This window comes from Acinonyx jubatus, chromosome C2 (assembly GCF_027475565.1).
Source record: "Acinonyx jubatus isolate Ajub_Pintada_27869175 chromosome C2, VMU_Ajub_asm_v1.0, whole genome shotgun sequence".
Classification (NCBI taxonomy): domain Eukaryota; kingdom Metazoa; phylum Chordata; class Mammalia; order Carnivora; family Felidae; genus Acinonyx; species Acinonyx jubatus.
In genome coordinates this window covers 140,830,013-140,902,101 of record NC_069384.1, presented here as the reverse complement: position 1 = coordinate 140,902,101, position 72,089 = coordinate 140,830,013, and the positions used below count along the sequence as shown (strand labels likewise).

Here is a 72,089-nt window from a genome sequence, read left to right as displayed (position 1 = left end):
GCTGGTTGCACATTAACTGAGACCGATGTCTGCAGCACATATCATAGAGAACAGCCCTATGGCAAGATTGATTCCCGGTCTGTATGTGTGAATCAGACCTGGCCAGTGAGTGGAATAGAAAGTGAGGCCCAAATTCCATATGCAAATCTCATAGGTTGGCTGTGTTGGTCAAGTGGGTTCCATATACTTCCAAAAACACTGATACAGATCTACTGAGTGTGATCCCCATGGGGTCAGCGGCCACATCTTTCACGTTTATGCTGCCACCCCAGTGCTTGGGACTATGCCTGACACCATAGTAGGCACTCAACAAACATTTGTTCTATCAATTCCCTCCTCAATATAACAACAGCTGGAGAGGTGTTACAGCAAACCTCCCCGTGACTGGAGAAGCTCCTTTCCAAGTCTGGGTTCAGATGTCAAACTGATGCCATCAATCTTTTGGGAGGATCAGATAAATATTTGATGGAGAGTCTGAGACAGGGTGCAGGAAGACCGTCTTCTGGGAAGGAGAGTTCTGGAAATCTGCAGAGCAGCAAATACACAGGTATTTATAAAGGGACACCTTTAAAAGAAGGAATCGCCTGCCCCAAGTGAAATTTAAGAGGCAACAAGCAGGAGCGTGCATGCATGTATGGGTAGGGGCAGGTGGAGGGATGTCCTATAATTCTTGTAGAAAGAAGGCTCATTTCTGGATTGGCATCCAGAATTGGCAAATTCTCCCTGTTTGATGATTCTCCAGCATTCCTGGTTAACACTTTTAAACTTCTCTACCCCCCTTCCAGTAGCTCATATGCTATTAAACACCACAGTTCTCAGTCTTTTTTCATTCATTCAATATTAGTTGACATTTAAAGTTAAATTACCGATTCCTTTTTTGCCTACATCTCATGGCATGTAAAACGTAAAGCACATTCCTATAGATAAAAGTGAGTCAATAAGGCAGTGATTCTCATCCTACCAGGGGGCCACATAGGAATTTGGGGATGGATAATCCTGTGTAGCTACTAAGAGGCCACCAAGTGATTCTGCCCCCATAGCCTCTATCAGAGGGGCACCGAGGCTTGCAGCCTTTCCTCTCACTGTTAAGTTTGAGTTTCATGGTCTGGAGGCTGCCTGTTTAAAAATGCATGAGGGTAACTTTCCCAAGTTTTCTGCACGACATTTGGAACCAGTAAGTTATCCGTCTCTGTGATATATGCTTTATGAATAGAACTGCTAAGATCATCATTTATTTATTCAGCAGCTGCTAAGTTTTGACCCATACTAAATCCTGGAAGGAGATTCAAGGATCGCTGGGACCCAGTCTAGGACTATTCTCCGGACACCAGGACTGAGTCCTTGCCCTGTCACTCCCTGTTGGAGCTGATACTGTGGTAACTTTTAGGTGGCCTCCTCTGACTGAGAAAGATCACATGGAAGGGAGTTTTACGCCAGGGCAGGAGATTAAGCTTTTAGAGATTCACGAAGGCCTTTGGACATTTTATTCCCTTCTCTGACAGATGCAAGGAAGAAATAAAAGTATTTCCTACATAGAAAACAACCTTCCAAACTCCATCCAAGTTCCTTGTGCAAAGCTCCATGTTTTAAGTTCCTTAGAGATATGATGTTAAAGTTAGATTCTGGGTAGAAGTTTGGTTTGCAAAGAAAGTCCATTCACTCAGAAAAACTCCAGACATCTAGTGATAGAACTAAATTTTCTAACGTGATTTGAATTACTCCCCACCCTGTGTACTGTGGCAATGTCTACCTCAAAACTTCTCCTTTCTATCTCAATTCATTTTGTTGGATATAAAGTGACAAAATCTGTTACTTGAGGTAAACTCCGTATATGTGATGAATATATAATAAAAGAAGTACAGATTTCTGATTAGGCGATATTATTTCTCTTATTGCCCAAATATCAGTCATGGTACAGAATATGTAAAGAATTCCAGAATATGTAAACAGAGGTATTTGCCCTTACAGTAGAGTTGTATTTTACACATTTTAGTGTTTGTTTCGTAACACAGAAAGTCTTCTTTATCCTACTTAATATTTGACAATGTACAGTTCAAAAGTTTCTGCAGATTAAAAAAAAAAAGCAAACTCGGGGCACCTGGACGGCTCATTCGGTTGACAGTCTGACTTTGGCTCAGGTCATGATCTCAGGGTTCGTGGGTTCGAGCCCCATGTTAGGCTATGCGCTGTCAGTGCAGAGCCTGCTTCGGATTCTCTGTTTCACTCTGTCTCTGCCCCTCCCCTGCTCACTCCCTCTCTCTCTCTTTAAATAAACATAAAGAAATAAAAAATAAATTAAAAAAAAACTTAAAACATGTGTCTCCTAAAATGTGCCTGAAACTATAAGCACATTTTGACAAATAGATAAACAAAATGTGGCACATTTGTATAGTGGAATACTACTCAGTAATAAAAAGCTAGAAATGACTGACACTTGAAACAACATGATGAATCTCAAAAACATTATGCTAAGTGAAAGAAGCCAGGCATAAAAGATCACATACTGTATGATGCCATTTACATGAAATATTTAAAAAGACAAATTTGGTGTGATTGCATTAAACTGCCCACAAATGTATTGATACTCCTTTCCCCCACCAAGAAACAGAGCCTAATTCCTCTTACCTTGAGTGTGGGTTAGACTTAGGGACTCTCTTTTAACACATAGAATAAAGAAGAGTGACAGTGTGCAGATACGTAATTAGAGAAGAGAGAGAGGAGGAGGAGGAGGAGGAGGAGGACGGGGAGGAGGAAAGGCAGGACAATCAGAAGAATCAGAAAGAACATAGTACGGGAGACCCTGACTTTGGTTCAGGACTGGATATATAATTCCCTGCTCTTCTGGCCATTTCCCAGACCTCTTTCTGACCACCCCCACCTCCCAGCTCTGCCACAAATTTTGGCCTGTTTTGAGGCTCTGTAAATAATCTGATCCAGATTCCAGGCAGAGTTATGAAAGTTTCTTGACATTCTATGCCCCCTCTTTCTTTCACACAGACAGTGCAGTTGGCTGGGTAGCACCAGGAAAAGGAGTGCATGGGGCAGTCATTATCCCACCTGTGAGAATTTCTAAATGGCCAATAATTATAAAGCCTTATGATTGCATTTAACTAGCCTCAGTGTTTTCTGTCAAGATGTTAAATGTACAATCAGGAGAGGTAAAAACCAATAAAGATTTGCTTTGGAAAAGTACCAGAACCCATTTCTAAAAATTAAACACCTTGAGGCTGAATTCCAGAATACTTTATTTATTGGACATTATATATATATATATATATATATATATATATATATACACACATACACACACATATTTATCTATCTATCTATCTATCTATCATCTATCATCTATATATCTTGTTCCTTTGACTTTAAATTGCAGGAATAGAAATTTATCCACTGATATACATTAATATCTTATTAGTAGAGGAACCTATCACCAATCCCAATCAGAGTGGGAACAAATGTAGGGCTGGTTTTTCAGGCTGTAAGGGGATAAATACATACAGTGACACTGATTTTGGCTCTCAATGCACGTGCTCTCTGTTTTCCAGAATGACACTGACTGTTGTATTTTGTCCTTCATTCTTTTGCATAAGCCATTCCTTCTCCTTGGAGTGAGTGCCCTTTCCATCATCATCTCTCTATATGGAGCTCTTATTCATCCTTCACGACCCAAATCAAAGTCATTTTTGTCCTTGAAGTCATAGCTTTAGGTCATTATCTTTACAACCAGATGTCTGCTCTCTTCTATCTGGCCCACAGAACTTTACTTTCATTTTTCTGGAAGTCTTTATAAAGTCTCCTATGGGGTACAGTTATTTACTAACATGCCTTCTCTTTTCCATCAGGATTAAGTTCCTTGAGAGTAGATTTTATGTCTTATATATCCATGTAACTCTTACTGAACCTATAGAAAGTTTATTAGTATTTGTAACCTGGTATTCATTATGGTTTTGTTTCTTCACAGGATATGTTATTGTACAGGTACAATCTTTGAAAGATGTGGCTGATATCTGAAACATGGAGCATAAATAAAGAAAAGAGGATGTTTATAGTTTGCAACATTATAAACTAATCAAAAAGAGTAGCGGGCTGATTTCAGGAAAGTAGTAATACCCAATGCTTATATAACCATTGCCATGTGGTAGGCTCTGTTCTAAGTGCTTTACTGGTATTTTCAACCTTCACAGTTTAAAAAGAAATTGAGGCACAGGAAAGATACATAACTGGTTGGAAATCACAAAGCTGGTAGGTTGCAGAGATGTGCTCTGGGTCCATGTGGCTCTGGAATCCTTGCCTTTTTTTTTTTTTAAATTTACTTTTTTAAATTTGAGATTGAGAGAAAGAGAGAGAGAGAGAGAGAGAGAGAGAGAGAGAGAGAGAGAGAGAGAGGGAGGGAGAGAATATTAAGCAGGCTCCAAGCTCAGAGCAGAGCCTGATGTGGGGCTCGAACCCATGACCTTGGGATCATGACCTGAACTGAAATCAAGAGTTGGACGCTCTTGCTAAGCCACTAAGCAACCCTGCTAAGCCACTAAGCCACCCAGGCAACCCTGGAATCCTTGCTCTTAAACTTCACATTGTATGCCAAAATGAGGATAGCCCTGTCTCCCATGTCTCCTGTCATCATCATGCTTTCCTTTTTGGAAACTTGCCAAGCAAAGAAGGTTTAATGTAACAATCAATAGTCCATTTCAAGTTCTTGTACTCATCCCTTTTTTGGAAGAAAACTCATTACAAAGAGGAGTCTGTGGGGCACCTGTGTGTCTCAGTCAGTTGAGCTTCAGACTTCTGATTTTGGCTCAAGTCATGGTGGGAACCAGTGCCACATGGGGCTCTGTGCTGACAGCCTGCGGAGCCTGCTTGGGATTCTCTCTCTCCCTCTCTATCACTGCCCCTAAATGACTTGGGCACATGTCCTTGCTCTCTCTCTAATAAATAAATAAACTTAAAAAAAAGAGAGAGAGAGAGAGAGAAATCTGTTACTGAAGTAGAGAGGTATCATTAAGGTGTAGGTAATGTGTAGGTTTACTAGGAGGTGTCTTTTACTGGTGAGATAAATAACTGCAGGTAAGATTTCATATGCTAGAGCACAGACTCTCAAAGTCTGTTCCCTGAACCAGCAGTGTCAGTGTCACCCGTGAGCTTGTTAGAAGTGCCGATTCTTGAGACTCGCCCAAGACATACTGAGTTAGTCTTCTGTGATTTTTTTTTATTTTAACTTGTTATAGTTTTTATTTTTTTAAGTTTACATCCAAATTAGTTAGCATATAGTGCAGCAATGATTTCAGGAGTAGATTCCTTAGTGCCCCTTACCCATTTAGCCCATCCCCCCCCCACAAACCCTCCCATAAGCCTCAGTTTGTTCTCCATATTTATGAGTCTCTTCTGTTCTTAAATTATTTTTGTTTCCCTTCCCTTATGTTCATCTGTTTTGTCTCTTAAAGTCCTCATATGAGTGAAGTCATATGATTCTTGTCTTTCTCTGACTAATTTCACTTAGCATAATACCCTCCAGTTCCATCCACATAGTTGCAAATAGCAAGATTTCATTCTTTTTGATTGCCCAGTAATACTCCATTTTGTGTGTGTGTGTGTGTGTGTGTGTGTGTGTGTGTGTGTATTCACATCTTCTTTATCCATTCATCCATCGATGGATATTTGGGCTCTTTCCATACTTTGGCTATTGTTGATAGTGCTGCTATAAACATGGGGGTACATGTGTCCCTTCGAAACAGCACACCTGTATCCCTTGGATAAATGCCTAGTAGTGCAATTGCTGGGTCGTAGGGTAGTTCTATTTTTAGTTTTTTGAGGAACCTCCATACTATTTTCCAGAGTGGCTGCACCAGCTTGCATTCCCACCAACAATGCAAAAGAGATCCTCTTTCCCTGCATCCTCGCCAACATCGTTTGTTGCCTGAGTTGTTAATGTTAGCCATTCTGACAGGTGTCAGGTTATATCTCATTGTGGTTTTGATTTGTATTTCCCTGATGATGAGTGATGTTGAGCATTTTTTCATGTGTCGGTTGGCCATCTGGATGTCTTCTTTGGAGAAGTGTCTATTCATGTCTTTTGCCCATTTCTTCACTGGATTATTTGTTTTTTGGGAGTTTGATAAGTTCTACATACATTTTGGATACTAACCCTTTATCTGATATGTCATTTGCAAATGTCTTCTCCCATTCTGTCAGTTGCCTTTTAGTTTTGCTGATTGTTTCCTTCGCTGTGCAGAAGCTTTTTATTTTGATGAGGTCCCAGTAGTTCATTTTTGCTTTTGTTTCCCTTGCCTCCGGATATGTGTTGAGTAAGAAGTTGCTGCGGCCAAGATCAAAGAGGTTTTTGCCTGCTTTCTCTTAGAGGATTTTGATGGCTTCCTGTCTTACATTGAGGTCTTTCATCCATTTTGAGTTTGTTTTTGTGTATGGTGTAAGAAAGTGGTCCAGGTTCATTCTTCTGCATGTCGCTGTCCAGTTTTCCCAGCACCACTTGCTGAAGAGACTGTCTTTATTCCATGGATATTCTTTCCTGCCTTGTCAAAGATTAGTTGGCCATACGTTTGTAGGTCCATTTCTGGGTTCTCTATTCTATTCCATTGATCTGAGTGTCTGTTCTTGTGCCAGTACCATACTGTCTTGATGATTACAGCTTTGTAGTATAGCTTGAAGTCTGGAATTGTGATGCCTCTGCTTTGGTTTTCTTTTTCAAGATCGTTTTGGCGATTCAGGGTCTTTTCTGGTCCCATTTAAATTGTAGGATTATTTCTTCTAGCTCTGTGAAGAATGCTGGTGTTATTTTGATAGGGATTGCACTGAATATGCAGATTGCTTTGGGTAGCACTGACATTTTAACTTTGTTCTTCCTATCCAGGTGCATGGAATACTGTTTCCATTTATTTGTGTGTCTTCTTCAATTTTCTTCATAAGCTTTCTATAGGTTTCAGTGTATAGATTTTTCACCTCTTTGGATAGATTTATTCCTAGGTTTTGGTGCAATTGTAAAGGGATCGATTCCTTGATTTCTCTTTCTGTTGCTACATTGTTGGTGTATAGGAATGCAACCAAGTTCTGTGCATTGATTTTATATCTGCAACTTTGCTGAATTCATGAATCAATTCTAGCAGTTTTTTGGTGGAATCTTTTGGGTTTTTCTTATAGAGTATCATGTCATCTGCGAAGAGTGAAAGTTTGACCTCCTCCTGGCCAATTTGGAGGCCTTTTATTTCTTTGTGATGTCTGATTGCAGAGGCTAAGACTTCCAATACTGTGTTGAATAACAGTGGTGAGAGTGGACATCCCTGTCTTGTTCCTGACCTTAGGGGGAAAGCTCTCAGTTTGTTCCCATTGAGGATGATATTAGCATTGGGTCGTTCATATATGGCTTTTATGATCTTGAGGTATGCTCCTTCTATCCCTTCTTTTTTGAGTTTTTTTTTTAATCAAGAAAGGATGCTCTATTTTGTCAAATGCTTTCTCTGCATCTATTGAGAGGATCATATGGTTCTTGTCCTTTCTTTTACTGATGTGATGAATCACGTTAATTGTTTTGTGGATATTGAACCAGCCCTGCATCCCAGGTATAAATCCCACTTGGTCGTGGTGAGTAATTTTTTTAATGTATTGTTGGAGCCAGTTGGCTAATATCTTGTGGAGGATTTTGCCATCCATGTTCATCAGGGAAATTGGTCTATAGTTCTCCTTTTTAGTGGGGTCTCTGTCTGGTTTTGGAATCAAGGTAATGCTGGCTTCATAGAAAGAGTTTGGAAGTTTTCCTTCCATTTCTATTTTTTGGAACACCTTCAAGAGAATAGGTGTTAACTCTTCCTTAAATGTTTGGTAGAATTGCCCTGGAAAGCCATCTGGCCCTGGACTATTGTTTTTGGCAGATTTTTGATTACTAATTCGATTTCTTTACTGCTTATGGGTCTGTTCAAATTTTCTATTTCTTCCTGTTTCAGTTTTGGTAGTGTATATGTTTCTAGGAATTTGTCCATTTCTTCCAGATTGCTCATAATATTCTCTTATTATTGTTTTTATTTCTGCTCTGGTGGTTGTGATCTCCCCTCTTTCATTCTTGATTTTATTTACTCAGGTCCTTTCCTTTCTCTTTTTGATCAAACTGGCTAGTGGTTTATCAATTTTGTTAATTCTTTCAAAGAACTAGCTTCGGGTTTCATTGATCTGCTCTACTGTTTTTTTGGTTTTGATAGCATTAATTTCTGCTCTAAGCTTTATTATTTCTTGTCTTCTGCTTGTTTTGGGTTTTATTTGCTGTTCTTTTTCCAGCTCTTTAAGGCATAAGGGTAGGTTGTGTATCTGAGATCTTTCTTCTTTCTTTAGGAAGGCCTGGATTGCTATATACTTTACCCTTATGACTACCTGTGCTGTGCCCCAGAGTTTTGGGTTGTGGTGTTATCATTTTCATTGACTTCCATCTACTTTTTAATTTCCTCTTTAACTTCTTGGTTAGCCCATTCATTCTTTAGTAGGATATTCTTCAGTCTCCAAGTATTTGTTACCTTTCCAAATTTTTTCTTGTGGTTGATTTCGAGTTTCATAGCATTGTGGTCTGAAAATATGCATGGTATGATCTCGATCTCTTTGTACTTACTTAGGGCTGAATTGTGTCCCAGTATATGGTCTATTCTGGAGAATGTTCCATGTGCACTGGAGAAGAATGTACATTCTGCTGCTTTAGGATGAAATGTTCTGAATATATCTGTTAAGTCCATCTGGTCCAGTGTGTCATTCGAAACCATTGTTTCCTTGTGGATTTTTTGATTAGATGATCTGTCCATTGCTGAGTGGAGTGTTGAAGTCTCCTACTATTATGGTATTACTATCGACAAGTTCTTTATGTTTGTGATCGATTTATATATTTGGGTAGCTCCACATTTGGTGCATAAATGTTTATAATTGTTAGGTCTTCTTGGTGGATAGACCCCTTAATTATGATATAATGCCCTTCTGCATCTCTTGATAAGTCTTTATTTTAAAGTCTAATTGTCTGAATAAGTATGGCCATTCCAGCTTTCTTTTGTTGACCATTAGCATGATAGATGGTTCTCCATCCCCTTATTTTCAGTCTGAAGGTATCTTTAGGTCTAAAGTAGGTCTCTTGTAAACAACATATAGATGGATCTGGTTTTCTTATCCATTCTGTTACCCTCTGTCTTTTGATTGGAGCATTGAGTCCATTGACGTTTAGAGTGAGTACTGAACGATATGAATTTATTGCCATTATGATGCTTGTCGAGTTGGAGTTTCTGGTGGTGTTCTCTCGTCCTTTCTAATCTTTGTTGCTTTTGGTATTTATTTAATTAATTCATTTCTCTCTCTCTCTCTCTCTCTCTCTGTCTCTGTGGATAGGTCTGCTGCAAACCTGATCTGTTTTCCCATGTAGGTTAGGGACTTTTTCCCCCTTGCTGCTTTTATGATTCTCTCCTTGCCTGAGTATTTTGTGAATTTGACTATGATGTGCCTTCTTGATTGTTGGTTTTTGTTGAATCTAATGGGGGTCCTCTGTGCTTCCTGGATTTTGATGTCTGTGTCTTTCCCCAGGTTAGGAAGGTTTTCTGCTATGATTTGCTCACATAACCCTTCTGCCCCTATTTCTCTCTGTTCCTCTTCTGGGACGCTTATGATTCTGATGTTCCTTTTTAATGAGTCACTGATTTCTCTAATTCTTAAATAGTTCTCTTTTGCCTTAATCTCCCTCTTTTTTTTCTGCTTCATTATTCTCCATAAGTTTGTCCTCTGTATCTCTGATTCTGTGTTCTGCCTCATCCATGCTTGCCGCAGCTGCATCCATCCATGATTGCAGCTTAGTTTTGACATTTTTAATTTCATTCTGGCTTTTTTTTACTTCTTTTATCTCTGCAGACAGGGATTCTAACCTTTTTCAACTCTAGCTAGTATTCTTATTATTGTGATTCTAAATTCTGGTTCAGACATCTTGCTTGTATCTGTGTTGGTTAAATCCCTGGCTGTCGTTTCTTCATGGGGCAAATTCCTTTGTTTTGGGGTAAATTCCTTCGTTTTGTCATTTTGAAGGGAGAAAAGGAATTAATGAGGTAGAAAAATTAAAATTAAAAAAAATATTAAAATTAAAAAAATTAAAAGCACACACACACACATCTATTAAATGATGCTAGATCCTAGGTGTGTTTTGGTCTGGGTGTTGAAAGTGGTTTGACAGATTAGAGAAAAAAAAGGGGGAAATGAAAAAAAGGAAATCGTTTGGGAATTTGAAAAAATGAATACGCTAAAGTAGACTAAAATGAGATGATGGGAGTACAATAGAATTTGAAAAAATTTACACAAAAGTAAAGAATATAGTAGAAAAAAAGAAAAATATTTTTAATAAAATTAAAATAAAAATGATTTTTTTCTCTCTCTGTATTCAAGAAAAAGAAAAGAAACATTAAAGAGAAAAAAGAGAAAAAAAGAAATTGTGTGAAAATTTGAAAAAGTGAATATACTGTAGTAGACTCTAATAAAATGATGGAAGTAAGATAGAATTTGAAAAAATTTACTTAAAACCAAAAATATAGTAAAAAATTAAATAAAAATATTTTTAATAGAAATTGAAAGTAAAAATGAAGTTTTTCTCTTTAAGCATTCAAGAAAAAGAAAATAAATGAAAAAGGGAAAAAAGTAAAAGAAATAAGATAAAAAGGAAATCATTTGAAAATTTGAAAAGGTGAATGCACTAAAGTAGACTAAAATAAAATGATGGAAGTAAGATAGAATTTGAAAACAATTTCACAAAAGTAAAAAATATAGTAAAAAATTAAATAAAAATATTTTTAATAAAAATTAAAAATAAAAATGAATTTTTTCTCTTTTTGTATTCAAGAAAAAGAAAAGAATTGTAAAAGTGGAAAACAAAAAAGAAAAAAAAAGAAGGAAAATTGAATAGATGAACCTGCTAACAGACTGAAGTAGGACTGAAATTGCTTCATTTTCTCCTAGAAGTCAGACTATGGAGCGCTTTATAGTCCGTAAACTAAGCAGGCAGTGAGACGTGTCTTGAAGAGCGAGGTTGGCCCAGTTGGGCGGGGCTCAGTGTAATGGCTCCGCCCTCCACTAGATGGCGCTGTTAGCCTACTGGGGCGGAGTGTTGCGGCACTAGTAGGTGCGTATGCGCATGCGCAGGAGCGGTTAAAATGGCGTCACCCAGCCACCCAGGCTGTTCTCCTGGGTCAGCAATCGTGCACCCGTCCTCTGTCTTCAGCTTTCGTCCACTCCCCGCTCTTTCACTCTCCGTGACCAGGTCCCAGGCAGCACCTCTCTCCCGAGTTTTGTCTCAGATGTGGCTGTTTTCCCCGGCCCCTTACTTCCGAAGGACCTTGGCTTTGACCCGTTCCGCCCCTCTGCGGGAGGGTCTCACCGAGCAGTGGCCGAATGAGCAAGGGCTGAATGTCGGCCGCACCCAGGAACGCTTGCTGGACCCTGCTGCTGCCGGTGCCCCGAGACTGCGGCCAGGTGCCACCCACCCCAGAAAAAGTTCGCGAGACAGTGTAGCAGCAGGGATTATAGAAAATGACAGCATACATCTGGCACCAGTCTTCACCCTTAAGGACCTTGTTCCAGCACCAGCGAATGTGGCCGCCTTCTGGGTTCTGTTGGGACCAGGTGGCTTCAACAGTCTCTACCAAATGTCCTTCCAGCAGTGGAGCCGCTTTTCCCTGTGTGGCCTGAGAACCTCCCGGACCCCAGTCTGCTCCTTGGGATTTGCCCTTCCACCAGAGCACCGCCAGGTATGGAGCTGCGGAGTTGCAGCCTTTTCGCTCCCCTGGTTTACAGTCTTAATAGAATTAAACCCTCTCCTTTCTCCCTTTTTAGTTTAGTCCCTGTGGCTGTTTCCAATTTTCCACTTTCTCTCCAGCTGCTTTTGGAGAGAGGTGCTTTTCCCATATTCACCCCCCCATCTCTCTCCACCCGCAAAAGCACCTCCCTTCCCGCAGCTTCTTGCTCCCCAAGTTCACCTCTCCGTGCCGCCTACCTGCTGAATTCCGTGGTTCAGGTTGTGCAGATTGTTGTGTTAATCCTCCAACCAGTTTTCTAGGTGTGCAGGATGGTTTAGTGTTGGTCTGGCTGTATTCCATGGACGCGTGACACACAAAAAACTTCCATGCTCTTCCACCATCTTGGCTCCTCCCCCCTAGTCTTCTGTATTTAATGCACACTTAACTCTGACAACTACTGCTGTAGTCTACTGGTTCTTTTACTTGGCCACACTGGGATTGCCTGGGGTTTTCAAGACACTGGTGCCTGTGTTTCTCCTCCAGAAATTTGTATTTAATTCGTAGGGTGTGGTCTTGGCATTGACAATTTTAAAAGCTCCCCAGGTGACACAAATGTTCCATCCCAATGAGAACCAAGACTCTGTCCTAATATTTAGGGTTTCTGGTTGATAGGAGGCACTCAGTACAAATTTTATTACTAAGGTGGGAGGCTCTTATTGGTGACCATAACCTTACAGGGTCTAGGAGAGTGCCTGGTATTTAGAAGGACCTCAATAAATATCTATGAATGAGTGAATGTTACCTAGGTATGTCATGCTTCATAAAGTATATAAAATAAAACATTATAGTATTAAAGCATTTTACCTTCTCCAAAGAGTATTAAAAAACTGTGTTCCAGATGAACCCAGACTGCCCCAGATACGCTCTTCCTTTTTGAGCCTTTGCAAATCAATTGCTTCTGCCTATAATGACTTCTACTTCTCCCCTTCCAAACATTTCCTGGCTACCTTTTACTCTTTATTCAAGTCTCAACTTCTCAGCCTCCTCCTCTGGGAAATGGGTCTTGACTGAGAAAAGCCACTTAGGACATGTCCTCTCTGATCTCTCATTGTTCACCTCCAGTGGGTTTTTTCATTACATGAATTGAAATTGCCCACTTAGTAGGCTGTTTATCCTCGTTTCTTCATGGAAAGCACTGCCTTGTCATCACCTGGTACCTCCAGCCACAGAGTCAGTGCTTGGTGCCTGAGAGTTGCTCAATAAACGTTGTTCAAAGGAATGAATCATTTCTTCCTGTAGGATTATCCCACATTAGACAGGCTCCTGGTTACCAAGTCAGGCCTCCTTTGATTGCATAAATAAAATAATCTCTGTCACATCGATGGTGCATTGGAGAGAAGTGTTGTACGATTTTTAGCTGTTGGTCATTCTCATGACCAATATCTAAGCCCCAGAAAATGGGTTGGCTGGTGTTTTGGTTCTCTTTGATTCTGCTCTTGTACAGATGAGCTATTTGGAAGCTTCAATCTCAATACCAACTTGTTAAACCTGACCATCTGTTGGGGAGGATTTTATTTTAGATGAGAGCATCTGGGTCCCAATTTACATTTGCTGAGGTTAATAGACCTGACAACCTTCCTCTGTTCTCAGCAGGGAGCACCGCCTGGAACTGCTGGGGAGGAGGCAACTGAGCTCTTCACTGGCTGTTCTCAAATACGCTCTCCCCACCCGCAGGCATTTCTATATTCCAACTTAAGACTCTGATCTCTTAAAGTCATAGCTTTCTAGTCCATAGATGGCACACAGCTGAGAAGCTATCTTCACTGGTATCAGGTCGTCATGGGTGGCTAGGTGGCAGGATGATGGGAAGTCACAGAGACCTCAGGCTCAATCCCATCACCACCACTTAGCTGAGACACAGTTGTGACCTCTCTGGGTTTCAGTCTTCTCACCTGAAAATCAAGGAGAAACTATCTATCTTGTAACTTTTGTGAAAATTAGATAATATTTATTAAAGTGCACAACACGGTGCTCAGTGGCCATCATCATGTTTACCTTTCAGTAGGCCGCCACGTCAAAGATTCTACAGGAATTTCACATCCACTTCATGTGGATTCTCATCACAATCCTACTGCAGGTTGTATTTCTTGGGAAGCAGACTTGGAGATGGTTTAGTGGGTAGGATATTATGAAGTATTCTTGGGATCAACACTGAGGGGAGAGTGGGGAGGATGCAGGATGGGGCAGAGGAAGAAGGTGAGCTATGATGCTGGCCCAGGGATAGCCTTGGTTGATTCCATGGGAGCTCTGGAGCTGGAAAATATACTGAAGAATTTTCCTGAGTTGGGCCAAGAGGCCCAGATCTTTATACTCCCACATCTGCCAGTCACTGAGTAAGGGTACCCGGTATCTGCTGGACAAGGGCTCTCTGCAGTGAGGCATCACTGAAGGAGACGCAGCTGAGGCCTTCCAACAACAGCACCTAAATAGTCTCCCTCAACTTCCCAGGGAGATGAGTAAGTCAACTGAGAGTCTTCTTTCGCCTTGTTAAAAAACCATTAGGGAATCGGATGAACCCAAGGAAGAGCAGGGAGGTGTCCAAGTAAGGATTTGTTGGAAAAAGTTAAACAGGAGACTTTATGCAAGACTATTGCACTAGGGGAGAGACCATAACTTCTACAGGAGAGGGGAGCATTGCAGGTGTCAAAAATGAGTTCATAGACATTTCTCACTGGAAGGTTTTTTGAGAACTGGGATGGGGGAAATTGTTGCCACCTCTGTTTGCTAATTGGTTTTACCCAAAGGGAAAGTAAATTTCCTCCTGTCTTCATGACAACGGTTTTACAACTGGAAGCAAGGTATCCTGTGAGGGTAGGCTCCTTCCCGCCCACTAAGACTGGAAGATAGTGAGCTATCTCCTGCTATCCATTATCTCCATTTTGAGGAGAGATGATTTCTATGTCCTTGAGAAAGATACTGTTTGGGTCCTAACACCGGTGAGAGACTTCTTAGGAAACTTATACATATGTTTCAAAGGGAGCAGAGAAAGAATTTGCAAATACTAATTCTCTAAGTTGTCTAAGAAAAGGGAAGTAAGGGGCAAATAATCAGCAACAATCTTCCCTAAAGTTTAGTCACGCTGAGAAGAATGTTAGAGCCATCTTGGTCGGAGAGTTTCAAAAGAGCTCAAGAATCAGGGCATGACTAACTGGTTTTGACGAGGCAGACCAATTCAATCGGCTCACAGAAAGAGGTACTCTGGAACATGGGTCCTTGCTGCACTGCTTGGAGATGGATAATCAGATGCTGGCTATTCAGAAAAGGTCTTTGTGAGTCAGAGTCCAACCAGGAAAACAGAAAACAGCAAGTAAGCTGAATAGAATGGATTATAGTACCTTATTTTTAAAAACCTTCTTAAATAATACAAGTAACATATACTCATTGCAGAAATTTCAGAAAGTATGATATGATAATCACTGCTGACACGCTAATGCATATGTTTTTAGTTGTCTTATATACGTGAGTAATCTGAATTTTCTGAAGTATCATCAGTCTAGAAGAAATGCAAGGTCCTATTTATGGTAATAACTGAAGTTTCACTGACTTCACCTCCTTGCGTACTGGGGCACTTTTGGCACCCCCTTTTCCCGACTCCTGCCTAATCTCATCCAGAGATTTCTGGAATCTCCCCTGGGAGGGAGGTGTTGCAGGTGTCGAGGAGGAGTTCACAAACAATTCTCACATATATTGCCACTTTGGGCCTCTAACTGCTTCTCATCCTGGAGTGGGATTCCCCCGGGCTTGTGAGGTAGTGTGACACTGAAATTTGCATTTGTGAAGCTCAAGTCTGGTAGGTGAGGTGTGAGGTACATTATGATGAAACAGTTCTCTTTTGAGGCCTTTTGCTGATTTGGACTTGTTTGCCCTTGACTCCATCACTTGCCCTTCTTATGTTCAAGCCCTACCATGTTTCCTAGAGACTGAAGGATGGGAAGGGGGGGGAAAGTCAGCGTAATTCTCTAACTTTCTTTCTGCTTCAGGTTTAGCTCCTCCATGGCTCCAACTCAGGCTGGAGTGGCTTGTCTTGGCCCCAGTTTTCCTTGGATGACCTAGTCCTTGTGTTGGTGGTGTTCCTACCATCTCCAGGAAGCATATGGCTTCCTGATTTTCTTAATCTATGGTTTCCTCATCATTTCCTATTTTCACCCAGCTGTTCCATCACCAATTCCATGAATTAAGTTCTCTCTATGTAAAACATCTAGCCATTTCTATTTTTCCTTATTGGACCCTACTGTGCCTTTCTGGATAGACAAAATGAAATGTAATATAACCTTTATCCTTCAGGCTAGCTCTTATTTTCTCTGGAGAATCCCACAGGGGAAAAATTCTTTAGTTTCAGGATCCCTTAGCTGGGAATAATAAAGGAAATAACGCTGTGTTAGCTAAATTCATATTCTCCCCTGGTTATGTTTGCAGTGGAGACTAGAAGAAAAATCATGAAGTTGTCTGTAAGACCTCAGACCTTTCCTTTTCTTTGCCGAGTGGAAAAAGGAAGACAGAAATTTGGTGGGTTATAGTAAGGTCTTTAAGAATCACAGCCAGCACCATACTGCTTAAAGGAATATAGGAAGAAACACTTCTCATTACTTATAATATCAAAACATTCATTGTTTCATCTGTCACAAATACTTAAGGCACCTGGAAGATATGTTAAGTGAATAAATAGCTTAAATTTTGTGTTTGTGAGCATACTCTTTTTAGTTGCTTCTTTTTGATTAATTCTTCAAGGCAATCCCATGCTCACTTTACCTCCATAACATAATGAATACCTTAAATAGAGTTTAGTTATTAGAAACTGTAAGTAATTATTAATGCAAAAGGGTTCTCATTATTTATGGTGAACTGAGAGAAAATTGTATCACAAAGTTTATAGAAAGTGTTTAGCGTAATAGGCTCTTGGTAAACACCAATTTCCTCACCACTTCAACTAAAAATACATTTTCCTTATTTTTGTCTTGCTGAAACCAATTTTAACATCATGCATGTGTGTTCCCAACACCCATCTCTTTTTTGCATATCCCCTTAGCCTTTCTCAAGCCATCATCTTGGTGAAGAGCATAGATGACATGATCAGTGATTACCTCTCTGACTCTCGTTTTCCTAAGCTTTCCTAGAGCATTCTGACCTGCTCTCCAGGGTTCTGTTTTTCATATTCATCACTTTGCAATATGCTTTTCTCCATTTGGTTATCAGAAAAACCTACAGCCCTTAAGTATAAAACAGGCTAATGCAAATTAGTTACAATGCAATAACTAAGGTTTAGACAAATGATATTTGAAATATAAGGGTGTGACTCTTCTAGGAAGGCATTTTAGAATTAATGCATGCTCTGTACCTGGATACTTGAGTCCTATAATACCTGACCATTCACCATAAGAGAGAGGAGTAGTAAGTTGAATGTCTAATGACCATCTCTCTGGGGATTTCTGATGTTACTGGGACCAGGAAGAGACTTTCAGGCAGAATGACTCCTCTTTTTTGATACGTTTCTTAAGAACACATGACACATTTTACAGTTACTTTGTGTCAGATCCCTTAGAGATGGGTCTTGTGCTGTTTGTACAGTGGAAATTTAATGAATGGGTATTGCCTTTGTGAGCTTGTTGACATGGGCACTGGAGTTTGTTCCAGGTAAAGACAAGAGACATCATCTCTGGCACAAACCACGTTTGCTAGTGCTCTCCTGGACATATCATCAAACTAGGCAAAACCTCAAATTGTTTCCTAGATTCAGAGCTTTTACCGACTGTAATCTTGGACAGATCATTTCACCTTTTTGAGTTTTAGTGCCATTATTAATAAAATGGGAATAATAATATAATTAATATTTTACTAAATGTTTTAAGGATCAAATTCAGTATTTGAAAGTCATGTAAATTCTAGAGTACAAAATAAGTATAGCTGGTATAATTAATTTGCAGAGAAGTATTTCTAAGAGTTGGAGAAAGAATATCTTGGCCAATATGTACTTAAATATTTACAAATTCTTCAGATTCACTGACTTGTATTTTAAAGTAGTCTGTATCTTGTTTTTACCCTGAGTTGAATTCATTGCCATTAAGCACCTCAATATGTATCTATTTCCACTCTGTTTTATGGCCCCAAACTACAATTTACATATAAACAAGAGGGAGCTCAAAGAAAAGAGAAAGTAAAACACAAAGTTCCATCTCTATTCATGGAAAATGTTAATGTCAATGACCACCTATTCAAAGTCTATAGACCTAATTATTTCTCTCTTGAGCTCCAAAGATAAGTACACTTTAAACTAAGATGAAAATTGATCATGAAGAAAATGTTTTAAAAACTACAAAGAAAGGAAAAAATTAATACAAATAAAATAATAACACATCGTGAAGAAAAAGTAAATGAAAAAAATCTCATTATTTTGTTACATAAAAGCATCTAACATATTCATATTTTCTTTCTATAATTGACAAGCTTTGAACTACCTTGGGGTTCATATATTGGAGAAAATGGCCTAAATTTTTATGGTAAAAAAATGTGCACACAACCTAGGAATCATGACTATTGTATATGTGGGAGAACTTCTAATGATTTATCACACAAATCCAGACATGTAGATGTGTTTGTAGATGTATTATCTATTTGTTATTCATAATAATTATATATTCTCTGATGTATATCAGGCATTACTCGTGTATATAATACCACAATAACAGATTGCATAAAGAAACAATCTGTCAGTTATTGCATGCCTCTACACCTTGCCAATTCACTGGACAAATTGTTTGGGAAACAATACATGAATAGAATGAATTTTGACTGAATTTTTCTTAGAGCACAGGCATAACTAGACAAGTTCGTGAAAATATTGAAGTATAACCTCATACGAATCACTCACCCTTTTAGAATTTTCATTTTATCTGATAAATGAGAGTTAATAATAGTCAATTTGCATATTGATACATTTAGTTCATTGGATACTCAGGCATTCATGGTACAGGATCATGATGAGAGTTGTCAAGAATTAAGTGAGATTCTATTTCAAATGTATTAGCACCATGGCACCATATAATGGCTGTATGTTATATGTTAATTCTATTTTCTGCCATGAAACTCACCCAGCTGACTATTCCTTTCCCTTCAAAATAACCATTAACAGTCACTGGGCTTCAATTAGGTGGAACCATGTTGCTTTGATGAGAAATGGGTCAGGCCTCTAACAATATAGATAAACTATATTCTGGGTAAATACACAGCTAGCACTCTGACTTCAAATGCTGGACCAGGACCTATGGAGGTAACCACTACCTCCAATTAGGGAGCACATGCAAAAAAGAATACTCTAGGAATGCCTGGGTGACTCACTTGGTTGAGCGTCTGACTTCAGCTCAGGTCATGATCTTACGGTTCGTAGGTTCAAGCCCCACATCAAGCTCTGTGCTGACAGCTCAGAGACTGGAGTCTGCTTCAGATTCTGTTTCCCTCTGTATCTGCCTCTCCCCACGGCTCCTGCGCTCTCTCTCTCTCTCTCTCTCTCTCTCTCAAAAATAAATAAACATTTTAAAAATTAAAAAAAAATACTCTAGGAAAATTTTATTTATAGCTTCAGCCCTAAATCTTCATCTAATCATATCTGAGCTTGACTATGGTAAAACTCAAAAGTGTCTGTTTGGTACTAGAAGTTCTGTGTTCCTTTTGTGAAACGTTCTTGTTCTTAAGTTAAGTTAAGGTTTGGCCTGTGGGGATCAGGAGGTGTGCAGGCACATCTACCACTGGTGGCTTCCCTCCAACCAGCTTCATAGGAGAGGTGGAAAGAGGTAGAAATCAAAAAGTTCCACGAAAGGGGATTGTGGTTCCATCCTGTTCTATTTAGAGTCTTTTTCTTGCATACATACGAAACAAATGACACCAACATTTTCCAACAGCATATTCTTCTTTATGATGATCCCATTTGTGACCTTGAGCCTACATTTTGCCCTTATCTCAGAATTCCCTCTCCTTGGGGTAAAGTATGTCCATGCTAGGGAAGAGATAAAGAGTAGAGGGCTTTAATGCCTAATGGAGGACACAGACTTTTTATTCGGAAAATGGAGCCCCAAATATGTGGCAATATGATTGAAATGAACAAAATAGAACTGAAATTTCGTTTTGGTTTTGACATCGTTTATGCAGATTTTGTGGTTACCAATGTTCTAGGGAATGAGTGGGAAAGTATACAAATAATTATGCTTACAAAAATGAGAGTCCAAGCTGTGGGCAGGTGGGTAAATGAAATTCTCTGTGCCTGGAAGCATATGACACATTGTGTATGGCAGGAGGGAAGGGGGCTGGTGAGAGGGGGCTCGTTCGCAGGCCAAGCTGCGTGGGCAGACACATTTTGAGGAAACTCCCATAACATTTACCAGCTGCAGAACATTCTGTGTATTCATGAAGGGCCAAATGTACACTCTGTTAAAATAAACTTAACAGAATCAACATGAGATGGTTTTCCCATGAAGCCCCCTCCCATATCTACAATTCATAAATCAAAACCAATCTAAGCGCAGAGAAAGGGGGAAAATGTGGTAGTTGGTAATGACCAGATAAATCAGGCCTGGAAATCATAGTAGCCAGTGCATTAAACAAGAAAGATTTATAAGTGACCAGAAAACACACTTAGTTTTGGTTCCCACTCTTCTTTTAAATTTTTTTCAGTGGGAAAGATCCTTCTCTTGCTCGTGTATGGAAGTGTAAGCTAAACCTAGGAAAAACAAACTCTAGGATTTTTTCAGTCACTCATAGATAATAAAAGTCTCATGGTTTCTGTAAATTGCAATTGTCATCTCATGTTAGCAATTGAATATGGTCTTGTTCGAATAATAATGACAGCACAGAACTTGTTGTTAGGTGATCTCCCTTCCTCCTAGTGATTTCTCCCTTATCAGTTATCTTGGTTCCTTGTTTCCTCTTGTTCACCACCTGAGTTTGGGATGGTGGCCATTGGGGTTTATACAGCTCTTGTTGGAAGGCTTTGGATGAGACCTAGCCTTTTAAAAAATTATCTTGAGAATTAAGAGTTAAATGCTAAGTAGGAAGATAGGAAAGTAGACACCAGAAGGAAACACAGAGTTCCCAAGATCAGGATCCTTTTTACTACAGCTACAACTGTATGCTCTTTTTCTTTTTTTTTTTTTTAAAACCACTTTGTTTTAATGTTAATTCACTTTCTGAGAGAGAGAGAGACAGAGCATGAACAGGGGAGGGGCAGAGAGAGACAGGAGACACAGAATATGAAGCAGGCTCCAGGCTCTGAGCTGTCAACACAGACCCCAACACGGGGCTTGAACCCACGAGCTGTGAGATCATGACCTGAGCCAAAGTCAGACGTTCAACTGACTGAGCCACCCAGGTGCCCCATAACAACTGTATATTCTTTCATGGAGTACCATATCTGATCTCCGGGTATCAGGAACACTTCATCTGTGGACAGATGGATCTACGGTTAGTTGTCAGATAAAGTCCTCAAATCAGCTGATATCCTCACCTCCTCAGGTTTAGTTCCCTCTGTTCCCCAACTGCAAGGACACGTACTAAACTCTCCCAGTATCACACTAATGCCCTTTCACTAGGCATAGGGTTTAGAGACTCCATACCTTCTTTCATTAGGATGTGGGTATACGATTCAGACCAACTTTGTCTTTAAATAACAATAAATACTCCTTATAAATCTCTCTCCTTGTATATCTTCCTTGAGGGTCAGTTACCTAGCTGGTCTTCACTCAAGGCAAGTATCACCCATTAATTGCCCTCATGCCTTCCCTGATCTGAGTTACATTATCTAAGTGCTAATATAATATTTCCCAGTCCCTATATGTGCCTTGGCTGTGATAAACCTCCTTAGTGTGAGTGGAGGGCAAGTTGGATTTAATTCAGTCTGCCTCACCCCCCTAAAATACACAGCAAAGCAAAACTTTCTCAGATCCAATAATTCCTTATAGTCTATGTCTGGTTGAAATGACTTATGTTTCCTTTTCTTAATGGCAGAGTGAATCAATGACCCTCCTTTTCCAAGACAAATGCTGCCACTGACTAGGTGATTTGGGCTTCAGATCTGTTTCTAGACACCAAAGAGCCTAATTTTGTTGTTTTTTCTAGTTTTCCTCACAGAGAAATATATTTAGTACTCATTATAACAGAGGCAGCAATGGAGGCCCCAGAAATTGCTCAGAACCTTTACCTCCCTGCCAGCACTGAATTTACCTTTGGAAGGACTTTTTAGCAATTGTATGACTGTTGAGGGAGTTCTTTGTTGACAAATTTTCTGAAAGATCTCATCTGAGGCCCTCTAGACATTTTCCAGTACTTATTAATGCTTTGCCAGGTAAGAGTGTCTGAATTTTCTCTAACTAGATTAGTATCATACTTTTGAAGCTACTATCTGTGATGTTGCTAAAGGAAGGGAAGGGACCAGAAGGAAATGGGGTATTGATGTCATGTGATTGGACATCTGCCACTCTGCTGAAATATTCTCAGATGTGTTCATTGCACACCTGTGTGTTATGATAGAATATGAAAACGCAACTCATAGCCTCTATGTGGGTCCATTTGGTCTATGCTTAATATCTGTTTCTTATTATTTCAGCACTCTCTTGAGCAATTACTCTTTAAGTTTTTAGTTTTCTTTTTTGAGAGGTGTCTCATGGAACAGAGGAAACCTTCGCTTAAAATAAACCATCGTTGGCTTCCTCTTCCTCTGGCAATGTCAATGTGACTTTAATACCTCTGAGCCCCAATTTCCTCATCTGTGAAATGTGAATAATTGTAACTGCCCCACATGATTGGAAGTGTTAAATCACAAAAATATCTGAAGTCCCTGGCTGGAAGGGTACTCAGTACATATTTATTCCGTGTATGGTAGGTAAACTTACGGGCCATTCTGGAAAGCATCTGCCAGGTTAGGCAATCTGGGACCCGGGGACTCTTCATCACTACTGTCTCCAGGCTTGTGGAAATGCTCACGGAACTGGCTGGGCTTCCAGGTCACACAGCGAAATCGGGAGAGATGAAAACTCTAACCCATTCCTTGTTCTTGCTCAGGCACTCACTATTCCTTCCATCGCATCTTGATATCATTTGCTAAACATCATAGTTTTAAACCTAAGTACTTTTCACTTCATCCTACTAATTAATAGGGGATCCTATGGGAGATGTTCCAAATAATTTAATACCCTTAAAACCCATTGTGAAATAAATGTCATGCATAAATTGCTAAAGGGAAAAAAAAATCCTATCCTTTCAAAGTTCCATAATTGCCACTAATGCAAATAATACTCGCATATACCTATATTCATTTTGGGGGCTAATCAATTAGATGAGTTTTTAGAAAGCTAACCTATTTTTCTCCTTAATAAGGCACCCAAGCTTCCAATTAGAAATGGTGTCATTCTTTTTACCATGAACGCCTGATCGTCCCAAGTGATTATTAGACAATATGTTTCTCAGAGAAGTCATGCTGGAGATCTGAGCATTCTCCTGACATAAAATAATTACCTCCCACCCTTTGGGAGCCCTCACAGGCAGAGTCTGAAAGAGGAATGAAATGCTTGTAAGATGATTAGTAAAATGATAATGTTGTTTTTAATACTTCTCAGGCCAAGAGACTTGTACACATCATGGAAAAGGGGGGAAATGATATAAACTTAAAACAATAATGTCAAAATGGAATATTTCTTTTGAAATATTCTACCTGGATTTTTTTCCTGGGTTATGGTAAACATATTCTGTCTTAATGTAGTAAGAGTAACATTTGTGTATCACTTGACTAACGTGGCCAGAAATGTTTTCTATACATGACTTCATTTTTTTTCTTTTTTTTTTAATGCTTAACTAGGTTAAGCTAAGCTGAGTAAGTTTACTTATACTCTTTTTAAAGATAATGCAGGTGAAGCTTAAGGCAATAAAGTAACTTTTACATGGGTGGGGTGCCTGGGTGGCTCAGTTGGTTAAGCGTCTGACTTCAGCTCAGGTCATGATCTCATGGTTGGTGAGTTCGAGCCCCATATTGGGCTCCTCACTGACAGTGCAGAGCCTGCTTGGGATTCATTCTTTCTCTCTCTCTCTCTCTGTCTGTCTCTCTCAAAATGAATAAATAAACTTTAAAAAATTAAAAAATAAAGTAAGTTTGGGATTCATTGAAGAGTTGAATAGAAAGGGCTTGGGAAGGAAAGAGGTCACATGTTCCCTAGAGATTGGGGAGAAAGGGTTTCTTGATGGTCACTATGTGAGTTGGATCAGGAAGCCAATGACGTTTGCATCTGACGTAATCTGTGACATGAGACGCAAAGCCATCTTTGGAGAAAGAAGGGAACAAAATAGGTTGTGACCTGAGGAGAATAGTGAATGGTGTGGCACAGGGCAGAGTCACCACAAGCTAATTCAGAGCATTCGAGATAAGGACAGGGCTGCAGTCTCAGACAGGAATAAAATAATCTCTGTCCATGGTACTTCTAAAGTCAATTATTGCTTCAAAATAGCATTCTCAGTTTCTCCTTCTCTTCCCTGAAATCTTAGACCTAGAATTTCAGTGTGGTTAATGTTATACTTTTCAATACAACATTTTGGACCATAGGAATTATGACTGAACACAGACAATGCAGGAGGATTGAAAGAAGTAGCTACCTCCTCACCAAATGGAGTATAAACTCTTGAGAACCTCACCAGTAACTTCTGTGCTGTTACCCTTGGGCCAGCAGCCATGGTGGTGTGGCATGTCTTGTTATTCCCCACCTTGCAAAGAATCCACTGAACATCTCAGTCTTGATACTCAGAATGGCCTGTCCTTGCCTTCAAAGTCTGGACGCCCATTTCTCTGTATCTTAATTCAACTGGTTCAAAGGTCATAGAGGGAGGAAATTCAAAATTTCTAGAGTTGTGGGTGAAACAAGGTGAAGAGATAAGGTAAAGTAGAATGAGAAGAATTGTTCAAGGTGCTGTAGAGTCAGAACATTGCACCCGAAAGTCTGTAAAGGGTAACATGTACTCCACATACACATGTTTTGTGGAGTCCAATGGAATGAATAGTAGTATAAGATGGACACTTCCTTCTACTTACAATAGTCCTCAAGGCAGGATTTTATTGTAAGAGTTACATGGGCATTGGAACAAGACAGCTGTGGCTGTGTCTTACAAGATCCAAAAGGGATTGTTGTACCAGTTAGTACTGACAGAAGAGTCAACTTTAGACTGTTAAATACAGTAAAGGAGATTGAGTATTTTAGATGGAAGTCCAGGACCTGGTTGTGTTTTATGGTTGTTGGGGCTTGGTTCAGTAGCTCAACAATGATATGAGGACCCAATTTCCATCCCACCTCTCAACCAAAGACACCGATGACTGGCTATCATCCCCACATTACATGCTTCATTAGCCCTGTCCAGGTGGTGGACTTGAGCCACTCAGCACATTCCATTGGTCTGGACACCATCATTGTTTCAGAAAAATATAAATTCTGTGCTGGTTAACTAGGGTAAGTTTTATTTTTATTTTTATTTTTAATTATTCTATTTTATTTTATTTTATTTTATTTTATTTTATTTTATTTTATTTTATTTTATTTTATTTTAATTTTATTTTAGAGACTGAGAGTGTGAGCAGGGGAGAGTGGCAAAGGGAGAGAGAGAATCACAAGCAGACCCCATGCTCAGTGCAGGGGCTTGATCCCATAACCCTGCGATCATGACCTGAGATGAAATTAATAGTCAAATGTTCAGCCACTGGAGCCACCCAGGTGCCCCAACTAGGGTAAGTCTTAGATTTAGATTCTGGGACTGGATCCTTCTACTGAATGAACCACTTAATTGGACTGCCTCTGTGAAGTCACCTTAGAAGAATTCATTGAGGATGGCAAGCATTGCAAGGCTTGGTAGATAGGTTACATGGAAGTCTGCAAGCTTTGAGTTCTTCATCTGCATTATGGAAAATGCCAGGGCTGATACAAATGTTGGATTTCATAAACATCAGAAAATTTACCAGTGTAGTGCCTGGCATGCAATATGTTAGTTTCTTTTTCTCCCTCTTATAATGCAACAACGTCCTGAATAATGAAGCACAGATACAGAGTTGGGTGAAACAGTTTGCAAAGTACTTTCCAGCTCTCATATTTTATACTTCCATGAAAATTTGTGTCACTTTATTTGCATTTTATTAGCTTAAAAACTCCGAGGACTTTAGAGCAATTTTCAACCACTGATAGAGCTTCTTTTTTCTCCCGCCCCTTTTTCTTTTACTTTATACATTTTTATTATAAGATATAGCATGCATTATGCAATCTTTGCCCCATTTTTAAATGTTAAGCCTTAACATTTATCTGTGGGGGTAGTAGAAACAATTTCTCTTAAAGTCAAATTTTCTACTTGTGAGTAAAGTGAATTCGATGCAATGTTTGTACCCGTTTACTTTGTTGGTTATGAGAGCCATTTGTCATTTGTCACAAAGCTGGATACAACTGTGTGAAACAGAAAAAAAGAGGCAATGAAGCTAAACGGCATCCCATGAGAACCTTGGAGGAATTCGTAATCTCCTAGTTCCTTTACTTTCTGGTCTGCAAATTGAAGGAAGGAAGGAAGGAAGGAAGGAAGGAAGGAAGGAAGGAAGACAAACATGAATTATGAAGATTAAATAAGGAACATGAATGGCTAAATCAATTTCTGCCAAGATGGTATGAAAATAAATGATCCTTATAATCATTACCTCTAAAATTAACAAATTTGCTGGTTTTTTCCTAACTTTAAAAAAATATTTATTTATTTTTTAGAGAGAGAGTCCAAGCGGGGAAGGGGCAGAGAAAGAGGGAGACAGAGGATCCTAAGTGGACTTTGTGCTGACAGCCTGATGAGGGGCTAGAACTCACTAACTGCAAGATCATGGCCTGAGCCAAAGTCAGATGCTTAACTGACTGAGCAACCCAGGTGCCCCAACAAATTTGCTTTTAAAGTTGCTTTTAAGTGTGTGTTGATGAATAAAATAAAATGAATTGATGCTGTTAGAAGTAAGAAAAGAGATTACTCTTAGAAAAGCAGTGACTGTATATCAGTTAAGCTCTCCAGAGATACAGAACTAGTAGGATATCTATATGTATGTGTATGTCTGTCTATATATATGTGTATGTGTATATATGTATGTGTATATGTGTATGTATATGCAGATGAATGTGTATGTGTCTATGAACGTGTATATGTATATATATGTATGTGTATATGTATGTGTATGTGTATATGTAGGTGTATATATGTACGTGTATGTGTATATGTAGGTGTATGTGTATATGTATGTGTATGTGTGTATATATATATATATGTATGTATGTAGTATATGTATGTTTACACACACACACACACACACACACGCACAAACACACACAAAGAGATTTAGTTTCAAGGAATTGGCTTACACATTTGTGGGAGCTGGTATATCTAACATCTGTTGGATAGGCTAGCAGGCTAGAAATTCCTGGGCAGGACTCAATGCTATAGTCTTGAGGCAGATGAAATCTTAATTTTGTTTTCAAGGACTTTTACCTGCTTGCATGGGGCCTACCTATATTATTGAGAATGACTTCCTTTGTGTAAACTGAAGTGAGCGTAGGTGTTGACCATGTCTGTGAACCACCTTTACAACATCTAAATCATCGTTTGATTGAAGAGCTTAGCCAAGCGGACACATAAAACTAACCATCACAGACTGGGAAGAAACATGAAGGGAACTTCTTCCAGCAATAAATTTATGATATGTATGTTTTTCTACAAAAATATTATACTTTAATAAAAGCTTTTAAATTTTATTTCTATTTTCTCTACAACCCAAATAAGGGATAGCAAGGGATTTCTTCTTATGCAGATTTGTCTGGTGGCTGCTTCTGGGTTGAACAAAGAAGAATTCTGTGATTGCTTCTAATCTTGGTGGGTGCAATTGTTGAGATCAGTCAGTGATAGCTTCAATAAACGGGGACAACATGTCACTAGTGTGTTGACCATCTCACTGGTTAGTACAGTTTAAAAGTACACATGGACTCTATGAAGTCCTAAGATACTTAGGAACTCTATGAATTTGTTATGTATTTTGAAAACGATGTTATTGCGGGGGTGCCTGGGTGGCCCAGTCAGCCGAGCATCAGACTTGATTTTGGCTCAGGTCATGATCTCATGGTTCATAGAGACACTATGCATTGTGTGTGCTGACAGTGTGGAGCCTGGTTGGGATTCTCTCTCTTCCTTTCTCTGGCCCTCCCTCCCCCACTCACGCTTGCTCTCTTTCTATCTCAAAATAAGTAAATAAACATTTAAAATAATGTTATTGTTGGGGCGCCTGGGTGGCGCAGTCGGTTAAGCGTCCGACTTCAGCCAGGTCACGATCTCGCGGTCCGTGAGTTCGAGCCCCGCATCAGGCTATGGACTGATGGCTCAGAGCCTGGAGCCTGTTTCCGATTCTGTGTCTCCCTCTCTCTCTGCCCCTCCCCTGTTCATGCTCTGTCTCTCTCTGTCCCAAAAATAAATAAACGTTGAAAAAAAAAATAATAATGTTATTGTTAATCATCTTTGTATAAGTGTTTAATTTAACAACACTTAGTCATAAGAATCATTAACATGATGTTCATGTCTAAGTACATTTATCATCACATCTGCTTTTTCTCTTGTTCTCTTCATTAGTTGCAAATGATGAATAAAGTCTGGGGTGCCTGGGTGGCTCAGTGGGTTGGGTGTCTGACTTCAGCTCAGGTCATGATCTCACGGTTTGTGAGTTTGAGCCCCGTGTTGGGCTCTGTGCTGACAGCTCAGAGCCTAGAGCCTGCTTTGGATTCTGTGTCTCCCTCTTTCTTTGCCCTTCTCTTGCTTGCGTGCTCTCTCTCTCTCTCTCTCTCACCCTCTCTCTCTCCCTCTCTCCCTCTCAAAAATAAATAAACTGACTGAGCCACCCAGGTGCCGCTGGAGTTTACACTTTTTCTTGAATATGTAGTTTCTCTTACTTAGGTATTTCCATTTTAAATGTATCCATGCTTAGAATTGTCCTGGGGGAACAGCAGGCAAGGTTTTAAAGTGAACAGTGGTAATTTGAGAGATAAAATGAACCAAATGGGCTAAAGAAAATACAGAGGGAATATGGAGGGAGAAACTATGTAGAGATGTTTTCTGATTAAGTGATGTGTGTTCAATTTTTATTATGAAATTTAAGATTTATAAATTTCATAAAATTTCAATGAAAGACTATTACTTTCCAAACCATCTTTACAGCCAATGAATATGTTGATGAATATCTTTACATTTTCTTCATCTCTGTTTCTCATTTCCCTCTCCCCTTCGCTGTACATCTATCTATCTACCTATATATCACCTACCATCTGTCTATCATCTATCTATGTGTGTGATATATACAGTCAAAAATTATACCTATTTCTATTTATATACCATTTTATATATTACTTTCCACTTAAAATTTTATAAGCATTATTCTATGTCAACTCAAATTCACATTTATAAATATTTGTGTTTCAAGGCACCCTATTGATATACTAAATTTCAGTTAAATATTTACCTCTTGCTATATATTTAATTCTATTCTAAAATTTTTGGCTATTGTGAATATTTATAAACAAAAGCCTTTCATCATTGCCTAAAGAGACATTCCTAGAAGTTAAATCATAAAGTCAAATGCTATATGCCTTTAGGGAATTAATGATGCAGATTGCCAAATTGTTTCCCAAAATGTCTTCTTGTTACAGAGTTATTAACAACATTGTGTCTTTGTCCATCATTTTTAAGTCTTGGAAAGTCCTTTCCAAATCTAAGATGTATTATTCAGATATGTTTCCTTTAAAACATTTCCTTCTCTCTCTTTCAAATAAAAAAAAGTTTAAAAAATATTAATCATAAAATGTCTAGATATGGACTTCATTTCAATTAATTTTAGTATTAATTGATTTTAAGGGTTCTTATGACCGCCTTTGGGGCATCCACAATAGCAATGTCCACTCTCACCACTGTTATTCCACATAGCACTGGAAGATCTAGCCTCAGCAATAAGACAAGAAGTAGAAATAAAAGGCATCCAAATGAGCAAGGAAGAAGTCAAACTTTAACTCTGCAGATGACATGATATTCTATGTGGAAAACCCAAAAGACTCCACCAAAATATTGCTAGAACTGATACTTGAATTCAGCAAAGTCGCAGGATATAAAATCATGTACAGAAATTGGTTGCATTTCTAAACACCAAAAATGAAGCAGCAGAAAGAGAAATCAAGGAGTCGATCCCATTTACAATTGCACCAAAAATTGTAAGATACCCAGGAATAAACATAATCAAAGAGATAAAAGATTGGTATTCTGAAAACAATAGAACACATATGAAAGAAATTGAAGAAGACACAAAGAAATGGAAAAACATTCCAGCTCATGGATTGGAAGAACATTGTTAAAATGTCCATACTACCCAAAGGAATCTATACATTCAATGCAATCCTGATCAAAATAACACCAGCATTTTTAACAGAGTTAGAACAAACAATTCTAAAATTTGTATGAAACTATAAAAAAAACCCTGAAGAGCCAAAGTCATGTTGAAAAAGAAAAGTAAAACAGGAAGCATCACAATTCCGGACTTCAAGCTGTATTACAAAGCTGTAATCATCAAGACAGTATGGTGCTGACACAAAAACAGACATATAGATCAATGTAATGGAATAGAGAACCCAGAAATGGACCCACAGATATATATCCATCTAATCTTTGACAAAGCAGGAAAGAATATCTGATTGGGAAAAAAAAAAACAAAAAAAAAACAACCCAGTCTCTTCAACAAATGGTGCTGGGAAAACTGGACAGTGACATGCAGAAGAATAAACCTGGACCACTTCCTTACACCATACACAAAAATAAATTCAAAATGGATCAAAGACCTAAATGTAAGCCAGGAAACCATAAAAATTCTAGAGGGGAAAACAAGCAACAACTTCTTTGACCTTGGCTGCAGCAATTTCTTAGTAGACATGTCTCTGGAGAAATGAACTATTGGGACCTCATCAGGAAAAAAAAAGGCAACCGATGGAATGGGAGAAGATATTTGCAAACGGCCTATCAGTTAAAGGGTTAGTATCCAAAATCTATAAAAAACTTATCAAACTTAACACCCAAAACCCATAATCTACTGAAGAAATATGCAAAAGACATAAACAGACACTTTTCAAAAGACATACAGGTGGCTAACAGACACATGAAAAGATAACATCACTCATCATCAGGGAAATACAGATCAAAACTACAGTGAGATATCACCTCACACCTGTCAGAATGGCTAAACTTAAAAACTCAGGAAACAGCAGACGTTGGTGAGGATGTGGAGAAAGAGGAACCCTTTTGCACTGCTGGTGGGAATGCAAACTGGTGCAGCCACTCTGGAAAACAGTATGGACGTTGTTTAAAAAATTAAAAATAGAATTAGCTTACAACCCTGAAGTTGCACTACTAGGTATTTATCCAAAAGATACAATAATGTTGATTTGAAGGGGCACATGCACCCCAATTTTTATAGCAGCACTATATCAATAATAGCCAAATAACGGAAAGAGCCTAAATGTCCATTGACTGACAAATGGATAAAGAAGATGAGGTGTATATATATATACACAATGGAATATTAGTTATCAAAAAGAATGAAATCTTGCCATTTGCAACAATGTGGATGGAACTAGAGTGTAAGTGAAATAAGTAGGTCAGAGAAAGATAAATATCATATGCTTTCACTCATATGTGGAATTTAAGAAACAAAACAGATGAACATAGGGGAAGGGAAGGAAAAGTAAGATAAAAACTGAGAGGCAGGCAAACCATGAGACTCTTAAATGCAGAGAACAAACTGAGGGTTGCTGGAGGGTGTTGAGTGGGAGGATGAGATAAATAGATGATTGGCATTAAGAAGGGCACTTGTTGGGATGAGTACTGGGTATTATATGTAAGTGATGAATCACTAAATTCTAAATAAAGATTCTGAAATCTTTATTACATTATATGTTAACTAACTTGGATTTAAATAAACATAAATTTAAAAAGTCAAGTAAAAGAATAAGCCTAAAAATAAATAAAATAATAGGCCTAATTCATGTTAATATAAATGAAACATACTTTATGAAAAATCACCATAGTTTCTAAAACTAAAATATTAGAAGAAGGGCATTATTTTACATTTTTGTACATCTCTTAAATGTCTTAATATATAGCGGCAAAATGAGAGGTATTTTAATAACCTTTTCAGATAGTTGTGAATGTTATTCTCTGATAGTATACCCAAACTTGACAAGTGGTATAGTTTTTTAAAGGTTAGTTATGATGTGGAATTTGGAACCATCAGTGATTTTTTTGAACTTTGTTAAATTAAAAACCACTTGCCTATCTTGTATTTTGAATGTACCTTCTATCCATGCACGATTCTTTAACATTATGTGTTGGTCATTTAGGAAATATTGGTTCTTTGAGTTATAGAGAACTTCTAAATGTTAACATATTTCATTAACCAATACAAAAAAAGTGATTGTGGTATTATTACTGCCTAACTTAATAAAAAAAAACTTTATACTTAAAAAAAATAAAGCTGATAGTTTAAATGTTTACTTTAGTTTCCTATAGTACTTTAAAAAAATTTTTTTAACATTTATTTATTTTTGAGAGACAGAGAGAGACAGAGCAGGAGTGGGGGAGGGGCAGACAGAGAGAGACACAGAATCTGAAGCAGGCTCCAGGCTCTGAGCTGTCAGCACAGACCCCAATGTGGGGCTTGAACTCCCTAACCGTCAGATGATGACCTGAGCTGAAGTCGGATGCTTAATGGACTGAGGTACCCAGGTGCCCTTAGTTTCCCATGGTATATTTAAAGTATGATTTTCTCATCTTGAATATGGATTTTTTCATTCATTGTTCAGGATATTTACATTCACAATTCTTGTTGTTGATGCTTTTTAAATTTCATATCAATATTGGCTATAAATTCTTTGAAATTAAAAAAATAAGAAAAAGCAATGGCACTGTCCTAAGGTCTGGACACGCATGGTTTGAATTCTTACACGATGTCTGGGAGGTAATTAATTGGCTCTTGAATGAATAAAATTCCCTCATGTCTAGTGTTTGCCAAAAAACCAGATTGGTCAGTTTGTTTCTGGCCTCCCATATTGTCTAGCTTGTTTTTATCAGATTTCTTTCCTAAGATCTTGAGTTGGAGAGGTGACTGTTATCAGTATCCTGGATGAATTTCCTGTGTTTGGCAGTCTATAGTGGCTGTACTAGGCTGGGAAAATTCCATCTTTATTTACTAATCTGTGAACCCTGGAACCTGAATTAATTTATAGATATTTTGAAGTTATTTGAACTGTATGAAATTACTATAGTCCCCATCTACATTTGCTTAGTAAGAATTGATCTTGACATCTGTCCAATTATGGACCTATATTCAGGTCCTTCTTTTTTTCATGTGTATTTCAATAGGCAGGTACAAGAGGATGATTCATTTTCTGCTTTCGAGGTCCCCACAGCCTGAAACAACTTTTAAAGTATTTATCCTTTTTTCCTTTCTTTTCCTGTTCCTTAAATGTCATGTTATTCATAGAATGACTGAAAACAACTCTAATTCTTTTTCAAGTGCTGCCACAGAGATGTTACTGTGGTCGCTGTTAAAAAAAAAATGTATTTTTTTTTATATCTGTATGATTGGTTGGCATCCTCACTGTGCCAGCCCAGAGCTGGTAGATGGATATGTATTTTCTCTGAAATTCAAGTTGTAATAAAGACACAGGCTTCCAATTTTGTTGTCAAGTTTCATTATTATGACTTGTGACAAGTCAGGATAGACATTACAGTCTTGTAAAGAGCTAACTACAAGTGTCTGGCTGGCTTCCAACTGTTATGTCACATACATGCTAAAAACAAGCCATCATCATCCTTAACACATCCTCCTAATTCTCCTTTCCAAGGAGATCAGGAAATATGTTCATGTTGAATGATCATTTCATCTAAAAGGTTTTAAACCTCATAGTTTTCAATAACACTTCATAACCATTCACAAGACTTCCAGTTACTCTAACTCATTCATTCAGTACATATTTAGTGACTACCTATTATGTTCCAGGTAAAAATCTCATAAGGAGAAGATTCAGTGATGAAAAAGGCTAACAAGGCCACTGTTCTCACGGAACTCACATTTGATTGAGGAACATAGGCAATAAAATGTAAACAGATAAAGTCATTTCACAAACTTTAAGTGTTACAAAGAGAGGGTGATGGAATGCCTAGGGAGGGGAGGCACCATTAGATGAGGTGGACATCAAGTTCTCCTCAAGGAGATAGATTTTGGCTGAGGCCGAGATTATAGGAAAAAGCAATTCACACACAAATGGGAGAAGATTTCCAGGCAGAGAGATAGTAGTGAAAGAAGTCCTAAAGCAGGTACAATTTTTGTATGTTCAAGGAACAGAAAAAGCCCATAAGCTAGAAGCATTGTGGCAGAAAGAGACCCAAGTAGTGGATAAAATTGGAGGGGTCAGTAGAGGCCAGAGCATGTAGGATATTTAGCCTGATAAGGATCTAGGATTTTAGGTGTGATCATAAACTATTGGTGGGGCCTGGGGGGGGGGGGGTTGGTGCTTAAAGAGAAGGGTGTCATAATCTGACTTAAAAAATCACATTAGCTGATCTGTGAGAGAGGGACTAAAAGGGGGAGGGGAAAGTGAAATTGGGAAGTAGGAGATTAGGGACAGTTGCAGAGCTCTGTGATGTTGGCTTGTACAGCCCCGGAAAAGGGAGAAAACAACAGATGGAGAACGTGTTTTCAAGGTAGGACTGACAGCATCTGGCATCCAGAGAACTGCTGTTAGCTGAGAATAATATTCACCTTTTATTTTTCAAATAATATTAAAAGAAACTTTCGAGGAAAATACTTGCCTATTTTCCCCAATTTTTTTTTCTGTATTACATATCTGTTTCAATCTATAGAATGTCTTTCTTTTTTTATTATCATTATTTTCTTTTATAATTTTTTTTTCAACGTTTATTTATTTTGGGGACAGAGAGAGACAGAGCATGAACGGGGGAGGGGCAGAGAGAGAGGGAGACACAGAATCGGAAACAGGCTCCAGGCTCCGAGCCATCAGCCCAGAGCCCGACGCGGGGCTCGAACTCACGGACCCCGAGATGGTGGCCTGGCTGAAGTCGGACGCTTAACCGACTGCGCCACCCAGGCGCCCCTATCATTATTTTCTTAATACTTTCATATATATTATTATTTCATTTGGTCTTTATCCCAATCCTGGGAGACAAACAATGGAGGTTCTCTTATTCCAGTTCTTATAAAGAAACTGAGCTTAAGATAGAACAAAATGAGTCACCCAAGCCTGCCTGCCTCGTAAAGCAATAAATTGGGATTCAAAGCCCGATTCATCAGGTTGGTTTTCCTGCAGTATAGCCCAGTTGAGTATGAGAAAGAGATTAGATGAAATGGGTCTCCGTGTTACCCTGCCATTGGCAATTGCTTAGAAGTACATCATCATGCCAATTGGAATGGTTCTGTGGAGGCAGGGTCAAGAAATGTTTTCTCTTTTCTACTTGTCAGAGCTGCTAAGACACTGAAATGGAGCATTTTCCTCATTATCAATTCCATCGTGCTGTGGCTATGAATATTCTTTTTAACTCATTGCTTTGGGCAGAGGTCTTCAGAAAAAAAGAATCCACGAGAGAATGAACCTTCGGGAAAAGCCTTCGGAGTATTGAGGGTACTCAACAAGGAGAAACAAGAGTAATCAGCATTCACTCCAAAGCTGTAATCAGTTATTACGCTCAAGAGATCAGTTATAGGGAGAAAATTAAAAACAATAAAAGTGATACTCACCTTAAAGTCACGGTTATCTCAAAAGAAGTTAAATTTCATGAGTAAAACTTGGTTGTCTCTGAATAACCCACCTACTCTTAGATAATCTGGTTCATAAAACCCCAAATTTCCTAGAAATATGAATAAATTTGTGATTATCTCTTTATTTGGCAAGAGAGAGCAAATAAGTGTTTCTCACCAGAAAGTTTATTATTATTTTATTATTTATTATTTTACTATTTGTTTTTAATATTAATTATTATTGCCAAATATATTATTAATTTTATTGTTTTTAAACACTCAATAAAGAGTTACTTGATACCTTCTATATGTGAGAGCCAGCACCAAAGTGAACATATTCTATTCTTGCTCTCTCTTTCCACTCTACAGTTGCTGGCCATCTTGCTGTTCCAGGAGGCATGCATACTCTTCAGAGCTTAGACTTAGCATATGCTGTTCCCTCTGCTTCAACCCTCTTTCCTCAGAATCCTATTTGACTCATTTTTTCACCTTCTTCAGATGTGCCTCAAATATCACCTTCCCAGTGAGGGCTTCTCTGGCTATCCCACCTAAAATTCCTAAAATTCCCTCCCCATCCCCAACTACCACAACACAAGAATTTCATATGCCCCTCTGTCTTCCCCAAAATATAAGCTTCATAGGGACAGGAAGTTTTGTTTTGACTGTATCTCCAAGACCTAGGACAGTATCAGACATGTGAAAGTATCTGAGCAAATGAATGAATGAAATTAATCCCTGCATCAAAGAGCTTGTAGCTTTAACTGGAAATCTCTACTCAATGCGATTGGTGACATGGAAAGGCCAACACAGGGTGTAATGGAGCATGGCGGAAAAGTTTCTAACTCACAATGGGAGTGTGGGTCAGGGAAGCCTGCTGGGAAGAGACACTGCTAAACTGATATCCAAATATTGACTAGGAATTAGGCAAAAGAAGGATACTGGATAAATTGCAAAAATTTGACTTAGATATGACCATAGCCATTAAGGAAGGCATGGCTGCTCATCTAGCTAGATGCATTAGCTTTGACAAGTACACATCCAAAAAATAAAAATAAATATCTAAAAACACCCTTGCATTATCATAAGACATCATCATATTTAAAATCGCTTGAATTGTGATATTTACAGATGAGATACTGACATGAACTCATTTCTGGGATATCAGTTTATAAAATCACCTTTGCTTGGTTTAGGGTCACCAGTCTATCACTTGAGAAGGTCTTAGTTCTCTTACAGACTAAAACTTGTGTTGTCTGGAACCTTAGGTATGAGATCTGAAGCATGTGTTACAAGTTGAGATTCAGATCAAAACCATAGAGTTCCTAACTCTTTTTGTCTTAAATCATTTATTACTTACTATTTTTATTACATAATGAATGCAACCCTGAAAGAACCAATACATTGTAAAGGTTGATGCACAAATAGAATAACATTGTGAAGCAACCAAAAGTTAGGTAGCAAAAAATACTGTTATTGATTCCTTTAGTTTGCACATAAGAGGGAAAACATTGGTTCTGCTTTTGTTTATTTCAGCATCTAACTGGGAATGGCATCTTCTATCAGCATTGAGAGCTGATCTGTTAGCTGAATCTCAGTTCCCTAGGGAACTGCCCAGTTGACATACAGTTCTTTTCTTAAGTAAAAAAGAACTAGAATGCTTTGGGAAGTAAGAGACACCAAGGAGAAGTAAAAGACAACAACCTCTGCTTTCTGGCTCCTACCCATGTAGAGGGACTACACTTTTCTTTGTGGCAGAGGCAGAAAACAGAGGTCTTGTTTACATAAGTGGATCTTCCAGCAAAGAACGAATTGCTCTTTTTGCAGTGGTAAAGGAATAATGTTCCAGTTTCTGCTTAAAGAAACAGAGAGCATGCCCTTCTGCAGATAGCATTGTGGCTGTGGGCCACCCCACTCCATGTTGTTCCATGGCTCAGCTGGTTTCCTTGGTAAATTGGATTGCCCCCAGCAACCCCAACTTCTCAAACTGTTGTCTTTTGCAAAGTTTGCAGGTATAAATCTTTCATATTGAAAGAGGCCAGCATTTTAAATGGAAAACCTAAAAAAAAAAATCATGAGAATACCTTTACCGTTTCAAGTTTCAGGAATTATTTTTCTAGTGTTAGTTATTTATTTTTAGAGAGAGTGTGTGTGCACAAGTCGGGGAGGGGCAGAGAGAGAGAGAGAAAGAAGGGGAGAGAGAATTCAAAGCAAGTTCCACGATATCAGTGCAAAGCCTGACTCAGAGCTCAAACTCAGAAACAGAGATCGTGACCTGAGCCAAAATCAAGAGTAGGACATGGAACCAAGGCACCCATGTGTCCCAAGAATTATTTTTTTGCCTCTGACACTCAAATGATGTTTTCTTAGAATAGTGGTTCTGAACAGTTTACATTTTTCTTGAGTTGTGCTTTTTTAAAAAAGTTTATTTATTTGTTTGTTAATTAATTTTATTTATTTATTTATTTATTTACTTACTTACTTACTTACTTACATACAAGTTGGTTAGCATATAGTGCAATAATGATTTCCGGAATAGATTCCCGTGATTCATCCCCTATGTATAACACCCAGTGCTCATCCCAACAAGTGTCTTCCTTAATTCCCCTTACCCATTTAGTCCATCCCACCACCCACAACCCCTCCAGAAACCCTCAGTTTGTTCTCTGTATTTAAGAGTCTCTTATGTTTTGTCCCCTTGCCTGTTATTATATTATTTTTGCTTCCCTTTCCTTATGTTCATCTGTTTTGTATCTTAAATTCCACATATGAGTGAAGTCATATGATATCTGTCTTTCTCTGACTAATTTTGCTTACCATAACATTCTCTAGCTCCATCCACATAGTTGCAAATGGCAAGATTTCATTCTTTTTGATTGCCGAGTAATACTCCATTGTATATATGTACCACATCTTCTTTATCCATTCATTTGGGCTTTTTCCATACTTTGGCTCTTGTCGATAGTGCTGCTATAAACATTGGGGCATCTGTGCCCTTTCAAAACAGCACACCTGTTTCCCTTGGATAAATACCTAGTAGTGCAATTGCTGGATGGTAAGATAGTTCTATTTTTAATATTTTGAGGAACCTCCATACTGTTTTCCAGAGTGGCTGCACCAGTTTGTATTCCCACCAATAGTGCAAAAGCATTCCCCTTTCTCCACATCCTCGCCAGCATCTGTTGTTGCCCAAGTTGTTAATTTTAGCCATTCTCAACAGTTTACATTTTTAAGTTACCTGGGGCACTTAAAAAAAAATAACCGCGCCTGGGTCCTTTCCCCAGAGATTGTTATTAGCTGATCTTGGAGTGATCTGCTTCCATCTTTATATCTCGGACATGATCAACCACCGACAATATCATATAATGGAGTTGAGGGAGTGGTATGTCTAAAACAGAACTCAGAGTACTTGGCTTTAGTTGCACACTACCACCTTCTACCCACGTGGCCATCTTAGCATCCTCGAGCCTCACTTTTCCCATCTTAAAAATGAGAATACCAATATCTCCTTGTTCTTGGAGTCCACATTTGTGTGTCAAAGTAAAAAATATATATAGTTTTTAAAATACTTTGAAAGTGTGCTTTAAACTGTAATGGATGTGATACTTAAGAATATGGGTGAAAATTCAGGTATTTTAAAAAGTGTACTATTTGTTATTTTTAACTGCCATCTATTCATCTGTTTGATCTTGGGACCATGGGCAGGAGGCCCAGACTCATTTCCACATGATCTGATCCAGGCCAATCAGAGGATCCTTCACTAAAAGGGTGGAGAATTTCTGTGGTCAGGTTTCCGTTCAGGTGCAGAGGCAGAACCCAGACCTGTCTGCCCTGAGATCTTGTCTTGGCCTTGACCCCAGTCTGTAGAGGTGCCCAAATTTCCAAGCTTCATTCTCACTTCATCATCATCATCATCATCTTCTTCTTCTTTTTTTTTCTGTTACACAGTTGCAACTACTCTCCTTTACAGGAAACTGAAATGATTCAGCCTTGACCTTTAGCAAAGGGCTCATTTCCTTGACACATCCTCAAAGACCCGTGTTCCCTGTAGGCTCAGGCTGTCTGAGAAGGACAGGGAGGGCTGCTATTCCCCCACCCATCACACTGCTGGCTGACCTGACTTGGCTTCATTTCTTTCTTCTTCATGGGCTCCTCTGAATGTAATCCTTCATAGTGTGCCTTCATTTAAACAGTCCAGGAAGAGAGATAATGATGTCTTGGAGGCAGAGAGCAGGAGAAATCAGGAGTTTTCCTGGTGTGTTAAGCATTCCATCAGGGAAAAAAGGCTATGGATATGATAGAGCAACCAGTGTGCTCCTGGTTCCAGCCTTGGATCCATCATTGTGTGACCTTGGATGAGTAATTTAACCTCTTTGGGTCACAACATCAACATCCGTGGATGGGGCTCCTAAGTGTATTGTGTCAAACAATTAAGAGTGTTATAAGTTAAGTACTTTGTAGATACTAGAAATTTTTTTTATACCAGAAACTTTAAAATGTTGAATAATGATGATGATGAAGAGGAGGATAAGGAAGAAACTGGGCTGTGCACTTAGACTGAAGAATTTTTGTGTGTTTGTTTTAATTCCAGTAGCTACTTCAGATGGCCTAGAAGCAAATGCTTTTTTGAATCAATATTCAGTGCCCATATTCACTCAGGAGATAATAGAGCACAGAGCTGTAGGTTGCTAGGAACTTTCCTATTAGTGAATCTTTTGTTCTTCTAAGAAAAGGAATTTATTTTGCATCAAAGAGAATTTATAATTAGTAGGCTGTGGTCCTCTTGCTTGAGGAAAGTGTTTCTCTTTCTCATCATTCTATTGCATGTGTGTGCACATGAGTATACACACATATACACGGGTTAATTAATGCTAAATCTATCATCAGTAAAAAAAAAAAAAAAGGCAAACAGCTTCAGCAGCTTCTATGCAAAAACTGCTTATTGTTACCCAGCACAACACATTATTGTGAACTTTTTCTCACACAAAAGCTTTGTTTTATCTGTTATGAAGCTCTGTTTGGAGAATTAACAAAAGGACATGTCCTCAATTTTCAGCTTCTATAAGTTAAAGCATAGTTTTTGTCGATTCTGATGCCAACCTGGAAAGAATATATCATATATTTTCCACCGGGCAAGATACGCACTGCAAAAATCTATCAGAATTTGATAACAAGAATGTGTGGTGAGGTTATTAGTGATGAACTACTCCACCACCCCTCATATTCGCCTGGGTCAAACCTGTATGGATTCTGGTTGTTGTTCGAGAAGACGGTGTTATAGTTACAGAGCAGACATTGTTCAAAGCGTGGGTACTTCGAGAAAGTGCCCGCAGGGTTCTTTTGTCTGAACTTAAACAGAGGGTGAGGTAGGGTATTAGGAATTAGGATGTGTGGAGTTTTCTTAGGACAAGGTTAGTATCTGGATGATCCTGGGGAGGGAAAAGAGGCTTAGAGATAGAATATGAGAGATCATGGGGGCTAAGCTGGCCCAACATTATGCAAGAAACTGAGAGTTCATGAAGGCACAAAACAGAAGTACTTGAAGTCTTAGATTGCTTTCCCAGGTGTGTCTGTGTCCTTATCTAGGCATAATAGCTCATGTTCCTGACAGATGAATTTGACTTCTATTGTCTTGGAGGCCTTGGGCAAGTCACTTAAAGCTGCAGTTTCAAAGGTGAGAATATAGTACCTACAGGGCCGGCATATATGATGTGACAGGAGAGTTCCTGAAGGTTATATCTAATTCAAAATGCACAGAATTCAAGACTAATCCTGCAAAGGGAGGCAAGACATTGATTAAGCCTGGAGCCAGGCTACCTGAATTAAAATTCTGCTTCTGCTACTAACCTTTACTTTATCTGCAAAATGGGGATAATAATAGTTCTACCACATAGGATTTTGTTGGAAAAATAAAGGGGATGTTGCCTATGAAGTGCTTAGTTAGTATTAGCTTTCATAAATATTCATAGATATTCATAAGTATTTCATACTTGCTTTCAATAAGTATTAGCTTTCATTCTAACAATTATGATTTTCTAGCAAAATTGGTACATGTGACCAAAGTATAAATACTATTTAAAACTATCTAGGCTTGTCATTTAAATTAGGCAATTCTTCATACTTTTAAAACTTGAGAGCCATTTACTATATTTGAAATTTTGTAAATAAAGTGAGGCTGTGTTGATATTTTTATATTAAGTGATTTCAAATTTGCATAATTGAAATTTGCATGACTCTAATTTTCATAAAATGTGACTAGCCCTGGATCTCACTGGGCTGTCATGCGCATTAAATATGCTAATGTACACCAGTCTGACTTAGCTCAAGGCCTGGAATTATTAATAATGATGATCTCCAGGCAGTGAGAACCAAGATTGGGCACTTGGGATAGAAAAAAGTGACTGTTTCTCCATTATAACTTGCAATAATTCACCTAATAATTGACTCTCCTTCTGTTCCAGCACAGAACTGATTTGTTAGGAGCATGAGGGAGGGACTTGATAACTATTGTCTACAGACCTCCATGCCAGGGGGTGTTTCAGAAAACTAGGGCAAATTTATGAACTCCATCAGACTCTCTTCAAATTCCACATCAAGGGATTGAGGACATATAGGATGTTTTCTCTTCTCTAATACTTAAACAAAAAAGCATGCAAAATTGTAGATCTTAAGAGGAAAGTGTCTTAGTATGTAGTGAAAAATCCTCAGGACTCCTGCCTTGTATCCCATACTGCCCCTGATCAATTACGATATCAGTTTTTAGCGTAGACTCCAAAATCAATTTACTGTGGACAAAAGTCTGCTTTAGGTTTATAACAGACTCCAAAGGGAATCTGTCTGTCTCCCCAGAATTAAATTTTATCTATCTATCTATCTATCTATCTATCTATCTATCTATCATCTATTCTTTGTTTATCCATTTATCTACCAAACATATATTAAGATTTTACTATAGGTTAAGCACTGTGTTAAGTTTTGGAGAAAAAGAAAAACAAGTGACTGGATTGCAGACTTTAAGCACACACACAGTCCAGAGTGGGAAGAATTGATTGTCACTTACGATAGAAGGTAATAGTAAGCTCAGTGATAAGGGATGCTAACTCAGCCTTGGGGATGAAGGAAAGTTCATTGCAAGGAGTTATGTCACAGCTACTGGGAAAACAATGACTTCTGAAAGATCCCAGAAAAATAAGACTTGTAGTGAACTCTCATAGTCAAGTTGGTCTCTAACACTTGCCATTGGTAAAGATTAAAGCTAAAAATGTATCAGGTCTGCAAAGAACCAAACATTAGCCCATGTTCAAGTTCAGATTGTATTTTAAAAACAAGCAGGCAACAATTTGTGAGGAAAACTGCAACCACAAGATAGCAAAACCAAAAGGGACAAGGACAGTGAAAATCATATTAATTCAAAGCCCAGCAGTACCTAGAAAATGTCATGGAAATTAATTCTGGTTCTTTCCCTAATTTTGAGTCTAGAAACTGAACTTGGTTTGCACAATTTTGGGAGAAAAACAACTACCCTACAGTTATTTGTTCATCTATTTGCTCAGTAAATATCTTTTTTATCACTACTATGTGCTAGATTTTTGCTGGGGATACAGCCATAGTCAAGATAGTCAAGAAGGGTGTGGTTAATGCCAACCAAAGTGGTCTAGGATACCAAACCACTTGTCATATTGTATTAATATAATGATACAAGGGTGCAAGTTGTTTACCTTGAGTGTGGAAGTAAGACACTGGGAGAGAACTCAGGGACCTGTGTAGGTGATCCTTGAGTGCAGATAGAATAGAAAACTGGCTGACCCAGGTTAGGTTAGTGTGATTAGTAAATCAAGGCTTATTGGCAAGGATAGGAACACAGGATGTTGGAAGAGTCTTGGGTGAGTTGTGTTCAAATCAGGACATCAGAACAGACTGCTTCTTAAATATGGTTGATTTTATTTTCTCAGAGTAGGGAGAACAAAGGAGGCAGCTAACAGGGAAGTACCCCCAAACACTTGATCATGATATTAATCATCTTACGTCCTCAACTATACCTTGAGCAATGAGTTTCATTATCTAGATAACTTCCCTTTCTAAAGGATCTTGGGCTTTCTTCTAATTTCTGATTTATTGAAACATAGGGACATTCTATTTAAAAACAACCTAAGGCAATGGTAAAATGTAAACATCTATGTAGTTTTTATCTGAGAACAGCTTTTTTTTTTTTATAATTGTTAAGATCTCTCTGAAAATGACTTCTCAATTTGGAGGCCTAACGATATGTTTGATTTCCTGGCCACACTGGGAGTATCCCCCCTCTACCACCACCACCCCCCACACAAACTCTTGGCCAAGGGATCTAAAGAGGGACTTTCAGACCAAAGGATATAATAGAAGACAACCTTGCAAACAAATTTCTGATGCCATGTTTCATTAATACCTTTCAATGGCAGCAGAAAGGAGTGGTGTCAGAGTGTAATTTCATTTACAAAGTCAAGCAGAAAATGAATTTCTCATCGTGGGAGTCTGTACGGGTGAGCATGACTGTTTGGAAGCCAGCTTCTGAAATCACGGGAGCCAGTTCAGGGGAGCATTAAATTACCACAAAAAGGAAAACAATTTGCATCATTGAACTGTAATAGGAGTGGGGGAGGATTTTACATGACACGCAACCTTTTTAAAAGTTGTTTTGTAAAAGACAACTTTAGAGTTGTTATCATATTACACGAATTCTAATTTCCTGGATCACCATTGGTGTCCAATTAATGATCAGTCAGGTCTTAAAAAATACGTGAGAATATTTCTGTTAGTGATGAGGAGGTGATTAATAATAACTGAAAATTGGTACACACTCCGGGTCTCACAAGATGTACCGAAGACCAGGCTGAACTCTACCTGAGGTTCTTGATGGTAGAAAGACTTCTTTATGGAATACCCCACAAAGAAGATTTTGGATTTGGGGTCTTACTCTTCCAGGTTAAAATCTCAACTCTGCCATTTACAGGCTGTATGCCCCAGGAGAGCTTGCCAAACACTTTGAGCCTCAATTTTCTTACCCGGAAAATGGAAAAAAGAATATCTATCTTATAATTTTGAAGTTAAGATAAATGAGGTGGCATTTATAAAATATTAACACAGTGCCTTACTGACAAATGATGTCTATTTACCTCCTGTGGTGTCTTTTCACATATATTATAAGGGTCAGGCCTACCACTTATTAAATTAGGTGCTTCAACAGGTGAGTCCCTGGAAATCAAGGCAAATGGCTTAGGAAGCATCTTCATTACTTCAAGGACAGGGCATGAAAAAAGTAGAATGATCAAAGTCAAGAGCAAAGAATGTGAAAATAAGATAGATTGAGAATGTAACACATTAATGTTCCATTGAGATTCATTACTGTGACTTTTGCAAAGCTGATCTTGACCACATAATTTGAATCATGAGACTTAATGACCATCTTCACAAAGTTCCTAGATTCTTAAACTGTGTTGAATATCACTGGATGATAAGTTCCTCCCTATTCTGATGACAAAGATATATGGGTTTCCAGATTTCAGATGTCCTTTTCTTGGACTTGCTTTCCCCAACTGGTCTGACAAAATAATGTTCCAATAACTCCAGTTATATTCTGCCTTGTCTTATTTGATTAGGTTGTTTTACTCTCTATTGCAAGTCACAAAATATAGGCCAAAAAATAATGGCCTCCCTGTAATTTTTTTCTCCACATATGCAGTCATGGTGATCTGAAGCAACAAAAATAATCGAAGAATGATGATTCTGTGTGTAAAACCTTCAAATGGATATACTAAGAATAAGATTCAAGCTTCTTTTAATGGACTTAGTAAGGCTCCTATCTACCTCTGACCTCATCATCTCCCATTCTCTCCTTCAGTCACCATGCTCTAGCAATGTTGGCTTTTCTGGCCCCAGATTATAGTCACCAGCCTTGTTCTGGCCTCAGACTCTTTGCTTCACAATCTGTGCTCTTCCCAGAGGCTGGCATGACTGGCTGTTTGTCGTTATTCATTTCCTAGTACAAGGATTTATGCCTCAGAAAGACCTTCTTTAATCTGAAGTAGTCAGCCTTTCATTCCATTATGTCTTCTTCTTAGGATGTCAGTATAAACAGTATACATGTATATACAGTATAAACAGTATAACGTGTTTATATTTATTTATATATGTATATATGTATATTTATATACACTATATATACGTGTATATACAGTATAAACAGTATAACGTGTTTATTATTTATTTATTTGAAAGTGAGAGAGGGTGTGTGCATGTGTGCAAGTGGGGAAAGGGCAGAGGGAGAGAGAGAGAATCTTAAGCAGACTCCATGCCTGATGCTGGGCTTGATCCCATGACCCTGGGATCATAACCTGAGCCGAAATCAAGAATCAGAGGCTCAACTGACTCAGTCACCCAGGCACCCCTATATAAACTTATTTGTACTATTGATTTGTTTTCTTTAGACCATCCGTCTCCATCCCTCTCCCTCCACACTAAACACAAGTTCCATAAAGGGAGGACATCCGTCTCCACTGCTTAGAGCAGCACATATCACTTAATGAATGAATGAAATGGATGAATTTCTCTCTATTCTAAACTACTGCTGGCGGTTCTGTCTTCAGAACTGGTTCATAAACACATAAATCAAAAATAGTTTAGTGGAAGAATAGAAAACCAACTAGCTACCCCAAAGTTGTCCTCTTCTCCCCAGCAGTGATAAATGGGCTCTGGAGTAAGAATCAGAGGATCTGGCTTCCAGCCAGTGAATTACCTGTTTACCCGTTAGGCAAGCTATTTCACTCCTCCATGCTTCTGCTTCTTCATGTATTAATGAGGAAGTAGATAATTTCTTTTTCTTTTAATGTTTATTTTTTTTTGACAGAGCATGAGCGGGGTGGGGGAGGGGGGGCCGCAGAGAGAGAGGGAGACACAGAATCCGAAGCAGGCTCCAGGCTCTGAGCTGTCAGCACAGAGCCCGACGAGCCTGGGGCTCGAACACCCAGACCGCAAGATCATAACCTGAGCCGAAGTCAGGCACTCAACCAACTGAGCCACCCAGGCGCCCCAGAAGTAGATAATTTCTAAGGTGTTTTCTATTCTTGACATCTTATGATTTTTAATGAAAATGCTGGAATTTGGCAGTCTGATGTCTTGGCAGATATTTACAAATTTTGTATGACAGCATGGATGGACTTTGAGGGAATTATAGTAAGTGAAATAAGTCAGAGAAAGGCAAATACTGTATAATTTCACTTGTATGTAGAATCTAAAACAAAAATAAAAAATAAAAACACAAAAACAAAGAACCAAGACTCATAGAACACACTGGTGATTGCCAGAGGTGGAGGATGGAGGTTGGACAAAATGAGTGAAGGTGATCAAAAAGTACAAACTTCCAGCTGTAAAATAAATGAGCCATAGGAATATAATGCACAGCATGGTGACTATAGTTAATATTACATATTAATAATAGTATTGCATATTTGAAAGTTGCCAAGAGAGTAGATCTCAAAAGTTCTCATCACAAGAAAAAAAAATGTAACTATGAAAAGTGATGGATGTTAGTTAGATTTATTGTGGTGATCATTTCACAATAAATACAAATATCAAGTCATTGTGTCTTATACCTGAAACCAGCGTAACGTTATATATCAATTATATTTCAGTAAAAATATTACCTGTGAATGTTGTATATGCTGGTCCTATATTAAGATATATCACAATTTCTAAGAAAAAAAAATTAATGCTTGCATGAGATTGAAGTTAATGGATAGATTAGCTATTGTTGAAATCTCTGGAGGTGCCTGGGTAGCTCAGTTGGTTAAGCGTCCAACTCTTAGTTCTGGTTCGGGTCATGATCTCATGGCTTTGTGGGTTCAAGCCCTGCATTAGTGCAGAGCCTGTTTGAGATTCTCTCTTTCCTTTCTCTCTCTGCCCTCCCCTACTCGTCTCTGTCTCTCTCAAAATAAATCAATAAACTTGAAAAAAAAGAAATCTCTGAACTTTGCCATGGGTTTATGTCATGAGTTTCTTACAAATCTCTAAGTACCAGAATGAGAGATAGGCAGCATCTTCTGCCCAGAGGAGACAACCAGACCTCACAGGTAGTGTCTGGAATTTTCATTACATCTATCCAAATAGCACTGTAACTTACAGCCATATTGCTTATAGAAGGTGGAGACAAAAGTGCTAGTTAATAAAAAGCAGTCTTTCCACTTTTCAAAGGACTCCTCTAACACTATGTAGGTAAACCTATAAAAAGATATGAACGATTCTAATACAGTCTACACGGCAGGGTTCTAATTGCACTTCTACTGATAAGTAGTTGTATGTCCTTTGACACTTTGGGCTGTGGTGAACTCATTTTTGAAATAATCTCACAGACCGTACAAATTCCCTGAAATTGTAATTCCAACTTCTAATTTCTCTGAGTAAATATCTACAATAAACAAAAATCATGGAAATATATGCATAGAAATCTATTAAAGAGAAGAAACTGGTCAAAGAGGAAAGAAATTACATCTAAATATATCTGTTAAGTATACCAGCCTTCTGCAGGTGGAGGAGAGGCTGAGAGACTATAGCAGGTGTTTTTCCTGCCTCTCATGAGAGGAAATTTAGTGCAGGGCAGCCAGAATGCAAAATCATTATTATGGGCCAATTGTTCAGTGACTTGTATAAAATGAGTTGGTTATTTGTCCTAAGGAGTGATCTCTACAGTAAAGGATACAAAGGGGCGCCTGGGTGGCTCAGTTGGTTAAGCGTCCAACACTTGACTTTTGATTTCGGCTCAGGTCAAGATCTCAGGGTCATGAGATCTCTGGGTCATGAGATCGAGCCCCGTGTTGGGCTCTGTGCTCAGTGTGGAGCCTACTTAAGATTCTGTCTCCCTCTGCCCCTCCCCTGCTTGAGCTCTCTCTCTCTCTCTCTCCCTCTCTCCTCTCTCTCAGAAAAAAATACAAATACAAATGAATAAAGGAAATAAGGAAGGAAGAAAGGAAGAGATATAATGAACAATACTGTCCAAATTGGGAAGCCTATACCTTTGAAAGATAAATATACCTCTAGCTTTATGAGGAACTCAGCAGGGATCCACTGACGATTATAGAAAAAGTAATGTGATTAGATTAAAATCTTAACTCTTTCCAGACAGGAAAAAAAAAATTTAATTGAGTTTTTCCTCTCGTAGTTATTTATTTTTAACATAATGAACTATTCCACATCTTCATTTTTATTACCTTCTTTTCTGTTTGCATTTCCCTTTCTTCTTTCCTATCTCCTGCTTGCATAAAGATGTTGATCTTCTACCCCTTCTATTCCATTTCTTATGTTAAAGATTGTCTTTGTAATTCAAATCTTCTGTTGGTTACTTTTAAATTTTTATTCCTACACTCATGAAAAATAGATTTAGAGCCATGTGTATATGGGTATACGTATCCATGTCAGGTTTGTAATAGTCAAGAAAACTCAGTGAACTTGAAGGTAGAAGGTCAATGCTTTTCTCAATGTTGTGCTTAAGAATAACTTATGGAGGATGGGCTCCTGGGTGGCTCAGTCAGATGAGCTACCGACTTCGCCTCAGCTCATGATTTCTAAGTTCATGAGTTTAAGCCCCATATTGGGCTCTGTGCTGACAGCTCAGAGCCTGGAGGCTGCTTTAGATTCTGTATCTCCCTCTCTCTCTGCCCCTCCCTCGCTCGTGCTCTCTCTCTCTCTCTCAAAAATAAATAAACATTAAAAAAAAGAATAACTTATGGAGGAGATGTAGCCTATGGTTATCTTTCAACAGGTTGCTAATAATTTTGAAAGATAAGTGTCTGCTCTTAAGTTCTTATTGTACACACCACTGCATATTAAACTAATTGATTGCCATGGATGCATAGTAAGTAGCTGTGTTGAATATCTATCACTACATAACCAATCACTGCTAAACCTAGTGGCTTAAAAGAGCTATTTTCCTATTGTTATTTAAGCTCATGAATCTGCTACATTTCCTAAATTTGACTGGCTATATTTGTTCTCTGCCATGGGTTTTAGCTGGTCTTTGTGGCATGGGTACGTTACACGTGCCAGATAAACTTTGAGATCTTCCATAGGGAAAGACTTCTTTTGAAACTCTACACAACACATACATCTGCTACATGACTGCTGATATTGCCATGTGGCCTTATTAAAGCAGAAATACCTCCTAACAGGTCACAGTGATGGTGAATGTCTTCCCTTGGCATATGTTCTTTCCATTAGCTTAAGTATCAGATGGCCATAGTTGGCAACTCTGTATCTTTTTTCAAAAAGAGCTCATCGAAGAATTCAAGGGTATATATCACTTATATCAAACTTTTTACTTAATAAAGCTCTATCATTTAAAGTTCCTGAATCCTAGGCAGAATTTAGTTTATTTTTAAATAATCAAGCAAATTGGGCACAACAGGAGCTTTTTCTTCACTGCACTTTTCCTAAATAAGTTCTCTGTTTAAATTCTGAGAGTTATTAAGAGCATTTATTTATAAACTGCAAGAAGCATTCACTCTTTCTCTCTCGCTCCCTCTCTCATTCTCTCATCCTCACTCCCTGTATTATTTCTTATGAACCTGCCCCTCCTTTTCACAAATATTAAGTGCCCCGTTTTACTCCATGACGGAGCATTGCAGTGAAATAATAGGTATTTGTTCTTATTCTAAGACTCTTTTTATATAAAATGTAAATCACAGCATCTTCCTTTTGCTTCCCTAATTTTGCAGCTCAAGCATGAGCAATTAAAGAGAGAAGCTAGAGAAAGCCAATTCTAATATTGTCTTGCACATTTTAGCTGTGTTGCTGATGAAACATAAAGAATATACTATTTGGAACCTTTATATATACAATAGTCACCTTGTACTATTTCTCTTACCATACTCTGCAAGTAGTTCAAATGAGCAAAAGAAATTGGAATTTAAGGGAAAATAAGCACACCAAGATTAACCACCCTCCCTTGGCATATACGAGCCACTTGGCTGCTGTTAATGTAGCCTTAATCCATCCATGCCACGGTGAAAGACCATATGCCTGCTAAAAACCATAACAGTGAATGATTTGTCTTAGTTGCAACATTTTTGATGAAAAAAAAATTTTCTATATTTCGTGACTTAGGTAATCTTTATAAAGCATAACTAAAATTTCCATATTAATTTGTTTTCATATTTATAACTCTTGCAAATCCACTGTTTCCCTCAGATGAAACAATTTCTTTATTCTTTTGATAGGCCAAATCTGAATCAAATTGAAAACAGGCAACTTCCTCCTTTGCTTGATATAGAATAAAATCACATTCTTCTGTTGAGATTCTTGGTTAAAAACATGGTAAGCTTTTGATTGTAGTGGTAAAGGAGCACTTCAAAGCATTGCTTCTGACCTGGGTCTTGGTTGTCGTTGTTTGCAATCTCTACTGAACACATAGGTATATGTGTACATATGGTCACACTACTTATAAGGTAATGATTTCCTTTTTCTCTTTTATATTCTAGGCTCACGCTTCATGAGGTACACCTTCATTTTGGTGAACTAAGAACAGTTTTTGTAAATCTCTGGGTCCCTCTTCTTGGCCTTTAGTGTTTCTTAAATCTTTGACTTTTCAGATGGTAGAGTTGCTCTGGTCCACTATTCTGTGTGACTGTTTCTAGGACCCACTGCTGAAGTAGATGTTGAAATTATTATTAATGTTTTTGGTGAAAAAAAAAGCACTTTGTCACCAAATATGCCAGGTTTGTGCAGATTAAATGAAACTATGTGTTGCTGATTCGATTAAAAAAAAAAAAAAGCCTGCTTCTACAGAAATGTGAAGTGCTTTTATGTCTTGAACATGATTTTGCAGGAGAAATCAGACTCTTTCCTTTGGGTCTTTATTCTTTCTTCATATAAAAATGAATTTCTTTGCAGAGAAGCCACATATCCCTGACAGTACAACCTGAGATCACACTCTTAGAGAAACTAGAAGGACTGCGAGGCTCAGGATCGTGTTGACCATATTAGCCAGTACTTTATTTGTTATTTAATGTTTTTTAATGTTTATTTATTTTTGATAGAGAGAGAGAGAGAATGTGAGCAGGGGAGGGGCAGAGAGAGAGGGAGACACAGAATCCGAAGCAGGCTCCAGGCTCTGAGCTGTCAGCACAGAGCCCGATGCAGGGCTTGAACTCACAAACAGTGAGATCATGACCTGAGCTGAAGTGGGTCATGCAATCCCACTAAAATTACATAAAAGGAATAAACAAGAAAGGAATAAGAGTACAGGGGCAAAGAGAATTGGAGAGGAGAACAGCAGTAGACGGAATCTGGCTTCAGCTGGAAGAGTGATAACTAACATGGCAGAGGAAGCTGCAACCTAAAAGCACACGGGATGGATACTAAGGACAGTTAATGTCCCGTGCTCCACCCTGGAAAGTCCCAGTGCACCATGAATGAAGGCATGGGCCGAAAGGGGGATATTAGTTAAATTAACGTATAAGGTGCTTACCATTTTTACCGCCCACAAGCATCTCTTCCCATCCATCCCTGAGAAAAAATGGAAGTTTATTGGCAGGAAAAATGGAAACAGAGAGTCCTGGGGGCATTGAGACACCCAGCATGGGTAAAGTCAGAGGTGAAATACCAAAATCAAAACAAGGAGATTGTGGGGCGCCTGGGTGGCTCAGCCGGTTAAGCGACCGATTCTTTTTTTTTTTTTTTTAATTTTTTAATGTTTGTTTGTTTGTTTGTTTGTTTATTTATGTATTTATTTTAGAGAGAGAGGAGAGACAGAGTGTGAGCAGGGAAGAGGCAGAGAGAGAGGAAGACACAGAATCTGAAGCAGGTTCCAGGCTCTGAGCAGTCAGTACAGAGCCTGACACGGGACTCGAACTCACGGACCACGAGATTATGACCTGAGCCAAAGTCGGATGTTTAACCGACTGAGCCACCCCGGTGCCCCAAGTTTCTGATTCTTGATTTTGGCTCAGGTCATGATCTCATGATTTGTGAGATGGAGCCCTCCTGTGGGGGCTCTGGGCTGACAGTGTGGGGCCTGCTTGGATTCTTTCTCTCCTTCTCTCTCTCTGCCCCTCCCCTGATTATGCTCTCTTTCTCTCAAAATAAATAAACCTTTAAAAAAAGGATATTGTATTATATTATGAGACTGTCAATAAGCCTTCCTTTCTGTCCTCAGGATACCAGTACCAAGGCTTATAATTGCCCACGAAACTCATGGGTCTCCCAGTAAAGATCTACAGGTAATGACATTTGAGTGCCATAATGAAAAGGCTACCTGTGCATGGTAGACTGACATTGGTATGAAATCTGCTCTGTTGGAGACCTTTGGCAATATACTTTCACTGGTTAGGGCTTTTTGGCACAGCCACTAAAAGTGTCAATTTTATCACTGAAGTCAAGGAGTGCTGATTCATTCCCTTTGGGAAAATTAAATCTCTGAACAATTGCAGAGTGGATGAGCAACGTTTCCATAATGTCTTTGTTTGAGTCCCCCAGAAGCAAACCGTAAGACAGGGATTAAGGAATAAAAAGCCTACTTGAAAGGTGATCCCGAAGAATACGAGAAGGGGAATGAACTCAGAGGAGGAAGGCAGCCAATAAAGTGCTCAATAACAGTCCAGTTACCACTGTCTATATGTGGAGCTTAATCCTTCTGGGACCACGGGAGTCAGGGTACAATACACCTCACAGTCATCCCTCTGAGGGGTGAGTGAGCTGGGATATTCATGCAATGATTCCAACTTTGCATTGTTGAAGGGCAGCTCTGGGGAGTATTAACTCCTTGGCACTTGCAAACTGCCACATAGGCAGCAAAGAGAGCTCCAAGAACCAGGGAGAGTCTTCAAGTAACGGAGGGATGCTGTTGGAAGTCTAGTAGGTATACAATGGGTGGAAAGTGCTAGAGAATTTGGGTGGGGCACCAACAGCATCTGCTACACTTAAAGAATTACTAATCTTCTTAAATTTGCTACCTGGACTATAATGTATTTGGGACCCACATAATTAAAGACTATAGTAATACATAAAAGCCTTCTTTATATTATTTGTTTATTTTTCTAAATAAGTAGATAATTTTTGTACATGAATCTTGAACCTACTCAAGTTTCATGGAAAAGACAGATTTTAATCATTTTTTAAGAGATTGTCCCGAAGAACATTTGAAAGTATATTTTAATCAACCTGGTAGTAAACTTTCTTTTGTCTTAAGTGGATCCCATTTTTATTTCCAGAAAAAATGATATTTAAGGTCAAAGATGGTGAAACTTTTATAAACTGAGGCATATTCTAAGGGTCAAATACAACTAGAGGAGAAAAGGAACATACTTCACTAATAATGGGCCAAGAAAAGTACACAGAGGAAGAATCAGTTAAAAACCTTTAGCTGCTTGGGGTGCCTGGGTGGCTCAGTTGATTGAGCTACCGACTTTGGCTCAGGTCATGATCTCGTGGGTCGTGAGTTCTGGCCTACATCAGGCTCTGTGCTGAAGGTGCAGGGCTTGCTTGGGATTCTTTCTCTCTCCCCCTTTCTCTGTCGCTCTTCCCTTTGTGCTTTTTCTTTCTCTCAAAATAAAAAAAAAAAAATATATTAAAAACCTTTGCTACTGGGGTGCCTGGGTGGCTCAGTCGGTTAAGCGGCCGACTTCGGCTCAGGTCATGATCTTGCGGTCCGTGAGTTCGAGGCCCGCGTCAGGCTCTGTGCTGACAGCTCAGAGCCTGGAGCCTGTTTCGGATTCTGTGTCTCCCTCTCTCTGACCCTCCCCTGTTCATGCTTTGTCTCTCCCTGTCTCAAAAATAAATAAAATGTTAAAAAAAATTAAAAACCTTTGCTACTTATGGAAACTAAAGCATATTCCTATCTACAGTTCCCTCTAATCTTCAAAGGTGAAGCAAAATCTCCAAAGTCCCCAGACACTGCTGGACAGAGAGAGAGCCATGAAAAGAATGGCGGGGAAGCCTGTGTATTGTGTATGTGTCTCCTCATTCACGAAAGAAAACCCAACCAGTCCACTGGCAAAAGCATTTGGCCACTCCGAGTTCCCTTTGCTCATGAAAAAAAAATCTTTTTTGTTGTTTTTAAGGCCAAGAGGCAAACAATGTAACTGGGAAAGATACTGATTTCTTATGGCCCACACATATGTGTGGCACATCAAATTTTTAGCTGACAGTAATACTGTTTTCAGCACATATGCCTCTATTTATTTCTTACCATTAATTACATCCTAGGTATACAAATGGCTTTTATTTTTGTTGGATACCAGCAGAACAAACGTTTCTTGGGGAAAGCATGAAAGGTCAGAAGCCAAGTCCCTTTTTTGTATTTTCAGTCTTATAGTATGTGGCCTGAATATCTTAGATACAATACCAGAAAAAGAGGCTATTTACTTCTTGAAATTGAGATCTATTTTAGGAGTAAGGAGCAGCCTGGATGTGTCTTCAGATTAATTTTTCTTCCAAAACATTCTTCCCATAGAAATCTTTCTCTGAGTTGTTTCAATGCAATATCTGATTAAGTCATAGTTTTTCCATATTTCTCAAAATGAAATTTATTATTTGGTTTAGTTGTTGCTTGGCTTGTTTTGTTCCTATATTTTGGAGAGGCAAGATGTTAAAATATTATTTCATGAAGTACTTCGAAATGCTACACATGTTTGGAATTATTCACATTTTATAACTTATGGGCAGTTACATAAACTTTTCCATTTGCTACTTGAATTGTTGTTTGTTTTGCATTGGGAGCATTACTTCAAAAACTAAATAACTTCTCTCAGTACATTCCAGGTACTTTTCCAGGTACAGAATTACACTTTTCTCCCCCATTTGTTTCATCTAATTTCATATTCCATGGGAAGGTGTATCTAAAATAAACAAAAAAATACAGTAAATCAATAAAAGCAATAATTCTCCAATAAGCTCAAGTCTTCTTCTTCTTCTTCTTTTTTTTTTAAGAAAACATTTATTATTACCTGTTATGGATTGAATGTTTCTCTCCCCACTCCACCTTCATTCAGATGTTGAAGCCCTAACCCTAATGTGACTACCTTTGGAGATAGGACCTTTACGGAAGTCAGTAAGGTTAAATAAGGGTGGGGCTCTGATCAAATAGGATTTGTGTCCTTATAAGAAGAGACTGCAGAGAACCCACTCTTTCTGTCTCCACCATGTGATGACACAGTGAGAAGACAGCCATCTGCAAGCCAGGAAGAGCTCTCACCAGAAATAAAATCAGCTGGCCTCTTTGGAAGGCATAACAATGATCATGAATTGCTTCACTCCTAAGAATAAATTGTCATATTGTGGAAATTAGTTAATTTAGGTTTGTTTGCATTCTCAGATCTCTGATAGATTTTTAAAAAACACTTTGATTTTATACCTTACCTGGCTTGTTTTTGTTAAGGTGGAAGAAATGATAACGTGATTTCCCTCATCTTTTTTGAACATGGAAATCCCTAAAGCTTTAAAAATGCAATTTGAAGGCATTTCTGACTTTATGTTGGTCTCGTTTTAGAGATCTACAGTGGAATTTACTAAAAATGATTTGCTAGCTGCACAGTACATTGTTTTATCTTTGATTAACATCCATCAACTGGCTAATGAATTTCAATGATTGACAAATTTGTAGATAATATTCTACTTTAAATAATGTTTCATTTACTGGAACATAGACATTGGGTTAGGCCAGGCCAGCCCAGCGTTTACTTAAAATTACTGCCACTGTATATAATCAGCTTTTTATTGGTCCTTGACCTGCTATGATTTTTTTCACTAAAGCTCTTCCATTATCCTTGGATGAAATGTCATCATCTTATTGTTTTAGCTATTTTATTTACAATTTCATCTGTACTTATTTATATTTATCTCTATTGTTCATGTTTATACTATGTTTTTTAAAAAAATGTGGGATGTTTCCTTTTAAATTTCATTTAAGAAAAATAATCTGCATTTATTGGAATTTATTAAAGAAAAGTCACGCTTAATTTTATTTTAGAGCTGAAATATGTATTTCTTGTCCTTCTTGTCCTATAAACATGTCCTTCTCCAGTTACCCCCCTTTCAGTAATCTGAGCTGTACAAGTCTCATTGCCTGCGTGTCATAAAACTGTGAACGTGCCAACTGACATCATAATCATTTTCTTAATTCACTCATTAATTCATTTGTCTTTTAACAAATGGTCATTGAGAACTCACCAGGCACTCTGCACGTGCTTGATACTTGATACAATAGTAAGCAAGAGTCGTTGACCTGGATTGATTATATTACACTGTCTCACCTTCTTTCATGTTCATACCTTTTTAGTCAATGATTTTATGTGATGCTTTTCAGAGATGCTAATGTCAGTAACATAACTCACTTTTCAGTATTCTTTTGCAGTGCTGAGTCAAGTTAAAGATGAAAAGCCCTTATTTGGCTTGTAGAATCTTAGATTTATTGATTTACTGTTGCCTTAATAGACATTCCAGGTGGCAGGTCCAGGCTAGCACCTGGCAGATAGTCCCACTAAGAATCATATAAGAAATTGAAAATATACTTAACTAACAAGATTTCACACTTACCCCATTTTTAACCTCCCTTTAAACATACTAACCCAAATCAGCACAGAGCCTGATGCAGAGCTTGAACTCACAAACTGTGAGATCATGACCTGAGCCAAAACCAAGAGTCGGTTGCTTCAACTGACTGAGCCATACAGGCACCCCAGCAGCTTCTGTTCTAATTCTTAGATATCAGGTGTCATGGGAGATATCTGCCTCTCTTTTTGTGATCCCATGGCATCTTCTTTTACCAGGACCTGACATTCTAAAGGGTGATTGGTATAAAAATTCTCAAGATTGCCAAATGTCCTTGAAATTTCATGAGTAAAGAATAGATTATTCTGTTTTGCTCAACTAATGAGTTTGCAATACATTAACATTTCTTGATGAAACAAGGTTGTCAGTTAGTTAAGCCATTTTTTAGGATGAGAAGAGTTGTGTTACTATGACCCTGAGCTATTTTTTTATCAATCAGTGGTCGATTATTTTAAATTTTCAGGATTGCCTACCTTTATCAATCCTTCCTCCTTCCCTAACAGTTTTATCTGTTACCAGTAACAGCCAGCTAGTATAACTTTTCATCATTCTGTGTATTCATGGTCGGTACTTAGATTCAAGTGTGATTGACAGAGTTCTCAGTATACTGGTTGCTTCGAATATGGCCCATCTGGATGGACCAAACGTTGAAAACTGTTCTCTTTTGGAAACAGAATTTAACTGCTGCTATATATCAACACTTGGATACCCTTGGGGAAGCTTTATCTAAATATATCTTATACTAAATGTAATGTGAAGGCCCTTGTAGCACTGGTTGTAAACATGTGACTCCAGGAGAGGTTCCTGAGAATGAGGTGGGTGGGGCAGAACCACCCACCATGACTTGCGACTTCCAACAGAGCCATTTGCACCACCACAAGTCACTGATAGCCCTGCCTTGCTGGCCTTCCTGGTCACCACCAATAAGCTCCTCCCTTTCTATTCTATCTCCAGAGAGCAATTAAGAGCAAGGTGGAGAATATTTTCCTTGGAGAAGTAAATACTTAGACTGCACATAAATGTATTGGATGTCAACTGAGGTTTTCCATAGATAACTTGCAATCCTTAAGTGGGGGAGATGGACAATCGAATTATTGATTTCAACTTCAAAATCAGATAGGTTGGCCCATAATTCTTTTGGAGAAAAGCAGAGAACCATTTAGTCATAGCACTGAAAGTGGAGGCTGAAGCAAAAGAGAACACATTTTTGTACCCTAAAACTCACATGATGCAAAGCTTTTTTATTGAAAGAAAAAAAAAGACCCAAGAGTTTAGAGAATCGTGTTCCATGGCCCTGTCTCTGGAGTAGCCCAAAGAATGAGTTACAAATACACATTTTGCCATGTTTATATGCCTGACTTAATGGTTGATTATATTCTACCTTTTTTTTTTTTATTCTACCATGTTTGAAATTAGCTAGACATATACATATTGAGGCTAATGGAAAGAGAGGGCAGAAGATGCCATGAGAAAATGTCTGGTGGAAAGTTAGGTATGCAAGTTGAATTTCCTTTCTACACCTTCTACTCCTTGGAAGATTCCTTAAATCTTAATATAAATCTCATCTTCATCATCCTTCTCCCTGATTCTCTTCCCTTTCTCAGAGCTTAATGGGTGTACTGCCTGGGTCTTGGATTTCTTAGTCTGTCAGAAGCCTGCGTCATGCTTACCATGGAGATCTAACAGCATTTTCTTGCCCCACACCACCCCCGAAACCCACTGATCACTTTAAGGGAGGTTGGAATGCTCTCTTATACTCAGTTTCCATGCAATGATTCAATTTAACACACATACACATTGACACATCGTGCTAACTAATGTGGCAAGAACCGGGCATATAAACGGGCAGATGTAGTCTAAACATCTGCTGTGGTCTCCTGCACATGTTAATCTTGATTAGTCACTACTGTAATTTAAGTCCAGAATCCTTCCAATAACTTCTATTACTTATTTCCTCGTTTTTTTCTGACTTTGCATTCATGCGTCAGTGTGCACGTATTGATTCAGACCTACGCCAACCAGTAGACAAGTATAAGTCCTGTGGCCATTACCCCTGAGCAACTGAATTGTACTAAAATTTTTTCTAACTTTAAAAACTTTAATGAAAAGTCGAAGGATGATGTGGAAGGATCCCATTACACACTTTCTGGTTTTCTTCCTTCTTTTTGGCCTATTTCTCTCATTCTTCATCATGTCAAACGACTTGGCCTTGACCACTTGACCTTCTCTACCACATGCCCCTTAAAAATGTAAAAATACACTTTTTTACGTGCTTCTCTTACATGGTGCAGCTCCAGAAATCAAGGCTACTTCCATAGAGGGAACTCTACCCCTCCCTTCAAGTGTAGACAAATGAGTTATTCAACAATTAATGGTGTAGCAAAATAAACATGACCGCCAATGTAGACAAGTCTCTAGGGAAATTTGGATCTCCAAATAACTTTAAATAATGTAAAAAAATCTGCATAGATTAGAAATGGGATATCTGAATAGAAGAAAACTAGAGGTAGTCAAATATCTACCCCTAAATCTGCATCAGGTCAAAATAATATCTTCTGTTTTCCAGATTTTCAAGAACCTCTTATTTCTACTTTATAGAAAATGCTCCAGAGTAGAGAAGTTACAGTAATTATAAAGATCTTCCCAAATTGTTCTGCAAACATAATATGACCCCGATATCATGAATGAAAAAAGAATGCATAAAAAGCTTCATTTTCTTTAACAGTTTACAGGTACTAGTCTAAACTTTTTTCCTGAGTCAATGTTAAAAAGTTAAGTTTTTAAAAATTTGCTCATTTTATGTTTCCCAACTTGTTAGCATATTAGCATTAATTCCATTCTTTTATTATGTTTTTAAATTTAATTTTATCAAAGTATCACATACATGAAAATGTGCATAAAACTCTTATAAGGTAGATTAATATTCAAAAAAATAAATACAAATAAAAGCAGTACTCAGAAAACTAATACAATATATAAAGTATCAGAAGTCCTCTCCATTTTCCCTGAGGGAAACTATGTTAATAAACATTATTCTGCCTTGTACAACCATAGACTGGTTTTGTGTTTTTGAACTTTATCTAGCTGAATCATATGGTATATACTCTTGTGTCTGGTGTTTTCTCTTAAGGTAAGGATTTATCCATGTTTTAGAATGTAGTTACAATTTGTTAGCTTTTATTAGTGTGTGGTATCCCTTTGTGTAAATATGCCACAATGTATTTATTCCTTCTATTATTTTATTTTATTTCAAAGTTGATTTATTTATTTTGAGAGAGAAAGAGAGCGAGCGAGCTGGGAGGGGCAGAGAGAGGGAGAGACAGAACCCCAAGCAGGCTTTGGGCTGTCAGTGCAGAGCTCGACAGGGCTTGAACTCATGAACCATGAAATCATGACCTGAGCTGAAATTAATTTTAGAATAGAATTGCTGGATCACAGGGTGTGAACATGTTTAAGCATCTTTCTAAATGGGTGCCCCAATTTAAATTCTAAACAGCATAGCTGTAATATAATGCCCCCCCCACCCCCCGCAGCACACACAATTGGTGTTCAGTGTTTTTCATTCATTACAGGTGTGTAATAGTACCTCGTTTTGGTCTTAATTTTCATTTATTTATGATTAATGAGACTGAGCCCTTTATGTTTACTGCTCATTTGCATGCCTTTCATGTTGTGTGGAAGTCTCTGAGCCCATCTGCTTTCTCTTACTAAGTTAAAAAAATATATATAGTCTAGATGCAAATCTTTCATCATATACATACGTGGAAATTATATTTGACCCCCGAAGTCTTTCCCTTTCTCTCTCTTAAATGGTGTCTTTTGAGAAAGAGAGTTTTTTCTTTATTTTAAACTTAGACTAATTTATCTGTTTTTCTCCTTTTTAGGTTTTTGCTGTTCTTGCAGCTTGCTTAAAATATCCTTGCCTAACATAGGGTGTTAAAGACATCCTTCGATGTTTTCTTCTAGAAACTTTATTGTTTTACTTTTCTTATTTTAATCTGTGTAATCCATTTGGAATTGGTGTGTGTGTGTGTGTGTGTGTGTGAGAGAGAGAGAGAGAGAGAGAGAGAGAGAGTCAAATTTCATTTTCGCATGGGCTCTTCTATTGTTCCAGCACCATGTATTGAAAAGACCATCCTTTCCCACCTCTGCTGTGGCACCTGGGTCAGAACTCTAGTGACTGTTTAAGTGTGGGTCTGTTGCTGAGCTCCACATCCTGTGACTTCTGTTTTGATGCCTATACCATCATAATTCCTATTCCTTTGCAATGAATTTGGTGTTTGACTGTAGGGATTCTCCAGCTTTGGCCCTCTTTAGCATAAATTTGGCTTTTCTTGGCCCTCTGTGTTTGTATATAAACTTTAAAATTATCTTGTCAGTTTACAGACAGACACACATACACACACAGACCTGGTGAAATTATATTGATTCTGTAGATCCATTTATGGAAAATTCTATTTGTTTACAAAACGGAATCTTCCAGGAACATGACTAATCACTCTGCTTACATGGGTATTCTTAAATTAAATTTCTCACAATTATGTTTTATAGTTTCTAGTGTGCGTGTTATATTTATTCTTAGCTACTTGACTTTTTCATGCTTTTGTATATTTTAATATTTTCTGATTATTTGTTGCTGGTATATAGAAATCTAAATTGATTTTTTATTCCACTACCTAGCTATATCATTTTGTTATTTAAGTTTCTATTAAGTTTATACTTAAATTTCTATTTTATTGGCAATTAGCTAACATTTATATGCTTCTGTTTTCTGATGTGTAAAAAAAGACATACTCTTGATAGTTCTAACTACACAGAGATAGTGTGATAATTAATTGAAATAATACATACCAAACACTTAGAACAGTTTTTAGCACATAACAATTGCTATACACATGTTGGGTATTATTATATATACTAACATAAAATGATTTCCAAGACATTGTTAACACACATAAATCAAAGCATCATAACTCCATCCATGTTTAAACAGCAATGATTATGTGTGTAAGTGTGCATATTTACATGAATGTGTAGAAAAGGCCAGAGAGAACACAAATTAGTGTGTTAATAGTGGATACTTCTGTGATGAGCATGAGATGGGTAAGTGTAAAGGACTTTATTATGTGTACTTCTATATTTGTTTTGTTTGTTGGTTTTTTTTTTTGTAATGAGACTGTATTTAATTTTTACTTACATCCCATAAAATTCTACTTTTAGTTTTTGTTTTGTTTTGTTTTGTTGAAGGAGAGAAAGAGAGACAGAATGAGCTGGGGAAAGGCAGAGAGTGAGGGAGAGAGAGAGAGAGAATCCCAGCAGGCCCTGAGCTATCAGTGTAGAGCCTCACACAGGGCTCAGTTTCACAACCATGAGATCACGACCTGAGCCAAAATCAAGAGTTGGACGCCTGAGCGTCCCAGTCGCCCCTAATTATTCTACTTTTAAAAAGGCCCTATGGAACATAGAGAAGAGCCAGAGAGCCCATAGGTCAGTATAATCTTTGAATGCTAGGGAGCTAGTTCCAAAGAGAAATTTCCAGGGCTCACCATTAGCCGCAGCCTCATACCTAGAAAGTTTGGATTTTAGATATACCTCATATGAAGAATGAACAGATCTCAGTGGTGATCAGAAATGAAAGGGGAGGGAGAGAGAGAGGAGGTCTCTTAGATGTCTAGGTTTCTGGTTTGGGTGACTGCGTGGATGGTAGCGTTAGTCAACAAAACGGCAAACACTGGAGGCAGGTAGGTTTGTAGAGAAAAACAAAAGCCAATTCCATTCTGGTCCTCCAATATCTGAGAGATGTGTGTCCCATTCAAAGATCATTATTCTACACACACCATAGAATATTAAACTCCTTTTTCTTATGATGGTCTGCTTTCTCACAAAGCTGAACGGCTCTTTAAAATAACAACAAAATGAACTTTAGATGCACTTCTGTTTCTACACAAACTAATAGGATCCCCAGTGACTGAGAAAAAATATTCCTCCTCCCCCTTTTCTCTGTTATTACCTCATGAGGGCCCCTAACTCACCAACCAGCCATTCAGAAATGGGTGTGAGGTCCTGAGGCTTTCGGGCATCTGCAGGCAGGGTCCCTTTTTTTTTATGTTTTGGTTGACCAGAGGTATGCTGTCTCTACCAACACAGCATAACTCCTGAGTGAGAAGTAAGAATAAAATATCATTAGTTTGTTGTTTTAGCTAGTTGACACAAATTGGTTGGCGTATTGTTTTTTTCTCTCAATGAATTCATTGTAGCAACGATTCATTATTCACAAAATTTTCATTAAATTTCCTGCAAGTTCAGGAAACTGGACCAGGCCTAGTATCTTGGATTTAAATATTAAGTGGTCATTGTCATTTTTATGACTCTCAGAAGGGCCCTAAATCTATTTTCTGTATAAAGGAGTTACAATACTTTACAATAGAATAGTGAATAGCACTTGAGAATATAGAGTGTGGAATTTTCAGTAATCCTTTATGGATTGCCTTGTCTTTTTATCAATGTATCCAAACAATAAAAGTTTAATGAATTATCAGCATAAACACATAGTAATATCTCAGGCCTGAAGAAGCAATAGGGGTTTTCTCTTAGTTACCAAGAGAAGTCTCTATTGGATTTTATCTTCTCAGCAAAAATCAACAACACTGACATTTCTTGGAAGGTCCTTTCTGTTGAGACATGGTCTAGGTATGAGGATTTATGGTAATTATTCAAGCAAAAAATAATTGAAGCTATCATTCAGTATGTGTGATTAGGAAACAATAGGCTAAGGAGAAATGTGGCTAAATGATAAAAAAACAAACAAAAGATGAGTGGGTAGTGTGTCATGAAATCTTGGCAATGGTTTTCCAGGGACTGTATCTTAACCCAATGGAAAGAAACCAATATATGGATTTCCTGACACTTTTACATACAGTTAGAATTTAAAAAAAAACCTTATTTCTGAGACAGACAGACAGACACACACACACACACACACACACACACACATCTACACAGTAAAGAACATAATTCTATGAATACTTTAGTCTAAAGCCAACATTCAATTTAGAAGATAATTAAGGGAAAGGGAATTTCTTCCTGAATTATCCACACTGACTTTCAAATAGTTCTCACTGGAAGTAGCGAAAAGCAAACCAACAAGAAAATACAGTCTTTCCGGAAATGTTTTAATAACTCAGTGTATTAGTTGCCTATTGCAGTTGTAACAATGATTGATGTCTTTCTCACACACAATATGAATCCAACCCATCCTTAGGTCCCCAAAAGTTCGAACCCTTAGAGCATAAAGTCAGGTTCAAAATCTGATCTAAATCTCATTAATTCTAAAGTCTCAAATCTCATCATTAAATCATCTAAAATGAGTGTGAATGAAGCTCTAGATATATTTCATCCTGGCAAAATTCCTCTCCATCTGTGCACCTGTAACACTGAAGACTCAAGTTATCTGCTCCAAAAATAAAATTATGGGACAGGCACTGGATACGTTATACGTATCCCCATCCACTAAAGGAGAAAATGAAAGGAAAAAAGGAGGTTCCAAGCAATTTTGAAATTCAACTGAGCAAACTCCATTAGTTTTTTTTTTATAATGTTTATTTATTTTTGAGTGCAAACAAGAGAGGGGCAGAGAGAGAGGGGGACAGAGGATCTGAGCAGTTTCTGTGCTAACAGCAGTGAGCCCTATGTGGGGCTTGAACTCATGAACTGTGAGATCATTACCCGAGTTGGACACGCAACTGACTGAGCCACCCGAGAGCCCCTCCATTGAGTTTTAAGGCCCAGAAATAGTTGGTTCCTCGGTGGTCAATGGATGCACCTTCTGGGCTCAAAGTTCTGTCCTACTGTCCCAAAGAATCATCCTTCCTTTTTCATTAAAGGTACTATGAGTTGAAAGCTGAGTAGTTTATTAGTCTGTTTCCTGCCTACAAGTTTTTGGGAGTTCAACAACCTGTGGTTCTCCTGTTATATCTCAGGAATTCATTCCATTAGATAAAATGTTTCTGCATGGGTCTCTTCTAAATGATCTCATCTCTACTTTTGTCTTCTGCTGAGATAGCATGAGGAGACCCATGATTCACATGACTCATCACTTCAAAGGGCCTTCTGTGTGAATGAATATTGTGACTTTTGTCTCCTCCAAGAACCTAGGAAAAGGCTCTAGAGAATCAGCCTTGGATTTGTCTCCAGAGCATACCTTCCTGACAGTAAATCTCTTAATTTTGGTATCATTTATGATCTGGATAAGGCTAAGCATTTACACCAAATCCTTGATTCTTTTTACATCATGGTTCTTCTCTCAGATTATCTCTTTTTTTTTTCTCACATTTTACCACAGGCAACAAAGAGGGCCAGGCTACATCTTTAACACTTTGCTTGGAAATCTCTTTTGCTGAATATCCAAGTCCATTGTCAGTTCTACTCTCCACTCAACTATGTGACCCACTTCAGCTATGCTTCCTGCTGCTGAATAACAAGGATGCCTTTTCTTTCAGCTTTCAATAGCATGTTACCATTTATTTCTGAGTCTTTAGCAGCAACCCCTGTAATGTCCACATTTCAATCAACAGTCTTTTTATGATAATTTTTTATTTATTATCTGAAAGACAGAGAGCGTGCACGAGTGGGAGAGAGGGGCAGAGGGAGAGAGAGAGCGAGCGAGCGAGAGAGAATCTTAAGCAGGCTTCACACTCAGTGCAGAACCCAATGTGGGGCTTGATCCCATGACCCTGGGATCATGACCCGAGCGGAAATCAAGAGTTGGACACTCAACTGACTGAGCCACCCAGGCACCTCTATGATAATTTAAATATTCTCTAAGATGATAGGAGCTTAATTCCTTCTGAGCCCTCGTGAGCAGCACGTCAGTACCCATATTTGTACCAATAGTCTGTCCACAGGAATCTAGGCTTCTTCTTTCATGCACCTCAGAATTCCTCAGTCCTCTAACATTGTCAAATTCCAAAGCCACATCTACATTTTTTAGGTATTTGTTATAGCAGCATTTCCAGATACCAAAGTACATTCATTTCTTATTGTTGCTGCAACAAATTATCACAAATTTAGTGCCTTAAAATAGCACAAAAATGTTCTCTTATAGTTTGGAGGGGCTGAAGAAGTCTGCTATGAGTGTTGTGGGACTAAAACCAAGGTGTTAGCTGGTTTGGTTCCTTCTGGAGTCTTTGAGGGGAGAATCATCTTCTTTGTCCTTTTCAGCTCCTAGAGGCTTCCTGTATTCCCTAGCTCCTGAACGCTTTCTTATATCACCCCAACCTCTTACTTCCATTGTCATAGCTCTTACTACTTTTATGATCTCTTGCCTCTCTCTTACAAAGACCCTTGTGATTATATCAAGCCCCCAGATAATCCAGGATAATCTCCCCACCTAAAAACCCCTAACTTAGTCAAATCTACAAAGTACCCTTGCCATGTTAAGATAACATACTCACTGGTTCTGGGATTAAGATATTGGATTGATTTGGTGGACATCTTTGGGGGAATCATTCAAAGAAAATAGATTTTTTTTTGCTTAAATTATCCAATTTGGATATTTTTTTAGCTCTCTATTTTTGGCATTTACTTATTCACTTGTCTTTTATTTAATTCATTAGCACTTGATAATCATTTCACCTGGACCAGGCTCTGTATCATGTGTCAGGGCTAATAGAGATAATTACTAGGTTTTCTATACTCAAAGCCCAGAATGTCAGATCAATGAGGATCAATATCCTAGTGACTGTTTGTCATTAAGTAAAAGGACATAATCATGTATGTCAAGTATGTTTCAAAATATTGACCAACTGAACAGCCATCCTTTGGGAGTCCCGGGTAAAGACAGATGACCTGACAATACTCACACATTTATTCACAATTTTGAGCAATGTAAGAGGCTTTAAACCTGAATTTTTCTTTAGTATAAAGCATTTTGTGCATTTATCATAGAAATCCCAATCCGTAGACAATCCTGGTCCCTACCAATGGCCGACAAAGTTCTAGAAGCATTGAAAATGTTTACTAAATTCTTCTCAAACTGAATTTAATTGAATTTGGATTTGAGTTGCAAAGAAAGACCGCTTGGGAAAAACTCATCCTTTCTGTTGTAAGTGGGATTTGGGAAGAGTGTAATAAGGTTCTTTTTGTTTACTTCCACTTCATCTGGTGGTCAGAGAAAAGAAGCTTCTATCAGGTGTGACATAGAGAAATGAGATCAGAAGAGAAGACAGTGCCTGCCGGTTGGAATTGGAGATGTGATCAGGAGAGGTTTTTATTTTTCCCTCGGTAGTCTCTACAGAGCCTTGACAGCTGTATCCTCCCTAAAAAACCTTAATAACCCGACTACCGTGTTTGGCATTGGTGCTAGAGCTGCTGATCATCAATTTTATACTTGCTAATGATTTACGAGTAGCCAACCCAGTCCCAGAGTCTGCAGTCCATTAGCACTGGCAGCCATAGAGGAAATAGTGGCCTTGAGATGCTACACAGCTATAAAGAGCCAGGATTGTCTAGTCTCAACACTTTTTAATGCTGCCAATAACAGTGCGGTCTTGGACATAAACTCTGTTCCTGGCTCAAAAAATGACACTATCATTGATACCAAAGATTTATCCTATAAAAGACAGACTGTGCTGGTGTGGAGTCTTCTCATCTATAATCCAGAGGGCTGGGCTAAAATGGATCCTTTCACTGTGGACCAAATCCAGGCACCAAAGGGTTTGCTGAACAAATGGGTAGAATAAACATGGGAGTGTTTATCTGCCCTAAGGGTAAAGGCAAACAAATTAATTTCAATCTCCTTAACAGGTGCCTTGGCATTCCGCAAATGAGTGTGATAGCTACCAATGTCTCTTAGGTATCAGTTAAAGCATTCTAGAGGTTGTGTAAAATCCAGAGCCTTTGTCTCCTATCACCTCTCTCCATTGGCCAGGTAGCAACGCTTTTTCTGTTTTTCTTTCCCTTATCATCATTATCAACTTATCATTTATTAAGCACCCACCATATACCAGGTACTTTAATGTGCAGCTTATTCAAATGACTCAATTTCATCGCTCCATTCAAGTGCCAATTTTAGGAGAAACTGCCTCCACACCCGTAATCTTCCCAATTGGGCCCTTTGGGTCCCTTTTGTGCTTTCAGATACCTTGACGTGGGTCAGGGAAGAAACTCGCATAGAGCAGCCAAAAATTACGGCCTTCAATGATGCAAAGCACGGGCAAGATGTTGTCTTACTTACATTATGACTAAAGAACTGGCTTGTGGGGGCTCTGGCTATGGAATGGGTACATTGTGACCTATTCAAAGACAGCAAGCCAGTGTTGGCAAATTTTACCTGAGTTGGAACCTCAGGACTGGTGAACTCTCTCATACTCTGAGGCAGGAAAATAGCATTCATTGAGCACTTCTTGCTCTGGTCTACATACCCTGGCACTTTCCATGCAGCCAATCCTCCTCTAGAAAATGGGCCTTAGGTTTCCACACCCTTAGTTTGGCACTTCTCTTCCTTGGACTTTCACCAATGTCCCCTTTCTACCTTTTACACTGAAGCCTTCACCAGGCTCTTATCCCCCCAAAAAGAATATGCAAGGTATCTAGAAATGCTTAGTTTTCCTAGATCTGGGCCCCTAACCATTATTCACAGCAAATGTGTTTTTTCTACCTCAAGGGTAAGAAGGTTTGGGGCAAAAATGTGGGTCCCAGGACTTCCAGAAAAAAAGAAATAAAGTTGAGTTTTATATTAAAAATTAGAACAGGTGGCATGTTCCTGGGAGAAAGTAGAGCATGGTGGCTGGGCTGTGTGTATTCTCAGGTCAATCTGTGTGGGTGTGCAACCAGAGTCTATCGCTGACTAACTGAATCACTTAATGGAGTTGGCAGGTTTTTTTCCATCAAGGGGTAATAGTAAATAGTTTGACTCTGTGGCCATGCAGTCTTTATTACATCTACTCAATTCTACCCCTGTAGCATGACAGCAACCACAAGCATTGCACAAACAAATGAGCATGACAGTGTTTTAGTAAAACTTTACTGAAAAACAAAAACAAACAAACAAAAAGCGATATTGGGCTGGACTCAGTTCATGGGCTACAGTTTACCACACACTCTGACCTATGCCAATTTACTTAATGATATGGACGGATTGTGTGTGTCTCCAAAATTCATCCCAGGAGGGTGGTACCTGGAGGTGGAGTGTTTGGGGGATTTTGGGTCCTGAGGATGGAGTTCTCCATGAGGAGAGAGTCTTCATGAATGGCTTAGCGCCCATATAAAAGGGGTCCCAGAGAGCTCCCTCACCTCTTCTGCCATGTGAAGACACAGGGAGGTAGATTACCATCTATGAACCGGGAAGCAAACTTTCACCACACACTGAATCTTCTGTCCCCTTTATTTGGGACTTCTCAAGCTCCAGAACTGTGAAAAATAATTGTTTGATGTTTAAGCCACCCAGTGTATTGTATGTTTGTGATAGTAGCCCCAAGAGACTAAGGCACTTGGCTTCTATGACTTCATTTATAAAGTAGAGATAATAAGATAATAGTAATGCATGTAAATTACTTAGAAGCATACCTGGCATTCGAGAAATTCTATTACTATCTTTGCTGTTGTTCCTATATAATTTTATATCCAGCTGCCAACTCAACATTTGCACTTGGTTATCTGATTGACATTTCAAATTTAATAAGTCCAAAACTGACCTCTTGATCATTCTTATCAAATCTGCCTCTCTCTCAGACTTCCCCATTTCAGCTGATGGCAATTCCATCATTCCAGTTGCTCAAACCAAAACCTTGGACTCAATGCCAACTCTATTCTCTCCCCCATATCCTATATTTAATCCAATAAGACGTTTTATTGGCTGTATATTTAAATATAACCAAAACCTGATCACCTGTCCCTATTTCTACTGCTACCACCTGGTGTAAGCTCCCATCATCTCTTGGCTGTAATTGGACATTTTCATGGAAATTTGAGGAAAATCCTCCTCCTATTGTTACTCTCTGGCTAACCCCACCGTCCCTCGTGTGACTTACTAAAGTTGGTTTTACTCTATTTGTAACTATTTTAAAATCTTAACTAAAGTAAACGGGCACTATTTTCCTGACCACCATATGATCATTGGAGAATCTTAAGCATTATACGTAGGGAATAAAAGCATTTCCAATCAGGCAGGACATTTGCCAAGAAAAATAAGAGGAGGGTGACTTAAATTTTCTGTGGTTCGCTCAGTTATTGTACCTTACCAGATGCCAGGTAGAAGATTGCTCGATGGGAGCTAATTTAGTTACTTCCTCCTAACCAAGATGTGTTAAGTCTGGATGGGGCTGGGACTAGGGTGAAGACAAAGAGATGTTTGCCTGTGGTGCAAAATTTGAGAGGGTGCCCAAAACTCTGTAGTCAAGAGAAATACTACTTTAATGCAATATTCTAAAAGAATCAAATCAGCAAACTATGGCTCTTGGCAAAACCTCCTGTTTTTGTCAGTGAAATTTAATTAGAAGAGACCTATCCATTTCTGAGGGAGTGGGTCACAACCCTGGAGGAAGAGCAGTAGGAAGCTGACCATCAAGCCTTCGTGCCTGGAACTGCCTCTCACTAATAAGAATCACCTTCCAAATGACCCTGGTGCAATGGGAAGGAAATTGGCCAGGGAAGCTTGTTGACCAGCATTCTAGTTCAGGCACTGCCACTGGCCCCGGGCAAGCCTTGTAATCTCTCCTCATCCATGAAATTAAAGGTTTGGACTTCGTCATCCTCTAAGGCCTTGTACTTCTAAAATTCTACAAAATCCGTTTGCCAAATTTTCTCTAGGTATCCAGTCAGGTATGCCATTTGTCTTTTTCCTGAATCCTCTGCAATGCAATCACACTTTGCTTTTTTCCAACCAAGTTCCTTTCATTCTTAGCTTTGTGATGGTTGATTCCAGTGTAGTTAAAGTGCATCCTGGAGCTGCCTCCAAATCCCATTTAGTCCTGACTTATCAGCATCTCCCCGCAGAACACTGTGCTCTCCTTTTTGTGCAGATGATCATGGTACATGCTAGAATTCTTCTCATCCTGTTGGTTTCATTCTGCAAGTGCTTTTATATCCTGTTCATAAATCTGAATAATAATAACTGTAAGTTGGAGGCTGCTGGCTAGCAGCTTTATTCTTTTCTGAAGGTGAGACCAAAGTGAATAGGCATATAGCAGACACATTTACAGGAAATGAAAAGAAGAATGTGGGAAGAATTCACTCATGTAAGTGAGACACTCCTTCTCTAAAGAGCTCCAAGCCTGGCTTTGGTGAGTAAAGAGAAGGCAGAGAGTGACCATAAGGATTTGGGAAATATGGTTCAACACCCTTGAGCAGTTGTGGCTAATACCGAAACTTCATCCAGTCTCTGTTGTAGTGCTTTTCTACAAATAAGTGTTTATTTACCACTGCTTTACTCATGTTTCCAAAAATACATTTAACTAGCACAGAAGCCACAATAAATTGAGATCCCCTTCCTCAAGCGTATCGATTTTTCCTATATCAAGAGGTTTATTTCCTTTGTAAATATCTAATGAATTTGTGTAGGCACTAATATGAGCCATCCCTCTATCTCTTACCTGTTTCATTTCCGAGAAAAAAAGAGAAAGGTAGCCATTTAACTCACATTAGCTTTTGATCTAACCAATAACCATCACAATTTTTCACAGTTTTTCCTGTCAAAAATTTCCTGAGGAAATTTTCCATTTCCCACTCAGGAAAGATCAAGCCAGCCTGGGACTGGCTACCACAAAGACATACATCTTGTAGAAGACCCAGTGGCAAATAAGTGAATAGCCACTCCATCCGGCACCGTGCATGATTAGGGTTGGCGTAGG

At 38.5% G+C, this 72,089-nt stretch overlaps 1 long non-coding RNA gene across 1 annotated transcript; it reads right to left on the bottom strand.

Annotated features, from left to right (window-relative positions):
* Positions 1 to 37,141: 37,141 nt before the first annotated feature.
* LOC128315068 (uncharacterized) lies at positions 37,142 to 68,477 on the bottom strand. The gene is made up of 3 exons (XR_008297436.1): positions 68,384 to 68,477; positions 63,276 to 63,398; positions 37,142 to 37,732 (listed from the first exon to the last, which is right to left on the bottom strand). It is a non-coding gene; the product is annotated as an uncharacterized LOC128315068 (long non-coding RNA).
* Positions 68,478 to 72,089: the final 3,612 nt, after the last annotated feature.